The sequence below is a fragment of the Balaenoptera physalus genome (assembly GCF_965194825.1).
Source record: "Balaenoptera physalus genome assembly, chromosome: 14".
Lineage (NCBI taxonomy): Eukaryota > Metazoa > Chordata > Mammalia > Artiodactyla > Balaenopteridae > Balaenoptera > Balaenoptera physalus.
Window position 1 is genome coordinate 15799235 of NC_138893.1, and position 53968 is coordinate 15853202.

The 53968-nt window shown below is 44.8% G+C and overlaps 1 protein-coding gene and 2 long non-coding RNA genes across 7 annotated transcripts; 2 read left to right on the forward strand and 1 right to left on the reverse strand.

Annotated features, from left to right (window-relative positions):
* Positions 1–11924: 11924 nt before the first annotated feature.
* On the reverse strand, positions 11925–19763 carry LOC309642933. Of its 2 annotated transcripts, none has more exons than XR_014253445.1 (2): positions 19652–19763; positions 11925–18565 (listed from the first exon to the last, which is right to left on the reverse strand). It is a non-coding gene; the product is annotated as an uncharacterized lncRNA (long non-coding RNA). The 2 variants fall into 2 exon arrangements; XR_014253446.1 differs by having other exon boundaries at positions 19655–19741.
* ABCB10 (ATP binding cassette subfamily B member 10) lies at positions 18598–52973 on the forward strand. 4 transcript variants are annotated; one of them, XM_082424996.1, is made up of 14 exons: positions 18601–20604; positions 28274–28474; positions 29213–29415; positions 33411–33545; positions 34303–34449; positions 35447–35582; positions 41336–41431; positions 42661–42870; positions 44757–44836; positions 45993–46173; positions 48709–48752; positions 50548–50582; positions 51049–51294; positions 52461–52973. In XM_082424996.1, the coding sequence occupies exons 1-13, from the start codon at positions 19614–19616 to the stop codon at positions 51278–51280; spliced, it is 2691 nt and encodes an 896-aa protein (XP_082281122.1). In that variant the 5' UTR covers positions 18601–19613; the 3' UTR covers positions 51281–51294; positions 52461–52973. The 4 variants fall into 4 exon arrangements, with proteins under 4 accessions (XP_082281123.1, XP_082281124.1, XP_082281122.1 ...); XM_082424995.1 differs by having other exon boundaries at positions 51049–52973; XM_082424997.1 differs by lacking the exon at positions 42661–42870 and having other exon boundaries at positions 18598–20604; positions 51049–52973.
* LOC309642936 lies at positions 20612–23914 on the forward strand. The gene is made up of 2 exons (XR_014253451.1): positions 20612–21589; positions 22123–23914. It is a non-coding gene; the product is annotated as an uncharacterized lncRNA (long non-coding RNA).
* Positions 52974–53968: the final 995 nt, after the last annotated feature.

Consider the following 53968-nt stretch of genomic DNA (forward strand, 5'->3'; position numbering starts at 1 on the left):
TTTCTCCACACTCTCTCCAGCATTTATTATTTGTAGACTTTTCCATGATGGCCACTCTGAAGGGAGTGAGGTGATACCTCATTGTAGTTTTGATTTGCATTTCTCTAATCATTAGCAATGTTGAGCACTTTTTCATGTGCCTGTTGGCCGTCTATATGTCTTCTTTGGAGAAATGTCTATTTAGATCTTCTGCCCATTTTTTGATTGGGTTGTTTGGTTTTTTTTGATATTGAGTTGTATGAGCTGTTTATATATTTTGGGAATTAATCCCTTGTCAGCTGCATCATGTGCAAATATTTTCTCCCATTTTGTGGGCTGTCTTTTTTTTTATGGTTTCCTTTGCTCTGCAAAACTTTTAAGTTTAATCAGGTCCTATTTGCTTATTTTTGTTTTTATTTTCATTACTCTAGGAGACGGATCCAAAAAGATATTGTTGTGATTTATGTGGAAGAGTGTTGTGCCTATGTTTTCCTCTAGGAGTTTTATAGTATACAGTCTTACATTTGAATCATGTTTGTTAACACAAGGGTAACATATTCCCCTAACACCTTCTCAGTCTGTGAGTATGTGGTGTGGCAGTTATCAAGCCTGGAAAGCATACCCTGAAATTGGAGACATAGAAGACCAGTGCCTGATTCAACCTAAGATGCTCAAGTGGGCTGTGTGCACAGGACGAGGGTGGCTGTGCTGGGATCAGCCTACACTCCCACCATTTGTCAGGATGGGATACACAAACGCTTCCTGAAGACCAGATGTGGGTCATGCCAGAGAGCGCTATCCTGTGGTCATCTTGTGCCCTACAGATACTCTGCAAAGCCAGAGGGGACCCAATAGCAAGATGCTGGAGGCCAAGGCTAAATTTTTAGGGGCTGAGGAAGGAGGACCAAATGAGCATCCCGAATAGTGATGCATGAGCCTGGATCAGGGGAACAAGGGTCCCCGACACTAGGACTCTCCTGGGATCCTGTGGCATCACCTGCAGAAGGCAACTGACTCATTAGTCAGTTTCAAACATCTACCCTGCCCGGAGAGCATCCTGGACCATGCCAGTTCAAAGAGGGGCTTTCCTACTAGATATGCCTCTCTCCCCTGACCCTTTTCCAACACTGGAGTGGGTCCAAGAAACTGGATGGGATGCAGGAGCAGGAAGACTGGGAGAGAAGAAGAGGCTAAGGGCAAGACAGGGAAGGAGCGAAGAAGCCAACCACCTGCCCTGATCCACACTGGGGAAGGGAAGGAGATTTGGTGCAGAATTAGAACTGACCGTTACCTCAGAATAGCAGGAAATCCTTGTGCCTGCCTGACTTTTCTTCCAGGAACAAGGGAAGATTACCTCTGCTCAATAACCTTTGTACGGACTGTAGGAGACAAAAATAAAACTGAATTTCCAGTATGTTACAAACACTGCTTGTTTCACACACCAGCTATACGCATATTGACGCCCAGTAGGAAGGAAACCTGTTTAGCTTTGGCTTAATGTGTTTATTAAGAAAATGTATCCAAAATTTGGAAAAAATAAAAAGGGATTATGAGCTGTTGTTTCAGTGTCCAGCTCAAAGTTTCTAACAAGCTTGCTAGAAAAACCTTCGTCTGACTTGCTACTTAGTATTGGTTAGGATGTTATAAAATTCTAAAGGAGATTAACTTGAAGAAAACTGATAGCACAGCAACTGATATTTGTCTTAGAGTAGAGCTAACCCCCAAAAGTATCATTTATTGCTCTGTGGGAAATTAGCCATCTTTGTAGTAATGCAGTAATCTCATTCTACATTTTTTAAAAAAAGTCTTTCCTGATTAACAAATGGACTCTTATTCCTCAAATGCTCCTTGAGGCTTTACCATCCTGCTTGTCCTCTCATTAATGACTTAATCAATCCTTGACACATTTTGATTTTATATTTGTATGAGATATTCATGCTTTGTAACTTTTTGAAAATTAAACTTTACAACTGTTTCCAAAACTTACTTAGCTGCCAAAATACTACTAGCTTTTTTCCTAATCTCATTAAGCCCACTGACATCCCTGGGGACCATATCTCAAGGAATCTGCTTTGGAAGTTGCCACCAAGGCAGTCTGTTAGCCAGGAGAACAAAGGAAGTGCCTGGTTTGTAAATAGGCATGATGACCCTTGTTGATTAAGCCAAAGGAAGATTTCAGGCCGTCCAAAAAAGACTAAAAATCGAGACAGCATCCCAATTCACACAGTCCTCTCATCCCCTAATCACCCCTGAGAGTAAAGTGAGGTTCTGCTGTTCAGGAAAATGCAACTAACATAAACATCCTCATGCCAAATATTTAATTAGGTGTTTGAACTTTGGTATAGATACATGTAGGAACATATGAGGTTGCTTTTTAATTAAAAGACAGTTCTTTTTGATTGGAGGCTACTTGGAAAAGACCAATAATCACAAAAGTAAATATTAGAATTACAGGTAACTATACCTTCAGAGAGAAATGAGCCATGTTCGGCTGTTTAATCAATTGTTTTCATTTGCAGAATCAGGATGAAACCTAAGATGCTATTAATGTCATCTCCTTTCTTCATTTAACAATATGTCAAAAATATTGTCATTAAATATTGTTCTGCATGATTTTTAATGGCCTCAAAGTTGTCCACTGTAGGGAGGTACCAAAATTTATTTTATGAATCTTGAACTGTGGACCATACAGGTTGCTACAAATTCCTAACAATTTCTTTAGGTTAAGTTCCTGGAAGTGGAACATTAAAATGAACTGTATTTGTCGAGGTCTTTTTTAACATGTTGCCAAACAGTCCTCCCAAAAGACTGTACAATTAAAGAATTCCACCAATAGGTGTATGAGTGTGCTGTTTCCTTACATTCTCCACAATACTGGGTATGGTACTTTTAAATATTTTGCTGAATTTTTAAAATTGAATTATAGTTGATTGACAATATTGTGCTAGTTTTCAGTGTACAACAGTGATTCAGTTATATATATATGAAACATTATATATATATAATATATATATAAATGTTCTTTTAAAATTCTAAAATTTTTAAAATTCTAAAATTATAATTTAAAAAATTTTTAATTATAATTTAGTTTTAAAAACTATAATTTAAAATTTTTTAAATAAAAAAAATTTTAATTTAAAAAATTTTTAATCTTAAAAATTTTAAGGGGAGGAGCTTCAAGATGGCGGAAGAGTAAGACGCGGAGATCACCTTCCTCCCCACAGATACATCAGAAATACATCTACATGTGGAACAACCCCTACAGAACACCTACTGAACGCTGGCAGAAGACCTCACAGCTCCCAAAAGGCAAACTCCCCACATACCTGGGTAGGGCAAAAGAAAAAAAAAAACAGAGACAAAAGAATAGGGACGGGACCTGCACCAGTGGGAGGGAGCCGTGAAGGAGGAAAGGTGTCCACACACTAGGAGCCCCTTCACAGGTGGAGACTGCGGGTGGCGGAGGGGGGAAGCTTCGGAGCCACGGAGGAGAGCGCAGCCACAGGGGTGCGGAGGGCAAAGCGGAGAGATTCCCGCACAGAGGATCGGTGCCGACCGGCACTCACCAGCCCGAGAGGCTTGTCTGCTCACCCGCCGGGGCGGGCGGGGCTGGGAGCTGAGGCTCGGGCTTCGGTCGGATCGGTCGGATCGCAGGGAGAGGACTGGGGTTGGCGGCGTGAACACAGCCTGAAGGGGTTAGTGCACCACAGCTAGCCGGGAAGGAGTCCGGGAAAAGGTCTGCAGCTGCCGAACAGGCAAGAGACTTTGTCTTACCTCTTTGTTTCCTGGTGCGCAAGGAGAGGGTATTCAGAGCACTGCCTAAACGAGCTCCAGAAACGGGCGTGAGCCGCGGCTATCAGCACGGACCCCAGAGACGGGCATGAGACGCTAAGGCTGCTGCTGCTGCCACCAAGAGGCCTGTGTGCAAGCACAGGTCAGTACCCACACCGCCCCTCCCAGGAGCCTGTGCAGCCCGCCACTGCCAGGCTCCCGTGATCCAGGGACAACTTCCCCGGGAGAACGCACGGCGCGCCTCGGGCTGGTGCAACGTCACGCCGGCCTCTGCCGCCACAGGCTCACCCCACATCCGTACCCCTCCCTCCCCCCGGTCTCAGTGAGCCAGAGCCCCCGAAGCAGCTGCTCCTTTAACCACGTCCTGTGTGAGCAAAGAACAGACGCCCTCAGGCGACCTACACGCAGAGGCGGGTCCAAATCCAAAGCTGAACCCCGGGAGCTGTGCGAACAAAGAAGAGAAAGGGAAATCTCTCCCAGCAGCCTCAGGAGCAGCGGATTAAAGCTCCACAGTAAACTTGATGTACCTGCCTCTCTGGAACTCCTGAATACACAACGAATCATCCCAAATTGAGGAGGTGGACTTTGGGAACAACGATATATATATTTTTTTCCCTTTTTCTCTTTTTGTGAGTGTGTATGTGTATGCTTCTTTGTGTGATTTTGTCTGTATAGCTTTGCTTTTACCATTTGTCCTAGGGTTCTGTCTGTCTGTTTTTGTTTTTTTACTTAAAAATTTTTTTTTCTTAATAACAATTTTTTATTTTAATAACTTTATTTTATTTTACTTTATTTTATTTTCTTCTTTATTTATTTATTTTCTGCCTTTTATTCTGAGCTGTGTGGAGGACAGGTTCTTGGTGCTCCAGCCAGGCATCAGGGCTGTGCCTCTGAGGTGGGAGAGCCAAATTCAGGACACTGGTCCACAAGAGACCTCCCAGCTCCACATACTATCAAACAGCGAAAATCTCCCAGAGATCTCCATCTCAATGCCAAGACCCAGCTCCACTCAACAACCAGCAAGCTACAGTGCTGGACACCCCGTGCCAAACAACTAGCAAGACAGGAACACAGCCCCATCCATTAGCAGAAAGGCTGCCTAAAATCATAATAAGGCCACAGACACCCCAAAACACACCACCAGACGTGGACCTGCCCACCAGAAAGACAAGATCCAGCCTCATCCACCAGAACACAGGCACTAGTCCCCTCCACCAGGAAGCCTACACAACCCACTGAACCAACCTCAGCCACTGGGGACAGACACCAAAAACAACGGAAACTACGAACCTGCAACCTGCGAAAAGGAGACCCCAAACACAGTAAGTTAAGCAAAATGAGAAGACAGAGAAACACAGCAGATGAAGGAGCAAGGCAAAAACCCACCAGACCTAACAAACGAAGAGGAAATAGGCAGTCTACATGAAAAAGAATTCAGAATAATGATAGTAAAGATGATCCAAAATCGTGGAAATAGAATGGAGAAAATTTGAGAAACGTTCAACAAGGAACTAGAACTAAAGAGCAAACAAACAGTGATGAACAACACAATAAATGAAATTAAAAATTCTCTAGAAGGGATTAATAGCAGAATGACTGAGGCAGAAGAACGGATAAGTGACCTGGAAGATAAAATAGTGGAAATAACTACTGCAGAGCAGAATAAAGAAAAAAGAATGACAAGAATTGAGGACAGTCTCAGAGACCTCTGGGACAACATCAAACGCACTAACATTCGAATTATAGGGGTCCCAGAAGAAGAAGAGAAAAAGAAAGGGACTGAGAAAATATTTGAAGAGATTATATTTGAAAACTTCCCTAATATGGGAAAGGAAATAGTTAATCAAGTCCAGGAAGCACAGAGAGTCCCATATGGGATAAATGCAAGGAGAAACACGCCAAGACACATATTAATCAAACTATCAAAAATTAAATACAAAGAACAAATGTTAAAAGCAGCAAGGGAAAAACAACACATAACACATAAGGGAATCCCCATAAGGTTAAAAGCTGATCTTTCAGCAGAAACTCTGCAAGCCAGAAGGGAGTGGCAGGACATATTTAAAGTGATGAAGCAGAAAAACCTACAACCAAGGTTACACTACCCAGCAAGGATCTCATTTAGATTTGACGGAGAAATTAAAACCTTTACAGACAAGCAAAAGCTAAGAAAATTCAGCACCACCAAACCAGCTTTACAACAAATGGTAAAGGAACTTCTGTAGGCAGGAAACACAAGAGAAGGAAAAGACCTACAATAATAAACCCAAAACAATTAATTAACTGGTAATAGGAACATACATATCGATAATTACCTTAAATGTAAATGGATTAAATGCTCCAACCAAAAGACACAGATTGGCTGAATGGATACAAAAACAAGACCCCTATATATGCTGCCTATAAGAGACCCACTTCATACCTTGGGACACATACAGACTGAAAGTGAGGGGATGGAAAAAGATATTCCATGCAAATGGAACTCAAAAGAAAGCTGGAGTAGCAATTATCATATCAGACAAAATAGACTTTAAAACAAAGACTATTACAAGAGACAAAGAAGTACACTACATAATTATCAAGGGATCAATCCAAGAAGAAGATATAACAATTGTAAATATTTATGCACCCACCATAGGAGCACCTCAGTACATAAAGCAAACACCTAACAGCCATAAAAGGGGAAATCGACAGTAACACAATCATAGTAGGGGACTTTAACACCCCACTTTCACCAATGGACACATCATCCAAAATGAAAATAAATAAGGAAACACAAGCTTTAAATGATACATTAAACAAGATGGACTTAATTGATATTTATAGGACATTCCATCCAAAAACAACAGAATACACATTCTTCTCAAGTCTTCATGGAACATTCTCCAGGATAGATCATATCTTGGGTCACAAATCAAGCCTTGGTAAATTTAAGAAAATTGAAATCGTATCAAGTATCTTTTCCAACCACAACGCTATGAGACTAGATATCAATTACAGGAAAAAATCTGTAAGAAATACAAACACATGGAGGCTAAACAACACACTACTCAATAACCAAGAGATCACTGAAGAAATCAAAGAGGAAATCAAAAAATACCTAGAAACATATGACAATGGAAACACGATGACCCAAAACCTATGGGATGCAGCAAAAGCAGTTCTAAGAGGGAAGTTTATAGCAATACAATCCTACCTTAAGAAACATCTCAAATAAACAACCTAACCTTACACCTAAAGCAATTAGAGAAAGAAGAACAAAAAAACCCCAAAGTTAGCAGAAGGAAAGAAATCATAAAGATCAGATCAGAAATAAATGAAAAAGAAATGAAGGAAACGATACCAAAGATCAATAAAACTAAAAGCTGGTTCTTTGAGAAGATAAACAGAATTGATAAACCATTAGCCAGACTTATCAAGAAAAAAAGGGAGAAGACTCAAATCAATAGAATTAGAAATGAAAGAGGAAAAGTAACAACTGACACTGCAGAAATACAAAGGATCATGAGACATCAAGCAACTCTATGCTAATAAAATGGACAACCTGGAAGAAATGGACAAATTCTTAGAAATGCACAACCTTCTGAGACTGAACCAGGAAGAAATAGAAAATATGAACAGACCAATAACAAGCACTGAAATTGAAACTGTGATTAAAAATCTTCCAACAAACAAAAGCCCAGGACCAGATGGCTTCACAGGCGAATTCTATCAAACATTTAGAGAAGAGCTAACACCTATCCTTCTCAAACTCTTCCAAAATATAGCAGAGGGAGGAACACACCCAAACTCATTCTACGAGGCCACCATCACTCTGATACCAAAACCAGACAAAGATGTCACAAAGAAAGAAAACTACAGGCTAATATCACTGATAAACATAGATGCAAAAATCCTCAACAAAATACTAGCAAACAGAATCCAACAGCACATTAAAAGGATCATACACTATGATCAAGTGGGGTTTATCCCAGGAATGCAAGGCTTCTTCAATATATGCAAATCAATCAATGTGATACACCATATTAACAAATTGAAGGAGAAAAACCATATGATCATCTCAATAGATGCAGAGAAAGCTTTTGACAAAATTCAACACCTATTTATGATAAAAACCCTCCAGAAAGTAGGCACAGAGGGAACTTTCCTCAACATACTAAACGCCATATATGACAAACCCACAGCCAACATCGTCCTCAATGGTGAAAAACTGAAACCATTTCCACTAAGATCAGGAACAAAACAAGGTTGCCCACTCTCACCACTATTATTCAACATAGTTTTGGAAGTTTTAGCCACAGCAATCAGAGAAGAAAAAGAAATAAAAGGAATCCAAATTGGAAAAGAAGAAGTAAAGCTGTCACTGTTTGCAGATGACATGATACTATACATAGAGAATTCTAAAGATGCTACCAGAAAACTACTAGAGCTAATCAATGAATTTGGTAAAGTAGCAGGATACAAAATTAATGCACAGAAATCTCTTGCATTCATATACACTAATGATGAAAAATCTGAAAGTGAAATTAAGAAAACACTCCCATTTACCACTGCAACAAAAAGAATAAAATATCTAGGAATAAACCTACCTAAGGAGACAAAAGACCTGTATGAAGAAAATTATAAGACACTGATGAAAGAAATTAAAGATGATACAAATAGATGGAGAGATATACCATGTTCTTGGATTGGAAGAAGCAACATTGCTAAAATGACTCTACTACCCAAAGCAATCTACATATTCAATGCAATCCCTATCAAACTACCACTGGCATTTTTCACAGAACTAGAACAAAAAATTTCACAACTTGTATGGAAACACAAAAGACCCCAAATAGCCACAGCAATCTTGAGAAAGAAAAACGGAGCTGGAGGAATCAGGCTCCCTGACTTCAGACTATACTACAAAGCTACAGTAATCAAGACAGTATGGAACTGGCACAGAAACAGAAATAGAGATCAATGGAACAGGATAGAAAGCCCAGAGATAAACCCATGCACATATGGTCACCTTATCTTTGATAAAGGAGGCAAGAATATACAGTGGAGAAAAGACAACCTCTTCAATAAGTGGTGCTGGGAAAACTGGACAGCTACATGTAAAAGAATGAAATTAGAACACTCCCTAACACCATACACAAAAATAAACTCAAAATGGATTAAAGACCTAAATGTAAGGCCAGACAGCATCAAACTCTTAGAGGAAAACATAGGCAGAACACTCTGTGACATAAATCACAGCAAGACCCTTTTTGACCCACCTCCTAGAGAAATGGAAATAAAAACAAAAATAAACAAATGGGACCTAATGAAACTTAAAAGCTTTTGCACAGCAAAGCAAACCATAAACAAGACCAAAAGACAACCCTCAGAATGGGAGAAAATATTTGCAAATGAAGCAACTGACAAAGGATCAATCTCCAAGATTTACAAGCAGCTCATGCAGCTCAATAACAAAAAAACAAACAACTGAATCAAAAAATGGGCAGAAGACCTAAATAGACATTTCTCCAAAGAAGATATACAGATTGCCAACAAACACATGAAAAAATGCTCAACATCACTAATCATTAGAGAAATGGAAATCAAAACTACATTGCGGTATCACCTCACACCGGTCAGAATGGCCATCATCAGAAAATCTGCAAACAATAAATGCTGGAGAGGGTGTGGAGAAAAGGGAACCCTCTTGCACTGTTGGTGGGAATGTAAATTGATACAGCCACTATGGAGAACAGTATGGAGGTTCCTTAAAAAACTAAAAATAGAACTACCATACGACCTAGCAATCCCACTACTGGGCATATACCCTGAGAAAACCATAATTCAAAAAGAGTCATGTACCAAAATGTTCCTTGCAGCTCTATTTACAATAGCCAGGACATGGAAGCAACCTAAGTGTCCATCATTGGATGAATGGACAAAGAAGATGTGGCACATATATACAGTGGAATATTACTCAGCCATAAAAAGAAACGAAACTGAGTTATTTGTAGTGAGGTGGATGGAGTTAGAGTCTGTCATACAGAGTGAAGTAAGTCAGAAAGAGAAAAACAAATACCGTATGCTAACACATATATATGGAATCTAAGGAAAAAAAAAAATCATGAAGAACCTAGTGGTAAGATGGGAATAAAGACAAAGACCTACTAGAGAATGGACTTGAGGATGTGGAGAGGGGGAAGGGTAAGCTGGGACAAAGTGAGAGAGTGGCATGGACATATATACACTACCAAACGTAAAATAGATAGCTAGTCGGAAGCAACCGCATAGCACAGGAGATCAGCTCTGTGCTTTGTGACCACCTAGAGGGGTGGGATAGGGAGGGTGGGAGGGAGGGAGATGCAAGAGGGAAGAGATATGGGAACATATGTATACGTATAACTGATTCACTTTGTTATAAAGCAGAAAGTAACACACCATTGTAAAGCAATTATATTCCAATAAAGATGTTAAAAAAATAATAATAAAAAACAAAAACAAAAAAGAAGATGTGGCATATGTATACAATGGAACATTTCTCAGCCATAAAAAGGAACGAAACTGAGTTACTTGTAGTGAAGTGGATGGACCTAGAGACTGTCATACAGAGTGAAGTAAGTCAGAAAGAGAAAAACAAATACCGTATGCTAACACATATATATGGAATCTAAAAACAAAAACAAAAACAAAAAATGGTCACGAAGAACCTAGCGGCATGATGGGACTAAAGATGCAGACCTACTAGAGAATGGACTTGAGGATACGGGGAGGGGGAAGGGTAAGCTGGGACAAAGTGAGAGAGTGGCATGGACATATATATACTACCAAACGTACAATAGATAGCTAGTGGGAAGCAACCGCATAGCACAGGGAGATCAGCTCTGTGCTTTGTGACCACCTAGAGGGGTGGGATAGGGAGGGTGGGAGGGAGGGAGATGCAATAGGGAAGAGATATGGGAACATACGTATATGTATAACTGATTCACTTTGTTATAAAGCAGAAACTAACACACCATTGTAAAGCAATTATACTCCAATAAAGATGTTAAAGAAAAAGAAAAAAAATTTTTAATTAAAAAAATTTTTTAAATTCTAAAATTTTTAAACATTAAAAATTGAAAACATTAAAACATTATATATATAAATGTTCTTTTTCAGATTCTTTTCCATTATAGGTTATTGCAAGATACTGAATATAGTTCCCTGTGCTATACAGTAAATACTTGTTGTTTTAAATATCTTGGTTCATTTAATATACTGGTTAATGCAACTGGTTAATTTAGTAGGCAGAGACTGGTATCTCATGGCTTTAATAAGCACTTAATTACTAGGTAATATCAATACTTTTTCCTATATTTTGGCCATGTTTTCCTAGTTGTATGTTTATTTTTCTACATGAACTTCAGTATCAAATTGATTGCGTCCTAGAAAAGATTTATTGGTATTTTTATTGAGGTCATATTAAATTCATAAATTAACTTACAGAGAACTAATGTGCTTATGATACTGAGATGTTCTATCTAAGAACACTGGATGTTTTTCCATTTGTTTAAAATTCATTGTTGTATCTTTTAGAAGTGTTGCAAAGTATCCTCATATAAATTTTGCACATTTGTTTTTATGTTTATTCCTAAATACATTTTCTATATTATATTGTCTAAATGGCAGTTGTGTATCTGAAGCCTCTTATTTTTCTTTTAAGAAATTTATTTCTTTCATCTATTTATTTTTGGCTGCGTTGGGTCTTTGTTGCTGCGCGCGGGCTTTCTCCAGTTGCGGCAAGCGGGGGCTACTCTTCGTTGCGGTGCGTGGGTTTCTCATTGTGGTGGCTTCTCTTGTTGCAGAGCATGGGCTCTAGGCACGCGGGCTTCAGTAGTCGTGGCACAAGGGCTCAGCAGTTGTGGCTCATAGGCTTTAGAGCGCAGGCTCAGTAGTTGTGGCGCCCGGGCTTAGTTGTTCCGTGGCATGTGGGATCTTCCCGGACCAGGGCTCGAACCCGTGTTCCCTGCATTGGCAGGCAGATTCTTAACCACTGCGCCACCAGGGAAGTCCCTCTTATTTTTTGTATGCTGATATTGTACAATATTTTGCTATCTTAATGAAACTTTTTGTTGAGTCAGCTTTAATTTTGATTCTCTGAGGTTACTGAGGGTTACTATCATATCATCTGCAATAGAGATATTTTACTTTTTTTTTTTTTTTTTTTTACCAATTCTCCTGTCTCCTTTTATAATTAGCATTGGTTAATACCTCTAGTATCAATACAATGTTAAGTAGTGACGTACATAATGGGCATCCTTTCCTGTTCCTGATATTAAGAGAAATGCCTCTAGTATTTCCCCTCTAAGTAGATGGTGGTTTAGAGCGAAGATATATGATATACATATGAATAGGAATAAGAGTTGAATTTTGTCAATGACTTTTCAAAATCTAGGGAGATGATATTATTTTCCTCCTTAAATCTGTTAATATCGTACATACAGTTGACCCTTGAACAACATGGGTTTGAACTGTGTGGGTCCACTTACACTCAAATTTTTTTCAATAGTAAATACTATAGTACTGCACAATCCACGATTGGTTGAATCCTCAAATGTAGAGCTGGGGATACAGAGGATCTTCAGATAACGGAGAAACTGTGTATACCAAGGGCCAACTATAAATTATTCTTGGATTTTTTAACTGCACAGAGGGTCGGTGCCCCTAACCTGCATGTTATTCAACGGTCAATTTACTATATTAATGAATTTCCAAATATTGAACCAACCTTGATTTTAGGAGTAAATTGTATTTGGACATGATGCATTATTTCCTTATTGTGGTGGTAGATTCTGTTTACTAATATTTTGTTTAGTATCTGTCTGCTGAATTGTGTCTACCTAAAATGTTGAAGTCCTAAACTACAGTACCTCAGAATGTGACTGTGTTTGGAGATAGGGTCTTTAAACAGGTAATTAAGTTAAAATGAGGTCTTTAGGGTGGGTCTTAATCCAATGTGACTGGTTTTCTTATAAGAAGACGACATTTGGACCAAGACAGGCATGCATACAAAAGAAAGGCCGTGTGCAGACTCAAGGAGAAGGTGGCCATCTGCAAGCCAAGGAGAGAGGCCTCAGAAGCACCAAAACCTGCTGTCACCTTATCTTGGACTTTCAGCCTCCAGGACTGTGAGAAAATAAATTTCTGCTGTTTAAGCCACCCAGTCTGTAATATTTTGTTCAGGCAGCCCTAACAAATAATAAAGTATCTTAGCCTTGATAATCATAAGTGACATCAGTCTGTAATTGTTTCTGTATTATTTTAAGCAGGAATCAGTACCAATACTGTACTGACTTTATAAAAGATTTCCCCAACATCACTTAGTTGAAGTTCATCCTCTAATAGACTCTTCAAGTGGGGCTCATAAACTCTGTTTTTCGCAAGCTTTTGCATGGTCAAATCAATTTTTCTATAGTCTTGATACTTGAAGGAGAATATAGTGGGTTGAATATTGTCCCACAAAGAGAGATGTTCAAGGGACTTCCCTGGTGGTCCAGTGACTAAGACTCCGCCCTCTCAATGCAGGGGGCCTAGGTTTGATCCCTGGCAACTAAGAGTTCACATGCCACAACTAAAGATCCCGTGTGCTGCAACTAAGACCCAGTACAGCCAAATAAATAAATTAACATTTTTTAAAAAAGAGAGAGATATTCAAGTCCTAACCCCTGGTACCTGTGCATCAACTTACTTGGAAATTGGGTTTTTGCAGATATAATTATCTGCAAATCTTGGGATGAGAATATCCTGGATTTAGGATTGACCTGAAATGCAATGACTGGTTTCCTTCTAGAGAAAAGAGGGCGAGATTTTAAACAGAGACACAGAGGGGAAGACCATGTGAAGACAGAGACAGAGATTGCAGTTATGCAGCTACAAGCCAAGAATGTCGAGAGTTGCTGGCACCCACTGGCAGCTAGGAGTGAGGCATGGAACAACAGATTATCCCTCAGGGCCACCAGAACAAACCAATTCTGCCAACACCTTGATTTCAGACTTCTGGCCTCCACAACTCTGAGAGAATAAATGTCCATTGTTTTAAGCCACCAAGTTTGGTAATTTGTTATGATAGCCCTAGGCAACTAATACACACTAAAATCTTTAGTTCATACTTATCTTTTCATTGCTGCTCCATGGTTGCCTTACTTTGTGTGCTACTTTGGAGAAGTCTGAAGTCTGAATGCTGTCTAGTTCTCTTGCCCTTGCAAGTTATTTAACCCTTTTGCCTGAAGGTTTTGAGAATTCCTTCTGTATCTTTAAGGTCTAATCTACCACAGTGTGTCTCAGAATTGACCATTCTCTGTCAATTTTCTCAAGTGGCTGCGGGTTCTTTATCTATTTTTATAGACAGTGATGGAGATTGGTATTTTATTTTTATTTATTTATTTATTTATGGCCACACCACATGGCTTGCGGGATCTCAGTTTCTCAACCAGGGACTGAACCCTGGCCACGGAAGTGAAAGCACCAAATCCTAACCACTAGACCACCAGGGAACTCCCTCATATTTTGTTTTTAGGTAATCTTTTGCTATCTCAAAAAATTTCTTCTTCCTTTTTTTTCTTATCTTTGTTTTCTTAGTTGTTAGTCAATAGTTTTAACTGATTTTTGAATAACGGTGAAAAATCCAAAAGTTACAGAAGGACACCTACCCTTATACCCCATTTACTTCTCCCCAGAGGCAACCACTGTTCCTTGTGTATCCTTCCAAATATATTCTATGAATATATGAATATTAGTGTCTGTCAGTGTATTTATATTTTTTATTTTTTACACAAATACACTATATTATACATGCAGCCCTGCACCTTGCTGTTTTCATTGTACATCTAGGGTATGGTTCCAAATTGGCGCATGTAGAGCTGCCTCATTTTTTGAAGATTGCATGGTCTTCCATTGCATGAATGTACCTCAATTTATTTAACCAATGCCCTAATGCTGGACTGTAATTTACAGTCTTGCTATTATAAACAATACTGTAATAAATATTTGGTACATATTTATCATTCCACACATGTGGGAGTATATATAGCCTAAATTCCTAGAAGTGACACACCTATTAGAATGGCTAAAATCCAAAACACTGAAAACACCAAATGCTGACGAGGATGTGGAGCAACAGGAACTCCCATTCATTGTTGGTGGGAATGCAAAATATACAGACACCTTGGAAGGAAGTTTGGCAGTTTCTTACAAAACTAAACATACTCTTATGGTATGATCCAACAGTGGTGCTCCTTTGTGTTTACCCAAAGGAGTTGAAAACTTACATCCACAAAAAAACTGCCCACAGATGCTTATAGCAGCTTTATTCATAATTGTCAAAATTGGGACGCAACCAAGATGTCCTTCATTAGGTGAATAGATTAATAAACTGTGGTATATCCAGGCAATGGAATATTAGTCAATAATAAAAAGAAATGAACTATCAAGCCATGAAAAGTCATGGAGGAAACTTAAATGTATACTATAAGTGAAAGAAGATAATCTGAAATGCTACATGCTGTATGATTCCAACTATATTATATGGAATTCTGGAAAAGGCAAAACTATGGAGACAGTAAAAAGATCAGTGGTTGTAGGGAGTTGGGGGGAGGGAGGGATGAATAGGCAAAGCACAGGGGATCTTCAGAGCACTGAAAATACTCTCTATTATACTATTACGGTGGATACATGTCATTATACACTTGTTAAAATCCACAGCATGTAAGCAGCAAGAGCGAACCCTAATGTATGCTATGGCCTCTGGGTGATGATGACGCATCAATGTAGTTCATCCACTGTAACAAGTGTCCCGTCTGGTGGGGGTGTGGTGGTTAGCGGGCTGTGCTGTGTGTGGGAAAAGGGGTCCATGGGAACTCTCTGTACTTTCCACTCAATTTTGCTGTGAACATAAAACTGCTCTAGGAAAATAAAGTCTATTTTTTAAAATCCTAGGGGTGTTTGCAGGATCAAAGGATATATGCATTTAAATTTTTAATAGATATAAGAGCTTTCCAGAACTACTGCGGCAATTTACATCAGCCTTGCCTATTTTTATACCTCACTCTCATCAATACAATATAGTTGAACTTTTTGATCGTCACTAAATTGTTAAAGGAATAGGGTATCTGCTTGTCATTTTAATTTTCGTGTCTCATTATAAATTAGATAGAACATCTTTTTTTTTTTCTTTTTTTTTAATATGTCTGAGCCATTTGAATTTCCTTTTGGGTGAAGTGCCTGTTCATTTTCTTTGCCCATTTTTCTATTAGGTCGGCACCTAATTTTATAGTTAGAGATCTACAAATTGGAATGGGAATGATGGTGTTAAGATCTTATATTTTGGATTGAAAAGTATAGTTATCATATACCCTGCAGTCAACCTTGCATCTTTAAGCATGAGGTGAAACTAGAACTGAATGAGAAAAGTAATAGGGTATGAGTGCTTTTTCTATATATCTGGGTACAACCTCAGCCTCTTAACCTAAGAAAAAATACCATACCTAAATGTTATAAAGAGCATAGAATCAGGTGCACTGTCTAGTTTCATTTATGCTGTCTTTTGTGGAACAGTCCCAAGCTACATTTCATTAGCTCATGCAAGGTTCTCTGTGTAGCCTGAAATCTGGACAGCTGCTGAGCATACTTTTTGGTAAAATGAAGTTAAGCATTGTACCAGATGTGATCTGCAAACTGACTATTTAAAGTAGCCTGAATAGGGACTTCCCTGGTGGCGCAGTGGTTAGGACTCTGTTCTCCCAATGCGGGGGGGCCCGGGTTCCATCCATTGTCAGGGAACTAGATCCCACATGCATGCCGCAACTAAGAGTTTGCATGCCACAACTAAGGAGCCCACGTGCCACAACTAAGACCCAGTGCAACCAAATAAATAAATAAATATTTTTAAAAAAATAAATAAATAAAGTAGCCTGAATAACTCAGTTGCTTTTTTGGCCAAACATGAGTAAGTGGACAAATAGTGAGCATGTGTTGCAGTATCAGACGAGATACTGACCTTTGTACTACTTTCCTAGAGCTACCTTAATAAAACAAAAACAAATTGGGTGGCTTAAAACAAATTATTGTCTCATGGTTCTAGAGGGTAGAATTCTGAAATCAAGGTTTTGGAGGGCCATGCTCCCTTTGAAACTTGTAGGAGAATCCCTCCTTGCCTGTTGGCAGTTTCTGGTGATTTGTTGGCCATCTTTGGTGTTCCTTGGCTTGCAGCTGTATAACTGCCATATCTGCCTTTGTCATCACGTGGCTTTTCCCCGTGTGTCTCTGTCTTCACATGGCCACCTTCTTATAAGGACACCCTACTCCATCTCCAAAATGACCTCATCTGAACTATATCTGCAATAACTCTATTTCCAAGTAAGATCCCATTCTGAAGTACTGGGGTTTAGGATTTCAACATACCTTTTTTGGAGGGACACAATTTAACCCATAACAACCTTTCTCTAGAATCTTTTGGAAGAAGGTGAGAGAGACAAGGTAAAAGCCAAAGAGGCCGACACCTTCTACATACACTGCATTCAGCCTGCCTGAGCCATATCGGTATTTGCTGTAAGCACACAGTGTGGATGACTTACCAAAAGCTTTATTTCAGAGGAACTTACAAAGCACTTCTGCCCCACGTGGGTCCTAGTCCTTTCGTTTGTGATTCACTGAACTGCATGCTCCACCTTCAGCCATCACCCTGCCACCCCGTCCCTGACAGGATGAGCTGCAAGCTGCAGAGAAAAAGAAATGAACTAAGAAGGGTCAAATGATCCCCCATTAGATCACAGATCAGACTGCAGGCTGGGGAGACTTCTGTCTGCTTCCCGTGCTATTGTGCTCCGAGGGGGGCCCCCTCCTGCTGTCCACCTTGTCGCCCTTTGAGAGCGACAAGGACCCACACGAGGAGCTGTTCCTGAAGTAGTCTCTACTGATCTCAAGTTTCAGCCAAAAGACATCCTTTTTGAATTCGACACCTATTGGCCGCCTAACCTATTAAGCATCTATTCACCAAGGGCCAGATTTCACTACTTGGTTCAGTCACCCCTCTGCCGAGAGCCCTTTCTGTCTTGCTGTGGGTAGCATCTGAACTTCTGCTTGTTGTCTCAGAATTAATGTGCAGCCTTCCCTTGCTTTCCTGAGGAATTTTGTACTACTAATCCACTCACATCTAAGTGGTTTTTTTCCTTCTTTCCCAAACTCACCTTAGAGCATTTCTTGCCCTTTTCAGTGGCCAAGGAATTTTATCCTAACTTCTAAAAAGGCAGTGAGAAGTTATCCTTAGTTTAAAATGGGAATATATATACATATATATATATAATTGCCAATATATATTGAATATATATATTTAGAGCAGGCCACACTTCTTTTTTTTTTTGGTGTGATGACTATATAAGTCCAGATGATCCTTCAGCCAATTATTATTCCCTGCTCCATTCCCCCGTTGTATTTTTTTTTAAAGAGCCATGGACGTTTTCTTTAGATTCTTTGCTAGTAAATAAAAAAATTCTTGCCTTGAATATCATATGATAGCTGGGTGGGGTTTCTTTGTTCTGTTTTTTTTAAGCATGACAGTTTTGTCAGGGATAATTTTCAGATTATCAACTGACTGATTGTTAGAAGTGCAAGCAACACAGAGAGTTTTGTTTTTTTCATCAGTTACACTTCAGGTATTTTTCTTTTGACTCCAGGCCCCAGAGATCGCTGGCTGAAAAGGGCTGGCGGACTTCATTCCAGGGAAGGCAGAAAACAAAGGCCAGTCCTGCCTTCCCCAGCAAGCAGCAGCAGCAGTTTTCTGGAAAGTAGGAAACAGAAAAGAAGAGGAAGATTAGATTTGAGTTAAAATTGTCACTTTCTCTCCAACTGGGAGAAGGTCACTCTCTGACATGATGTGGGGTATGAGGCGCTGTATCTCCCTTGTTTTCAGAAGTCACCTAACAAAATCTCTCCCAGTAGGACATACCTACTCATAAATCAGCAGCGTCAGCTTCAATCACAGCTTGCTTTCTAGAATGTAGACACCAGGGAGAGGCTGACCTAAGTTAACCTGGGGGGACTCCATGCCCCCCTGGCTCTCAGAGGTTGGAATTTAGAGGATGGCATGCTTCCTGCCGTCTTCACAGGGGCATTTAGGGTGCGATTTAATCCCGCATTATCTTTCCATTATGGGTACTTCTCCTCAAAAGTCCTACATTCCTTATCTACCGGGGCCCCAAGTAGGGGGAGGTAGGTGAGGCACTCTCCTAGGGGCAAAATTTAGGGGAACCCTAAATAGCCCCAGTAATCAAGATAAACGGTATTTTAACGCAAAAAAATTAAACAAATTGGCAAACAAAGCTGCTAACTGCTTGATTTTGGAAATGAATCTTCCAGGGCTGGGATCAAGGTGAGGAGAGAGAGGTGGGCTCGTACAAGTGCAGGGGCAGATCCTGCATTTGAAATTTTGATATATTGCTCATTATGGGGTTTTTTGCATTAATTTTGGCCTTCAAAAAATTTTTAACTAAAATATTTATCTTGATTATTGACTTTTTTTTCCGAATCCATAAATACTGTAACTGAGGCAATTGCCTCTCACTGGCCTCACCCGAGTCCCGGCCTTTAAAATACTGACGAGTCAACAAAAAGCTATCCACCTTCCGGAACCACGACTCTTAGATAAGGACCAGACTCCGGGGTACAGACGCCCTGCCGTGAAGTCTCCGCGTCCCGGTGGGTTTGGACCCTCCCCTCCGCCTTTCCGCGCTCGGGTATTAAAACACTGCTCGTTCTGCCTGGCCTTACTCGGAGCGGCCGGCGCGCCCGGGCCACGTCCGCTCCCGCGCGTCTGTCCACGTTATGAGATGACCCCTTCCCTCTCAGAGACCCAAGTTTCACTCACCGCCAAGCCCGTGCCGCACAGCGGTCCCCAAGCCCGCGCACTGCCGCAGCGCGCTGTCCGCCGGCATCTTTCCGGCGCCGGGCCCGTGCGATCGCGCCTGCGCGCTCCGCCGTGCGCGGGCGTGAGAAAGGGCCCGCGCCGCTCCCAGGTTGCTCCGGAGGGGCAGAGGAGGGCGAAACTGCTTCCCCGCGCGGCAGTGCGCAGGCGCAGCGGCGCGCGGCGCTTTCTTCCGCTTCAGCCACCGCGGCTCCGGCGGCGCGCCCGTCGCTGGGCCGCCCGGTGGGGGGCGCTGCGGGCCGGGGTGCCCGAGGGTGGTCGGGGATGGACTCGCCGCCCCGGGGCGGGGCCGCGCGGGCCGGGATGGGGCGGTCGCCGGGGCGGTGGTCCAAGCCGGCGAGCGGCGGCGGCGAGCACAGGAGAGGCTGCGGACCGAGGCGCAAGTTTCGGACGCGGCGCCATGCGCGGCCCCCAGGCCTGGCCGCTGCGGCTGCTCCTGAGGCGGGGCCCAGCCGCCCGCGCCCCCGGGACCCGGGCGCCGCCGACGCGCCTGGCGCCGGCGCGGCTTGGGGACGCGGGGCCGGCGCTCCTCGAGGGTGGCGAAGCCGCGCGAGGCCCGCGGTGCCGGGCGGGCCGCTGCCCGGGCGGGGGTCCCGGCAGCCCCGCGGGCGGCGCGGGCCTGGCGCGGCTCCTGGCGCTGTGGGCGCGGCCCTCCGGACCCTCCAGGTGCGGGGCGCTCGCCGGGTCCGGCGTCCCCCGGCTCCCGCGCGCCGCGCTCCCCGGCGGCCCAGCGGCGGTCGCGCGGGGCGGGGGCGAGACTTGGCTGCGCGAGCCGGCCTTGCCTGCGGCCGCGGCGACCCCCGGACACGACCCGCTGCAGCGGCCCATGGCTGCCGGGCGCTCGGAGGCCCAGAAGCTCCTAAGGCTGGCGCAGCCCGAGCGGCGGAGGCTGGCAGGTAGGGCCCCCGTCCCCTCCCCTCGGTCACCGCGACCTTACACACGCGAGGTCTGGGGCCGCCGAGAGGGGCACTGCGGGGGCGGCAAGGGGACCCGGGGTCACTGGAAACGGTGAGGAGGACGGGGTGCCTGTACCTGGGCGTCCCCACCTGGAGTGCGGACCGAGCGCGCCTGCTGTAGCGGTGTGGAGCCGGCAGGCCCGCCGGGAATCTGCTCCCAGAGCTAATGTTTGTTTTCTTATCTTGATACATATTATACAAGTGGGGCGGCATCTCAGTGTTGCAGTCTTCGGGTCTGTTCCGTTTTTACTTTGCCGGCGTTCTCAGAATGACCTGGGTTTTCTCCCCCTATCTTTGTAAAATTAATCCTAGCCCCAGATAAACCTATGTTCTCATATGCGCGTGCTTCAGTCAAGTTTATTAAGCAGCCAACAATACTTTTACTCTGTGAAGCAAAACAGTGTAAACTTTTCAGGTTTGTTCCCTGCTTTTTGTCTCCTGGGTGGTAGGCAGGAAGTTACTAAGTTCTTTTCAGAAGAGTCAACACTGGCCATGATCAGTGATCTGTAAACTCCAGAAATGTTGAGAAACTGTAAATCATAACCCAACTAAATCATAATTGAGTAATTTTTAAGAAGAAATCAAAATGAATATTTTTAGAAACAAAATCCAGATAAACAGATTTTTGTATAGCTTGTCATTTTAGCCATAAATGGATAAATGTTTAAATGCAAGGGCCTTGTAAGATCTCAGAGGTTTTGAGATTTCTCCAAGTCTTCGTTTCTTTAATAAATATTGAGTCTCGTTGTGTGCTAGGCCCTTGGGTTCCACTGATGAGCGGAAGAAACATGGTGCCCGTTCCTGCTGGGGCTTGCGGCTTAGTGGGGGAGAAACATTGATGAAAAGATCCTGTGACTGGAGATAAAACTGCGCATGTGATGCGGGCTTGCAAAGAGGGCTTGTGAGGTTCTTAGGCTTGAAAGAGGTGAGAATCCCACCTTTTTTGGTTACAAATCCATTGCTTTAGGAAGGATAGTCCTAGAGAGCTATTTGTGATTCAGGGCAGGTTGGTGCCATGGAGGAGGGCAGTAGAGTGGGAACATTTATACCTCTCACTGACTGTTACAGTTTAGGGGGGTTCTTGGTATTACCGAGGTATAAAGAGAACTATCTCATCGCTCAGTCGGTTGTGCGTGTATTTTGATGCAAATAAAGATTTTTTCCTTTTTCCTCTTTTAAAAGAAAATGTTGAGGCTAGGAGCTCTCACTGGATTGTGAGCTGCTTGGGAAAGGGGCTGTGTCTGCCTCACCTTTCTGTGTCTAGTCCTTAGCCTGTGTGTGTGGTACGGAGCAGGGCTCAGGGGGCCTTCAAAAAAGGAATAAGTGATAGTCCGACCAGACCCAGAGGGAGGCCTGAGTTTAGAAACCCTGAGCCCTGAGGGGCGTGTCCGTCATTCCCGTATGTAACTAAAAGTAAGCGTAAGGAAATCCAGTTTTGTTTTGTTTCTGAAATTTTAGATGTCAAGAAGGTCTTTAGGTGTCGGGCCCCGTGGCACCCACACATGCTGGCCACAGTGGGTGGCCCAGCCCTGCCTCTCCTGTGATCACCATCCCTGTACCCTCCTGCCCGGTCCCACGTGTCCTGCCTGCTGGCATGCTGAGAAGACAGCCTTAAACAGGAGAAGAGCTGTATCTCCTTTTATTTTAAGAAGGGGAGCTATTTAGATCTGCTGCATTGAATCACTGTGAATGTATAATTTGAAGAAATAAGTCTGGGGTTGGTACGTTAATTTTTTCCCACCTTTTAAACAGGTAATAAATAGCTATTGTATTTAATATGATGAAAGCTCCTTATTGGGACGTACGGTTTCCTTAGAAATTATTATATATGATATATTGCAGCCCCTTTGGATGTTGGCATTTGAAAGATTGAGAGAACGTTGAGGGGGGTCACCATTAATTTGTAACTTGTCGTTGTAAGAGTGTCCTCAGAAGCCGGCACATCTCATTGCAACTGGAAATAAAGAGCAAGGGGGTGTGTGTGTGTGTGTGTACTTTTAAATCAAGAGGCCAAAAAAAGCTGAGTTGAACAGAAGGAATTCCAGTGTTAATTCGTTAATTTTTAGAAAAAGGAATACAAAAATCCTTTTCCAAAAATTCAGCTGTACGTTTGAATAACAGTGTTTTCATCTGTGTTCAGTAGTCTGGCGAGCATGCTGCCTGAACTGTGTGACCAGAAAACTTTGATCTTAAGTGATTTGTGGCAGAAACTTTAAAAACAGGGTCTGCCATTTGACATGCTTGTAGGTATCTGTTGAGAGCAGTCATTTCCATTTCTCTCCTAAAGGAACCACAGTCCTCGATGATCTCCGCGGCCCCTCCTCCCTGTGTCTCACTTTGTGTAGGAACTTGCAGATATCTTCCAACAGCTGTGGCCTAAAAGGTTGCTCTGCAGTCTTTTTTCACTGATAATTCTTCATCTTATCACCTTGGTCACAGGAGTCTTAAAAGATGGAGGAGCTCACTGAGGAGCCCCTGTGGGCTGATGGGATAAGAGGTAACTGGTCAGAGCCGTCCTGCCGGGCCTGGCAGATAGAAGCGGCTGCTGGGGCTCCCAGTGAGTTAGAGGCGGGGTGCGCCGTGCGTGGAGTTGGGAGTTAGGAGGGAGCCGTGGGTCTTAGGGGGCCGTGAGACGCCGATGGAGGGTCTCTGTGCGGCGGGCCCGGTGCAGAGGAGCTTGTCTTGCTCATGCTTTGCAGGCAGGTCCCTGGTCAGGTGTGGCAGGTGCACGTCCAGCCCTCCACCCCAGGGTGTTCACTTAAACGCTGATAAGGGCTTGTGTGGTTTGAGAAGAGGACAGTTCTCAGAACCAGACGCCCGCCGGGAGCTTTTGCTGCATTTGTAGTTACATTTTATGGAGACAGACCATGACGTGACCAAAACGAACAGAGTGGTGAAACCAGTGGGTGCGGTAAGCAAGGAGAGGGCGCAGCCTGTTTCCCGCAGCCCAAGCCGGGACAGAGGGTCTGACAGGGCCAGCACTGGTGGGACAGTGAGGCTGAGCCTCCGCAGTGGAGACCGCTCCAGAAAGCCCTACGCAAGTACCACGTGGCAGAGAAAGCATGAACGTGCTGTATCCGTGCTGCGAAACTGCTAGTCGGAGTTGATTCAAGACGGAAACACACACCAGATTTTGAAAGGACTTAGTGTGGTGGAAAAAATGTGAACTTTCTTTACTTTTTAACGTTCATCGCATGCTGATTAATATTTTGGATATATTGGATCAAATAAACTATGGTATTAAACTTAATTTTACCTGTTTCTTTTAAATGTGACAGCTGGAAGATTTTAAGTTCTGTGGGCGGCGCCCGTCGCGTGTCTGCTGGACAGGAGCACTGGGTCACGGGCAGCCCCGATGCTCTGGCCTTGCCCAGACCTTTGTTCTCCAGGTCACTCCACGAGCCCGCGAGGCTTCCTCACCCTCCGCTTCTTGCTGGCTGTCAGCCCCTTTCACCTCCTGCCCTGTACAGCTTAGCTAGATGCCAGGCTCCTTCACCTCAGCCTCGAACCTGCACCGGGCCTCTACTCCTTTGTTCCCTGTAGACACAGAAAACTCCTTTCCTCCTCTGTCCCTCCCGTCAGAGAGTGGAGCTGCTGGCAGGGACACGGGTCATTCCTGACGCCTTGCGGTGACGGCTGTAATATAGATAATAGTGGATACTTACTGTTTACTAGATACTGGGCACTGGGCCAGAGGCTTTACGTGTGTGTGTGTGTGTAATTTCTCCTCACAACATTTCTGTGAGGGAGGGGTTCTTTTTATTGCTATTTGACAGATGAAGAAACTGAGGCACAGAGAGTTTGAGTGACCCACTCAAGGTCAAACAGCTAGATGGCAGAGCTAGGGCACTGACCCTGTCAGTCCCAACTTCAGAACTGACCTTCCCAACATGCATCCCAAATCTGAAACTCTCAGGTCCTGTAGAATCTAGTTCTTAAAAATATCTGCAGTCCTTGTCACGGTCCGTATCCCCTCTGCCCCTCCCCGTTTCACCCCAGTTCCCCTCTCGCCTGGATCAGGGGAGCCTCGGGTCCTTTCTTTTCACTCTGCTGCCAGAGTGGATCGTGTAAAATGCAGATGTGACTGCCTCACTCCCCAGCCCGAGGCCCTTTTAGGCCTGCCTTGCTGCAGAGTCCCTGTTCTACTTTAGAACCCGGATCCTAGTATGCCTCCACTTGACTTCTCAGTACTTCTCTGCCCCAGAGTCCCTGTTCCAGCTTTGTCCTGCAGCCTTTCTGCTCCCTGGCTGCCCTCACCCCCAGGCGAGGCCCCTGCCGTGTTCTCGGCTTGGAATGTGGGAAGATGAAGAAGACAAGCTTTGTCTCAGAATGTGGTTCTGCAGTGTATGAACTGGGTGGCCTTGGGCAAGCTCCCTCACCTCTCTGTGCTTGAGTTTCCTCTCTGGAAAAAAAATGAGGGTGATAAAAGCGTTGCTGGAGAGAGTGCATATCAGATGCTTCAGAGAGTGGTGGGTGGTTGGTGCCTCAGTCCTTGAGTGACATGGGGGTAGCTAGCTGCACCTGCCCAGCACAGTGTCCCGTATCCAGTGGCGACAGACGTGCTTTAGAGCCTCCTCCGCCCCCCAGACCTGTCCATCCAGGAGCTGTCTACCGGCCACAGCCCTTCTCCAACAGCCTCCGTTTCAGATTTTCCATCCCCTTTCTTTCGGAGGAGATTTCTCTCATTCTTTGAATGCTGTGATGCAGGAGAATGAGGGTAACAGAAAGATACTTGAAGATACCTGTCAAGAGACAGGTAACAGTTGCTTGGGTCCCGTCAAGCAAGGATAGGAGCAAGCAAGATGCTTAACCATGGAGAAAAGGTGGAGAAGAGTTTCTGGAAGGATTATGGTATACTTGGCTTGTCAGGTTTGGGGAGGAATCAGAGATGATAGTTGTGGCGCAAATCTACATGATGCATGAATGTCCCAGATGGTGCTATGTAGTAAAACCTTAACAGGAATCCAGCTAACCCAATGCTGAAAAAAAAATTAACTTCTGTATACATTCAACTTGTAGAAGAAAGAGGCAAATGGCAATAAGACAAGCCGTCAATCGTTCTTTGTTTTTGTTTTTTTAATTAAAAGGAAAGAGAGGGGAGATCCTGGAACGAATTTTGATTCAGCCAAATTCCTTTCTCTTTGTAATCATTATCATTACTGTGTAAGAACTAGTGTGTGTTCATGATATACAGGTTCTTATTTTGGAGTTGTAACTTTGAGTTTGAAAACTAGAGGCGGGAGGGAGAGATGGACCTTGATGGCACTCTGCATACATTACACTTACGGAAGTATTTGCCGAAGGGAAGAAACAGACCAGAGAAGCTGGCTGCTGATGACAGATGAAACAGGCCTTTCGGGTTAATCCCCGGCTCCCCAGGCCACTGCTTTCTGGAGCAGCCCGTTTGCCGTGACCGTGCCCTGCAGAACCCGAGCTATACTTGCCTCCTACACCCTTCGGGCTTTCAGTCCCTCTGAGCACTGTCATCAGGAACACCGCGTTTTGAAACAAGACCCCAGCTCTTAAAACAGAAGGAAATGGCCCTTGGCCAGGTTCACATTATGCAGTTCGGTTGTGATAAAGGGGTTTTCAGCCAGTCACATGGGCTTTTCTGGCTCCGGTAAAGGAGTCATTGCCACACAGACTTCCTGAGCCACCAGATCTTAACGATTCTCTTTAGGCTGTTGTCGAACTCTGATACGCTTTCATGCCTCCTTTGCCAAAGTTCAGTTTATTTGTTCATTCATCCAACAAATATTTATTGAGCTTTTACTATATACCTGTCCCTGTAGGCAGTGGGGGTATAACAGTGAACAAAAACAGACAGAAATCTTTTATCCTACTGGAGAGAGACAGTAGAAAAGTGAAGCGTTGGGAAGTGCTAGGAGGAGAATGAAGGGCGAGGCTGCTGTGTTTGGGTCTGTATTAACAGCTAAGGTTGCAGAGCAGGCCTCCTTGAGGGGAGGCCATTAGAAGACCCCCAGGAGGGGAGAGAGTGTGTGCAATGTTCCCGACTTAAGTCAGGCTCACATTCCTCCTAGAGCTCTGTTTGCCAACTGAACAACAGGTTCACACTGAGTTCGTCCTCTACTCTTTTTATTAACGTTTCGTGAAAGTAAAGCCTTTCACTGAAGTGTGAGCATTAGGCAAGACACAGATAGAGAAGCTGTTTGCAGGGTGTTGGGAGCGCCCATTCCCCAGGGCTCAACCCACATTGTGTCCACTTGGGGTTCTCGCCATTGATTCTCCCGTGATGGCGCTAGCTGGACCCCAAGTGGGACCAAACTCAGAAGGTGCACAGTGGCACGTGCCCTGCCCCAGTCACTCGATGCCACTCTTCAGAAGGAATCTCTGTTACTTGTTTCTCGTTACTCTCCTGGAGATATTCTGTGCATTCATGAACTTGAAAACCAACAAGCAAAAAAGCCCCACAGATGTTAACATCTGTGTCCTGGGCTTTTTCACTAACAGTGTATCTTGGTGGATGGCTTCATGTCGCTTCCTATAGACTCACCTCGTTCTTTTTAACGACTGCATAATATTTATTAAATAAATGCTCCATAATTGATTTAACTTTTCTCCATTAATGAATGTTTAGGATATTTTGAATCTTTTGCTGGTATAAGCAATGTCATAATGAACACCCTTGAGTGTACATTTTTTGCATACACATGTGGGAGTGTATCTGTAAGTTAGACTCTTAGAGATAGAATTGGTGGATGAAAGGGAATGTGCATTTACGTTTTGACTGATAAGATCACATCACTCTGCCATTGCAACTGTACCAGTTTGCACACCCACTAACAGTGTAAATGCTTCTTTTCCCACAGCTTCACCAACACGGTGCTGTCAAACTCTTTGATCTTTGCCAATCATTAGATGAAAACTGATACATCTTTGTAGCGTAAATTTGCATTCCTCTTATTAGGAATGTCGTTATCTGATACATGTTGTTCCTAATTGGATTTTCTCGATATTTTCTTTTCTGAAAAGATACTGTGCCCTCTTGTCTTTTTTTTTTAAGGAGCATGAACAGTTGTGTTCTTACATATTTTTATATCATGCTCATATTCTGGTACTTTATTTCCCAGAGCAATAATATTAAGAAGGAATGTATCACATGTGTAATGGCTGCCTGTAACTGCTTTCCAAAGGTTCAAGTGTTTTGAAATATTAGACATAATCAAGAGCTTTACCTGCATAGTTTGATCTTCAAGCTAAGATACAGTTAGATGCCAGGGAATAACAATGTATAGCACGAATGTAGGAAAAATATCATCTCGGGAGGGAGGCTGGAACGGATTTTTGTGGTTAGCTGTCAGTTACTCCTGGGGAAGAAGAGAGCAACAGACCAGGGTAAAGCAAAGCCGTCTTGTCTGGATACTTGGGGACGATCAGTGCCCTTACAGTCATCCTGCCTGATCTGGCCCCAGAACCTACTCGGTTCTTCCCTTTAGTCAGGGGTCCAGGAGCTAAAGGGAGGAGACTCCCAGCATCTGAGAGCGTCACGTGCTCTGAAAAGTTTATTCGGGAAAGAAGCGTGATGAACTCAGCACCCTGCCCCTTGGCCGAAGCACCGATGAACCGGAGAGTTGCTTGTGTTTTCCAGCTGCAGTTGGGTTTCTGACGGTGTCGAGTGTCATCACCATGTCCGCCCCCTTCTTCCTGGGGAAGATAATCGACGTCATTTACACAAACCCCTCCGCGGACTACAGCTCCAGCCTGACCAGCCTCTGCCTGGCGCTCGGCGGCGTGTTCCTGTGCGGCGCCGCGGCCAACGCCGTCCGCGTCTACCTCATGCAGACGTCAGGTGCCACGACCCTCCTCCTGGGCCACGTGGGGGGGGGGGCGGATCTCGTGGGTTCCCTGTGCTCCGGTCCCCATGTTGTCCTCTCTTCCTCCACCCCGTGGGGGACAGGGCCAACACTGGGATGGGGATTGTTGTAGATCACTTGCTCTGTGCTCAGCCCTCCTCTCCCATGAATTGGAGCGCAGTCGCCTGTGTGCCTTCCCGGAGGTTTGAGTGAGGCGGCCGCAGAAGCCGGGACGTGCCCCGCGCTGTGCCGCCCCTGCAGGCGGAGCCGGACGATAGCGGTCGGTGTCACTGTGAGGCCTGCTTGTTAGTAGGCGGTGACACCACAGTGACGCTAGAGCCCGGGACACCCGACTCCGAGTCGGTTGCTGGCCATTTAGCCGATGAAATACTCTGTAGATAATTCATTAGTTGTTGCCGTTTGAAGTTCAATCCAGGAAAAGATTGCGAAGAAGAAGCAAAATTAGCTTTTGAGAAGTTAACGTCGTAAAACTTCTCTGTAAGCTATACTTTACAGAAGTCTCTTGGTCACGTTCCGTTTACCGCTGTATCGTGGGCACCGAGAGAACGGTGCTGGTCCCAGCGCGTGCCGGTCAGTGCGCCCGGCTCCCACCGCCCCCGAGCCGGCCCAACGGGCCTCCGGGGCTGCGGCTCAGAAGAGGCGCCGACCTCGGGCCGCGCGGCTGCGTGTCAGCGGCTGAGCCCAAGCCGACGCCAGTGCTCTTTGCCTTGCAGGTCAGCGCATCGTGAATAGGTTGAGAGCTTCGCTCTTTTCCTCGGTTCTGAGGCAGGAGGTCGCTTTCTTTGACAAGACGCGCACCGGAGAGCTGATCAACCGCCTGTCCTCGGACGCGGCCCTGCTGGGGCGCTCGGTGACCGAGAACCTCTCGGACGGGCTCAGGGCCGGAGCCCAGGCTTCCATTGGCGTTGCCATGATGGTATGTCGGCCCGGCTGCCGGGGCGCCCTGCGGCCGGGGCTCGGCCCGCGCCCTCTCAGGCGTGAGGTGCGCTCCGGTGATCATCGCTGTCGCAGAGGCCGCGGGGACCTGGAGCAGCCGCTTCCTGGGTGGCACCTGCGCCTTCACTTCTCTGCAATGAATTCCTGTCTGGAGAACGGACCGTTGCATTTAGAAAAATTACCTTGTTGCCTGGGCTTTCTGAGAACGTGTGACGGGGGTGGGAGGGCCCTCGGGTGCTGAGCGTGGGTCAGAGGAGGGGTGTCAGTTCCGTCCCCAAAGGCAGGAAGCTGCCACTGCTGCCTGGATGGGACCGAGGCCTCGTTTCCTCTCCTCCTCCTGTCAGGAGCAGGTCCCCTCCTACACGCAGGCAGCTCTGCACTCCTTTAGGGGAGCCCGCTCCCCCCAGGCCCGTGTCCCTTCCGTAGCTGGGGGCTGAGCCCAGCTCCCTTCTTCACACCAGGGGTCTCTTCAGACCTGCGCGGCTGGCCAGTAGGAATGTAGTGCAGGCCACGTGTGCCAATGTACATTTTCTAGTAGCCACGTTGTAAAAAGCAGAAAGAGGGAATTACTTGGCGGTCCAGTGGTTAAGACTGGGCACTTTCACTGCTGTGGGCCTGGGTTCAATCCCTGGTCGGGGAACTGGAACTAAGATCTCACAAGCTGCGTGGCATGGCCAAAAGAAAATAAAAAAATAAAAAATAAATAAAAAGCAAAAAGAAAGGTGAGATGAGATTAATCTTAATAATTTTACGTAATATAAACAAAATATCACTTCAACATGTGTTTAATATAAAAATTGTTAGATATTTCATATTATTTTTTCATATTAAGATTTCAAAATATAGTGTGTGGTTTTTTTATAAATTATTTATTTTATTTTTAGGTCTTCGTTGCTTAGCGCAGGTAGTTGCAGCGAGCGGGGGCTACTCTTCGTTGCAGTGCATGGGCTTCTTATGGCGGTGGCTTGTCTTGTTGCAGAGCACGGGCTCTAGGCGCACGGGCTTCGGTAGTTGTGGCTCGCGGGCTCAGCAGTTGTGGCTCGTGGGCTCTAGAGCACAGGCTCAGGAGTTGTGGCGCATGGGCTTAGTTGCTCCGTGGCATGTGGGATCTTCCCGGACCAGGGCTCAGACCCTTGTCCCCTGCATTGGCAGGCGGATTCTTAACCACTGCGCCACCAGGGAAGCCTCCAAAATATAGTGTGTATTTTATACTTACGGAACATCTAAATCTGGATGCTCAATTTTCATTGGGAATACCTGATCTGTATTTAGATTTCATAAAATTTGTGGTTGAAAAAGTATATTAACATACCCAAGTTCCCAGACATATTTAAAACTTTACCGATAACTGAATAGAAATGGAGTATCAGTTTTTAATTTTAAATTTTTTTCTTTTTAATTTTTATTTATTTATTTATGGCTGTGTTGGGTCTTCGTTTCTGTGCGAGGGCTTTCTCCAGTTGTGGCAAGTGGGGGCCGCTCTTCATCGCGGTGCGCTGGCCTTTTACTCTTGCGGCCTCTCTTGTTGTGGAGCACAGGCTCCAGATGCTCAGGCTCAGTAATTGTGGCTCACGGGCCCAGTTGCTCCGCGGCATGTGGGATCTTCCCAGACCAGGGCTTGAGCCCATGTCCCCTGCATTGGCAGGCAGATTCTCAACCATTGCGCCACCAGGGAAGCCCTAAATTTTAATTAAAACTAAATAAAATGTAAGATTTAGTTCCCCAGCACACTGGCCACGTTTCAGGTGCTCAGTAGCTGTGAGGGGCTGTCATCTTAGTGCAGTTCTAGACCCCTAGCATGAGGACGGTGACTGGTCTTTTCTCACAGGTGGAAAAGCTCGGGTTTCTGTCCTGTGTCCCACAGAGCATTCAGTCCAGAGCAGAAGGATATGTTGAGCCTGTAAGAGCTGACGTACAGAATGGAAGACAGCTTTGAACTCTTATGTATGCCCAGCCAAGAGAGAAGCAGAACTCTGGGAGGAGCGCCCTCCTGAACTAAAGCACCGTTTCCAGATATTAACAGTCTGGGGCTCAGGAAGAGCTGGGAAGCTCTTTTTGTAGCAGTTGAAGAGAGTCCCAGTGTAGGGCAGGTGGCTCATCACAGGGAGGGAGCCTTAGTACCTTGAGCTGCATAGCCAAGTACCACATCTGGGGGCTCAAACAGCAGAAGTTTACTTCCCGTGGTTCTGGAGTCTGGGAGCCCCAGGTCAAGGTGCTGACGACGCAGGTGCATTCTGAGGCCTCTTCTCTTGGCTTGTGGGCAGCCGTGCTCTTGCTGTGTGCTCCGCTCACAAGGCCTTTCCCCCGTGCTTGTGGGGGGAGAGCTGACTCGCTGGTGTCTCCTCTCTTAAGGACCCGAATCCTATCAGATCAGGGCCCCACCCTTATAACGTCATTTTACCTTAACTCCTTCCTTAGAGGCTCCATCTCCAAGTCCAGCCCCATGGGGGCTTAAGGCATATGAATTTGGGGGGGACACAAACACTCAGCTCGTAACAGGGCCTCATAAGGGGGCATCCCCTGGGACCTGGCCTTTAGCTCTGGAGGAACAGAAGTGTACTTTGTTTCTCATGGGCTCCCTGGACCTGACTATGGTAAGCCTGCTCCCAAGAACCTAATAATGTCTGTACCATACTGCCAGTTTGGTAATTTACGTTTGGGGGTCTTCCTCCCACCATTAAGATGTGTGTTCCTGATACTCCAGCGCTCCTTGCGTGACAGCACCCTGCGCTTTTCTTCAGAAGTTTATTTCTAAGCATGGAACCGGAGCACAGGGAGGCAGGGTTCTGAGCCCATCCCCAGGGCCTGGGGAGCACCAAGGGATGCCCCCCGTGCAGAGGGCTTGCTTGGCCTGTGTTGTGTTGAGACCTGCATGTGTCCTGTGGCCACTGCCATCCCAGCCTCTGCTTGTCTGCTCAGGGTGGGTCGTCCCATAGATCAAGGTGCTGAGCTCATTGCTGCCTCAGGGCCTCTGTGTACTTGCTCTTCCAAGACCACATGACCCTGTGGTTTCTCTCTCTCTCACCTGTTTGCTCTCCGACTCTCACCTTTGCTGTCCCCTTGGATGAAGCTCCACGTGGGTCGGTTATCTACCAGGTGCCTAGAATAGTGTTCGCCGCGTGAAGGCATTAGGCAACCAATGGGTAAATAAGTGAATGACCGCGTGCTTCGTCCTTTACTTTACATTTCAGTCTGCAGCGTTTCCTCAGCATTTTAGGAGAGCCTTGTACTGATGATACTATTTTATAATTAATAATTTGTTGAAGAGATGCTAGTACCATTTAAAATACAATCACCTAATTGCAGGGTTGGCTACGGGAAACCCCACTGTGTTACTTCCCCTTCGAGCAACTCCAGTTGTTAGGAAACTCCTCCTTTTGTTGAGTCCAGATCCATCCGACTGAGATTCCAGCCCTCTGAGCCGCGGAAACAGCTCTAACTTGGTTGTTACACCCCCTGCCAAGTCCTCTTTCAACTTTGTCATATGATGTGGGGGTTTTTGGTCGTGCTGCCACCTGAGTCATTTCGGTGAGCCATTGCTCGGGTTGTTCAGAGCCCTTGATCTGGACCTGAATGCAGGACTCTTGGTGTGGTCTGGCCGGCGTGGAGCAGGAGGCGGCCTCCCTCCTGCGCTCGCATCCTGCCCCCCTTCTCTGTCCTTGAACAGCGTGGCCTCATTTACACAGCACCGGTCCTGCATTGTGCCAGTAGTGGTGCAGCAGGGGAGGGTAAGAGAGCCCCACCCTTGCTTCAGCAGCTCTCTGTCACGTCACTCCTGTGTGGCAGGCTGAATATTCATGGGGCTTTGTGAAGATTGAAAATGTTTGAAAAGTTCTACCAAAACTGGATGTACGATTTTGAGACAGCACCTTTAAGCCTGCCTGTTAATTTCAACACACACCCACTTAGAGTGGGCAGTGAGAATGTCTTGCTACTCTGTGTAACCCAATACCTTTTGGCTTTTGTTTTTGACAGTTTTTTGTCTCCCCTAATCTGGCCACTTTCGTTTTGAGTGTGGTGCCTCCAATATCCATCCTTGCTGTGCTTTATGGCCGATACCTACGGAAACTGACCAAAGTCACTCAGGACTCCCTGGCACAAGCCACTCAGGTAAAGGCCCCTCCCTGGTGTGGTCTCCACTTGAATGAACTCAGAGCCAGGGTATCGGTGGGCAGACCCTAAGGGATGTGCTTAAGCTTTTCAAAAAAGTACTTCCTTTTCCTTACATTAGCCCCCCGGATCCTAGCAACACAAAGTACTCTGCCTTCTAGACGAGATTACTACCCACACCTCAGCGTTGAGCCCACTTGACTGTACATTGTGTGAACTTCTTACTGTTACTATTTCTTATAGGATGAAAAAGCTAATTATATTCTGAAAGTAGTTTCTGGATGATACTCTGTCCTTCATTAATTAATAAAGGTAGCTTTGTAATGCTATCCAGTATTGTCTTTTTTAAAAATTAAAAATAACTTATATTTTCATGTTACAAAACCATGCATATTTATGAAACTAAAATTTTGAGAATATAAAGAGAAAAAATAACATGCATAATTCTAGCTCTCAGAATGAATGTTATTAACATTTTGGAGTCTATCCTTTTCATCTATCTTTTTCACTACGTAAAATATATTTCTTTATTTATCTACCTACCTTCCCACTTATCTCTTTATCTACCTATATATATGATGTGTCTATGTATAGATATATATTTGTTTACAAAAACAGGATTGTTCATATACTCTGCTTTGAAATCTGTTTTTGACTTAGTTGCATATCATGAGCAGCTTTCTATTGATAGTATCTTAAAAATGAGAACCACATTTTAATTTTGCCTCCCTCGAAATATATGTATTATTTCTCCCAGCTAGCTGAGGAACGTATTGGAAATATAAGAACTGTTCGAGCTTTTGGGAAAGAGATGACTGAAATAGAGAAATACACCAGCAAGGTGGACCATGTGATGCAGTTAGCAAGGAAAGAGGCATTTGCTCGGGCTGGCTTCTTTGGAGCAGTAAGTAGATCATTTTGGAAAGAGTGAAAAGGGTAGACATTATGATTGGGAGGGGTTTTTATTCTGTGAATCTTGCCATACATAGAAAATACTTCTCTTCTCCCTCAAGAGTAAGAATTACCATCCTTAAAATGTTTTTGTGAAGGAGGAGGAAAACAAGTAAATGTAATTAAAGGAAAGGTAGTGAGACCAAGACAGCGTGGGATTGGGCACTGATTCTCAGAGTGTGGTCCAGACCAGGCATGTCAGCTTCGCCTGGGAACTGGTTAGGCACGCAGATTCTCAGCTCCACTCTGGATGTCCTGAATCGGAAACTCTTGGGATGGGGCTGCCAATCTGTGTTTTAGCCCCAGGTCATTCTGATGCAGGCAGTTTGAGACCCACTGAGGATTAACCAAAATAACCTCAGTGTATTTCAAGAAGGAGGTATAAGAAAATTGATCACGTTGATCACAATGAACTCGGGTAGGACACCGAACTAGAAAATCACCATGATGGCAAATTCATAATATGTTCAAACTGGAAAGAACGTTAGAGGTGATTCAGTAACGGCCGTGACTTAACGGATAGGAAGGCCCAAGGAGGCAGCGCTTACAGAGACCATGCACCTAACGCAGGTCAGGGCAGGTGAGCGTGATGCAGGGCTCTGGCTTCTCAGTGCAGCCTGCCCAGCCCATCACGGTACAGTGTACTGATTTCCTCCAGTTAGGGAAGGCCTCCTTACTATCGTTTGTCTCCTTTGCAAATTGATTAGACTGAGTAAAATAGAAATCTGACGGGTGACTTAGTGTTTAGGTTTCTGTGTTAATGAGATTATTTCCTTCAATATCGTGATATTTCAAAAGTATTTTTAAATTCAGATGAAAACTTACTTAGTATTTCGGAAAAATCTTGCTTGATGGTGAAATGCATAAAGGGAATTATAGGCCATGTGAATGCTTTTTGCACTTGGCGACTTCGGTTCCCGCCTGACTGCTGTGTTTTCTTCCCTTGACAGACCGGGCTCTCGGGGAACCTGATCGTGCTTTCTGTGCTGTACAAAGGAGGGCTGCTGATGGGCAGCGCCCACATGACAGTGGGTGAACTCTCTTCCTTCCTAATGTATGCTTTCTGGGTTGGATTAAGCATTGGAGGTATATAATTTAAATAGGCTTGGGGAATTACAAATCAAAAATAGGGTTATAGTTTCTGAAATGAAAACTTAACTTTCCCATTACTCCACCTCTCATCAATTAACTAACTGCAGAAACCTCTCCTAGAATGTTACTCCAACTTGACTTTGGAAGAAAGAGCAAAGATACAAGTGGGATCCTCCCTGGGGTCGGGAATTTCCAGGGTTTTGCAGGCCCCCCCGTAGCTGGTGGAGCTCCGGGTCTCACTGGAGCTCTTTCCAGCTGCATGTAGGGCAGCCTGTTACCTTTCACCGTAGGATGGATGCTGGGGAGGAAGGGTGCTGTGAACAGGCATGTACAGGAACCCCCGGCCTCTGGTGGTGAGGCTTCCGTGATGGGCAAGTCACTGGTGGGGAGTAAAGTTCCTTCTGTACAAAGTCAGCCATGTTCAAAACTGGTGAACAGTCACAAATATAAACGATAAAGTACATGAAGCACAGTTGCTTGCTTTTGTCAAGAATGTCTCAGAGATGAGCTTTCATTGTCTACTCCTGGGTGAAGGGAAGCAAGATCGGTGGAGTCTGCGAGGTTTTCTTTTCCGTAGCTTTCCTGAGGCCCCAGCCAACCGGGAGCAGATGATTTCCTGCTTTTTGTTTTCCTTCTTCTCTTTGAAAAGAGATGGAAAGGTTAGATAAACACTGAAGTCTGCTTCAAGGAGCTCAGGTATCCCATGGGGTCACCTCAACCCGACACTCTTGTTGTTTTCAGGGTTTCAGGGTTTTCTACTGGTCAAAGGTATAGGCTTCTCCTTAGACATCCGCAGGCAAGTGAGGATATTTTCTGGACTGAGATTTCCAGAGACCCCTTTAAAAATAGCATTTTAGTTCCTCTGGCTGGTCTTGAAGACAAACCTGATCAAGACACTTCCGGGTGCTGAGCGACATGGGAAGCGAGAGGGCCAGTTCAGGAGGACAGAGCAATGACGGTGTTGCCCTTTTCTCTCCGTCTCTTGGGTTGGGCCTGTCGGGCTGTAGGCTCGCACGCCCGTGTGGGTGGGTTCCTTTCAGCCTTCTGTCCCACCTCAGAGCGGACTTGTCTGCCGCTGCCTTCCCTCTCTGTGGCCCTCCTGTGCACGGTCCACGCTTGACCGCTGTCAGCTTTCCTCCTGCCCACCCCCCCCCAGTCTTGCGTTTTCTGCCACATTTGTCTCGATCTTTCTTAGTCCCTCTGCCGACACCTCCTTTTTTCCATAGTACTTGATCTGATAGACGCTACCTCTGTTTTGGGGTGTTCTGCTGCCCTACCTTTTGTCCCAAGTTCATAGCTGTGTCTTGCACGGAAATGGGTTGGAAACACAGTTCCCCATCCCCTGGGAGTCAGTTACCTCCCCTGGTCACAGATGTGCTGCTGAGGCTTTGTCTGTGCTTGAGATTTCGGGGGGCTCGGCCTCCTGAGCCACAGGCCACCCCCCGGCTCTGGTTGATGGTTCCCGCCGTCTGGTGGTGGAGAGAGGAGTGAAGTGTGGGCAGGACTGTAGGGACCTGTTACAGGTTGAGTTGGGTTTTAAATGTTTTTGTGAAGCTCACTGTTTAGAGTGATTCTGTGATGAATCTGCGATCAAGAAATCCTGTTTTATTTATTAAATAAATCAGAATTTTTATATGTTGGTTCCTGCTTAGAACAGATTTTACTGAAAAAAAAATAACCCACAATAAATTCTACATTTATTCTCTGTTGTGAGAGGGTCAGAGGTGCTATTTGAAGGAAAACATGCTTGTTTATTTTATACCAGAGAAGGCTCTTACATCTTCCTGTCGAACCCAATATCTTTTTTTCTTACATTTTTATTGAGGTGAAATTCACATAACACAAACTTAATCATTTTTAAATGTACAGCTCAGTGGCATTTAGTACATTCACAGTGTTGTGCAACCACTACCTCTGTTTAGTTCCAAAATATTTTCCTCACCTCGAAGAAAAGCCCATATTCATCAAGCAGTCTATACCCGCCTCCTCAGCCCCTAGCAACCAGTTTGCTTTCTATCTGTACGTATTTACTTATTCCGGATATTTCACGTGAATGGAATTATATAGTTTGTGGCCTTGTGTGTTTGGCTTCTTTCCCTTTGCATGTTTTCAGAGTTCACCCACATTGCAGCATGTACTTCATTCCTTTTTATGGTTGAATAATATTCGATTGTATGGATAGACCACATTTTGTTTATCCAGGGCCATTTTGTCTTTGTTTCTGTTTTCCAGGGTCTAAACTCTTTACTATGTTGTGAACTACTTCCGACTCTTTCCCTTGACTTTTCCTTCCTTCCTTCCTTCCTTCCTTCCAATTAATAGACTTCTTAAAAGAGCAGTTTTAGGGGCTTTCCTCGTGGCACAGTGGTTAAGAATCCGCCTGCCAATGCAGGGGACACGGGTTCGAGCCCTGGTCCGGGAAGATCCCACATGCCGCGGAGCAACTAAGCTCGTGCGCCACAACTCCTGAGCCTGCACTCTAGAGCCCGTGAGCCACAACTACTGAGCCTGAGCTCTAGAGCCGTGCTCCGCAACAAGAGAAGCCACTGCAATGAGAAGCCCGCACACCACAACCAAGAGTAGCCCCCGATCGCCGCAACTGGAGAAAGCCTGTGCGCAGCAACGAAGACCCAACGCAGCCAAAAAGAAAGAGCAGTTTTAGGTTCACAAAAAGTTGAGCAGAAAGTACAGAGAGTCCCATAGTCCCCCCACCCCCCGTGCACAGACTCCCCCATTTATCAGCATCCCCCACCAGATGGTGCATTTGTTACAATTAATGAACATACACCGACACATTATCACCTAAGTCCAGAGTCTACCTTAGGGGGTCACTCTTAGTGTTGTACGTTCTGTGGGTCTGGACAAATGTATAATGGCATGTATCCACCACTGTAGTGTCATACAGAGTAGTGTCACTACCCTAAAAATCCTCTGTGCTCTGCCTATTCATCCTTCCTTCCCGCCAACCCCTGGCAACCACTGATTTTTTTTACTGTCTCCACAGTTTTGCCTTTTCCAGATGTCGTATTGTTGAAATCATGCAGTGTGGAGCCTTTTCACCTTAGCTTCCTTCACTTAGTAGTAGGCATTGAAGGTCCCTCCATGTCTTCTCATGGCTCAATAGCTCTTCTCTTTTTAATGTTGTCTGGATGGACCACAGTTTATCCATTGAAAGGACATCTTTGTTGCTTCCAAGTTTTAGCAATTATGAATAAAGCTGCTGTAAACATTTGTTTTTAGGTTTTTGTGTGGCTATAAGTTTTCCTCTCCTTTGGGTAAGCACAAAGGAGCATGATTGCTAGATTGCATATGGTAAGAGTATGTGTAGTGTTGTAAGAAATCGCCAAACATTCTTTCAAAGTGGCTGCACCATGTTGCATTCCCACCAGCAGTGAATAGAGTTCCTGTTGCTCCACATCCTCACCAGCATTTGGTGTTGTTAGAATTTTGGATTTTTGCTGTTCTGATAGGTTCGTTGTTGTCATAATTTGCTTTTTTCCCTGGTGACGTGATATCCTTTTATATATTTATTTGCCATGGGTGTATCTTCTTTGGTGAGATGTCTGTTTGTCCATTTTTTAATTGGCTGTTTGTTTTCTTATTGTTGAGTTTTAAGAATTCTTTGTATACAATAGTCTCCCCTTATCCTCAGTTTCACTTTCTGTAGTTTCAGCTACTTGTGGTCAACTGCAGTCTGAAAATATTAAATGGAAAATTCCAGAAATAAGCCATAAATTTTAAATTGCACACCATTCTGAGTAGCATGGTGAAATCTCACGCTGTCCTGCCTGGGACATGGGCCATCCCTTTGTCCAGCACATCCCACCCGTTAGTCTTTTGGTAGCCGTCTCGGTGATCAGATGCACTGTGTAGTACTGCAGTGCTTGTGTTGATATGACCCTTGTTTCACTTAATAATGGCCCCCAATTGCAAGAGTGGTGATGCTGGCAATTCACATATGCCAAAGAGAAGCCATGAAGTGCTTCCTTTAAGTGAAAGGGTGAAGGTTCTTGATTTCATAAAGAAAGAGAAAAAATCATATGCTGAGGTTACTGAGATCTATGGTAAGAATGAGTCTTCTAGTCATGAAATTGTGAGGAGGGAAAAAGAAATTCGTGCTGGTGTTGCTGTCGCACCTCAGACTGCAAAAGCTACACCACACTGCTTAGTTAAGATGGAAAAGGCATTTAATTTGTACAAGATACTTTGAGAGAGACCACGTTCACATGACTTGTTACAGTATATTGTTATAATTCTATTTTATTATTAATGTTACTCTTACTTTATAAATTAAACTTTATCTTAAGTGTGTGTATGTAGGAAAAAAATACAGTTGACCCTTGAACAACACGGGTTTGAACTGTGAGGGTCCACTTATACAGATTTTTTTTCAATAAATACGTACTGTAGTACTACACAATCCACGGATGCAGTTACAGAGGGCCTACTACAAAGTTATACATGGATTTTCACATGCGAGGGGGTTGGCGCCCCTAACCCCTGTGTTGCTCAAGGGTCAGCTGTAGTATGTATGGGGCGCCACGGTTTCAGGCATCCACGGGGGTTGTGGAACGTATCCCCCGCGGATAAGGGGGAACTACTGTATTTTGGATACCAGTCCTTTGTCAGATGTGTCTTTTGCAAATAATTTCTCCCAGACTGTGGCCCGTCTTCTCATTCTCTTGACAGTGTCTTTCACAGAGCAGAAGTTTTTAATTTTAATGAACTCTGACTTCCTTAATTTTTTCTTTCGTGGATTGTGCTTTTGATATGATACTTAAAAAGTCATTGCTGAACACAAGGTTGTGTATGTTTTTCTCTTATGTTATCTTCTCGGAGTTTTATAGTTTGGCGTTCTACGTTTAGACCACTTTGAGTTAATTTTTGTGAAAGGTGTAAGGTCTGCGTCCTGAATCATTTTTTGCACATGGATGTCTGGTTGTTCCAGCACCGTTTGTTGAAAAGTCTACCCTTTCTTCATTGAATTGCATTTCCTCATTTGTCAAAGATCAACTGACTATATGTATGTGGCTCTGTTTCTGACCAGTGCATTCTTAATTTAACCTGAAGGTTTTAATCCACCGTATCTTGTATAAATAACCATATACCTTAGACAGAATATTTGAATTGCATTTTTTCAGCGTCCTTACTGAGGGAAAGTGTTACAAGTATATGTTCTGGCAGTTGACATGGAGTGTACTTGGAGTTTAAGTCATTAATTAAATCATAGTTCAAAGGTGACTTTAAGAAGAGGTTGGAGTATTTAACATTGCCAAATTTCTTTTCAGTTTTTAGCCTGGTAAAAGTTGTATTTGTTGAGTGTCTGAAAGGAGGGTTTGATTATGCGGATATGTCTTTTTAATGAATATTGGGGTACCTTAAATTCCTTTTAAGTATGGGATAAGCATTATATTTTATTTATATTGCTATGTTTTTGAGTAGGTAGACTTTTATGTAACATTGTGATTTTAATTCAGTGGTTGATTAGTATGACTATATGTATTTATAAATTCCCTGATCTGACCAAACATTAAATCCGTATTAGAAATAATGAAATTGGAGGAGGAGAAACTGAAGGAACACAAGGGTATGAGACCGAGGGAGTTCTGATGGATTCCCAGGTAGCTGCTTCAAATCAGATTTTATATTAAAAGCAGGTGTGGTTACTGTTCCCAGAGGGCTGGGAGTAGCAGAGAGCCGTTTCCTGGTTCCAGTGACAGACGTGTGCCTTTGCTTCTCGTCCTCAGGTCTGAGCTCCTTCTACTCAGAGCTGATGAAGGGACTGGGTGCCGGGGGCCGCCTCTGGGAGCTCCTCGAGAGAGAGCCGGAGCTTCCTTTCAATGGTGGGTCTGAAATGGGTTTGCTCCTCTTGGCTGGGATTAAGCAAATGTGGTTTCGGACCGTGACACCAGCTTCCTGCCCCACCTGGGATGGACGAACGTGAGCGGGACGCTGTCCCCTGCGTGTGGCAGGGACAGGGCCATCAGTGGGGTGGGCGGTGAGGAAGGACAGCTGCTGGGTGCTGTCATGGGGCCCCAGGGCGTCCCTGGAGGCGCGGGGACTGACCACAAAGCGTGCAGCCACTGTTTACCTCCCTGCGATTTGCAGGCGATTTGCTACCACAGACAGCAGGGTAGAAGTGAGTGCAGCGCAGGGGTGCAGATAGGAAGGGCCCGGCCAGTGCCCCAGACTTGTCTTCCTTGGTGCTTTTGTGTGGGCGGGGGGGTGGGGGGGGCGGAGGACAGGAAGAGGGATCACGCGTATAAAAGCCTCGGAGTTGCCTGGCTTCGGGGGCGGGGCGGAGGATCCTGGCGCTGATTGGCTGGAGCTGTCTCCTTCACCAGCTGCTTCCCGGGAAGCCGGGAAGCCGGCGCTCGGGGCAGCTGTGCGGCCTGGGCCAGGCAGCCCAGGGCTCGGGGGACGGGGCTGTGAGCGGCAACCACTGCCAGCTGCTCGCTGATCCCTAGGGACTGGCGGTTGGCCCCAGGTCAGTAGCGAACGCCCAGTGTTCTCCGCTCTGACAGGCTGGGGGAGATTGAGCCCCTTCTCCCAGGTCGGGAGCAAGGCTGCACAGCACAGAGCAGACCTCTGCCCGCCTCTAGCTCTGGGGCTGTTGTGCAGCGCCCGCCTATTCACCATCATCCTCTCAAAACATGTATTTAGAGAAGGTGAGGGAAACCCTAGACAAGGGAACCGCAGAGGCAGCATATAGAGGGAAGGCCACTGGGCTCGCCCGGATGGCTCCGCGCTGGAAGGTCCGTCCCCGGCTCGGCTGGCACGGGCAGGCTGGCTCCTCTGCACCTCGGCGTCCTGTCAGTAAGACTGGGATGGGGACTTCTGCCCCTCAGGGCTGCGGGACTCCAGCAAGGTGGCGGGCGCATGGTCGCACTGCCGGTGCAGAGCGGGTTCAGGGAAGCGCTGGTCGGAGGCCTCCTCCTGACTTGCCCGGGAAGAGCCCAGACTCCAGGACTCGCCACGCTGGGCCGCGTCTGCAGTCAGACAGGCGGGCGCTGGGCTCCGCGGTGAGCCTGAGCTTTGCCCTGAGTGATTGGCGCTCCATCTTCCCTTGCAGAGGGGGCCATTTTAAACGAGAAGAGCTTCCAGGGCGCTTTGGAGTTCAAGAACGTGCATTTCGCCTATCCAGCTCGCCCAGAGGTGCCCATATTCCAGGATTTCAGCCTTTCTATCCCAGCAGGATCCATCACAGCGCTGGTTGGCCCAAGTGGTTCTGGCAAATCAACAGTGATTTCTCTCCTGCTGAGGCTGTACGACCCCAGCGCTGGTGAGTGGCTGAGCACGTCGTAGGACGGGAGGCCTCTCCTGAGCCCCCAGAGAGGATCAGATTGCGCAGGGGCCGTGCAGTGCGCGAGTTCTGAACGCAGAGGGTTTGTTCCCAGGAAGGAAATCCCAAACAGAGGATTCACTTTTCAGGCTACGGCAGCTCGTACAGAGGGCCCGTCGGGCACGTTGTATACCTTGTGTTCGCCACTCAGGTCCAGAGTGGCTTCCTGCACCCCACCTCCTCCTCGTCTCCCGTGTGGTGCTTCCTCCACCGGGAGAGGGGCCCCAAGAAGGTGCCTCGGGGCTGCTGAGCACCGCCGGCCACGGCCGCACCGTGAGTAAGTGCCACTCGGTGCCGGCCCTGAGCTTGTGCGGGAGCCTGGGCTCTCCCTGGAGCCCTCCGGTCCTCCTGCCTGGGGCTGGTGTGCAGACAGGGCACGTGGCCGTCACTGAGTCACTTCTGGGCCGCTGCTCCATTGAAGCTTTCTTGCGGTAGTAGAGGTTTTCTTGTGGATTTTTCTCATTCAGGTTTTTTTTAAAATTTTTAACTAGATTATAGCAGCTTTCAGAGCAAAGAACACATTATTTTACTTCTTTATATCTTTTTAAAATATACAGTTGACATACATCATATGAGTTTCAGGTGTATAGCATAATGATTCAGTATACGTACATACTGTGGAATGGCCACCGCAGTGTGTCGGGCTGACATCCATCACCACACACGGTTACAGAGTTGACATCCTTCTTTGCGTCAGAGCTCGGAGAAGACAGTCTGTTTTTGGATTAAGAAAACAATGATGGGGGCTTCCCTGGTGGCCCAGAGGCTAAGACTCCGCACTCCCAATGCAGGGGGCCCGGGTTCGATCCCTGGTCAGGGAACTAGATCCCACATGCATGCCGCAACTAAGAGTCCGCATGCTGCAACTAAGACCCAACGCGGCCAAAATAAAATTAAATAAATAAATATTTTTTAGAAAAAGAATGGTATTTCTCAGCAAGAAAACAATTGTCGGTATAAAATAAAACCATGAATTTATAGAGTATGTCTTACGGTGTTTTTGGTTACAAAGTGTGAGAGCTGGATATGTGCCAGGTAATTATCTGACTCACAGATCCTGACCCACAGAACCACCAAGTGCGTTAAAATGGGTATTACTACACTGTCTGCCTCTGGAATCACTGCCTTGGTTTACCCTCTACTTGCTGTAAAATTCTGAGTTTAGAAAAATCCTAGTGAGGGGGATGCAAATCAAGTCAAAATACTAAGTCTCTAGTTTCTTCATCACAGTGAACAAATCAAGGAGAAAAGCCACTACACTTACATTCCTGCCTTGTGTAGCCTGTAGAACACTTACACTTTTTAAGTCAAGACCTCTGGTTTTTGTAGGTTTATGAAAGTTTACAGCTGGCTTGTATAATGCCACACACCTAACTGAGAAGGAATGGGATTTCTTGTGTTGGTCACTGTCATTGTAATCGGGAAGCATGATTGCGTTCCCTCAAGGTGTAGAGGTAATTCTGTCAGCTGAGGTCACAGAGTTACATCTGACTGTTGAAACACTCTGCCACCGTGTCAAACAGAGTCTTAGTTGCAGACAGCAGACTCTCCAGCTATTCTTACTCGGGAAGGCGAGCTGGATGGATGAGCTAGGTGGGCTTAGTCATCTAACCACTGCAGGGAGACAGTAGGCGTGGACGATCCAGAAAAGTCCCTTTTAGCGCTTAAATTCCCTAAAATACGTTGGTTTTAGATTCTGTTTGGAGATTTTGAGTATCTGATCTTTAAAAAACTGAGTCTGGAATTTTCAAACCAGATCCTTTCTGTGTTTACATCAGTCATTGGCCCCATGACACCCAGTGACTCTTTTCCTTCTTCTCTGCAAGGAACGATCAGTCTTGATGGCCGTGACATCCGTCAGCTAAATCCAGTCTGGCTGAGATCCAAGATTGGGACAGTGAGTCAGGTAGGAGGGGTGGGCTCCATTTTTATTACATTTTCTTTTAAAATGGCTTTTGCCATTTGCTTTTTTCTTGGTCTTGAACCTTTCAAAAGAAAAGGAATGGAAGTTTTCCAGATGTATGAAACCAATCTCCAGGGCAGGTTGTTTAGGTTTGTAAATAGTGCTGTTTCCTGAAAACCTTAAACATTTTAACCACTCGAAGCACTGACTTTATCAGAAGATGGGGACTGGCATTACTTTGTAACGCAGATAGTCTAGAAGAAGACTGGGGAGAAAAAGATACAACTTTTTCGCTTCTACTGGCTCTTCCTCAATTCTCATTTTCATTACTAGCCGGTCTACTGTTTTGCATAATGGGTTTCAGAGACAGGCAAGCAAAGGCTGTGGCCAGAGCCAGGGTCTCCTTGCAAAGAGGCTGCAGATTTCAAGAACCTTGATGTCATGCGGCCTCTTTGACGAGGCTGTTTTCACAAGACCACTCGGTGCAGGGGATTTTGACACAGCTATTGGTATTTGTATCACCAAGCTTCGTGCACAGCAGGCAAACCCAAGCACCCCGACTCCTGAGCCTCTTCCGCTAATGAGCCTTCCCTCAGCACCACTCCACTGGTCGGGGGCAGTGACGGGGGGCTTGGCGCGGTGGTGCAAGGGTAAGGGCAGTACCACAGCCTTGTTAGGGAGGGAGAAAGAAGCTGGGAGTTCATTTGCTTTTTAGGACTATTCCACAGAATGGCCCTGTCCAAATGCCACGTTCCCGCCTGCTCTGTGTGTATTTCAAAGCGTGATAGATAGAAATGGATTCTCCCATTGCCCTTGGACGGCAGGCGGCTGGAGAACGCAGACGGGCTCGGGGTCCTCCTCGGGGAGGGGGGCTTGCGCTTACAGAGCGCCTGCTGTGTGCTGGACGCTCGCAGGTGTCTACTGTGGGACCCTGTGTCCTGCAGTGGGGGACCTACAGGTGACAAAGGCAGTCCTGCTCGTGCTAATGCATGCATTGTTTAATCACCCACGGGGTATATTTATGGAGAATGAAGCAGAAAAACAGTATATATTCTCTGGGAACCGTTTAGTGTCTTAGCTGTAAGTATTGTACTAAGCTCCACTGTATTTACTAGACTGTTGCAATTTGCAATAAATACGTTTTATTTCCAATGTGTAGGAACCAATTTTGTTTTCTTGCTCAATTGCGGAGAACATTGCCTATGGCGCAGACGACCCTTCCTCGGTGACGGCCGAGCAGGTAGAGAAAGTGGCTGGTGTAGCCAATGCAGCTGCTTTCATCCGACATTTCCCTCAAGGGTTCAACACTGTGGTCGGAGAAAAGGGCGTTCTCCTCTCAGGTACCTTTTTGTTACCCCTTTGCGGCAAACACTCTCTAAACATTTCCTGTCGCAGTGTTATTTTCTAATTAGGCTTTTGTCCTTAGAGTTTATGAAATTAACCTTTTTCGTTTTCTCACATCTCTTTTGTATGTGGACAACTCCCCAGTGCCTTTCACTTTCCACCCCAGATGTGCTTCCAGATTCCCACTGGGGTCCCACTGGGTAGTACTCAGCCACAGCAGCTTTCTCTCATCCCAGAAAAGACACGTTTTGCAACTCGAGATCCTTGAAAACTGTAGAAAATAAGACAGATACCGCGGATGGCAGGATGACTTGTCCAGGGAGGCAGAGACTGGATCAGGGCAGACGTGCAGCTGAAGGAGCTCCTTATTCCCCACTTCGTAGGTTACGTGTAGACCCAGGACTCACAGACTTTTCTGTAGAGGGCCAGAGAGTAGATGATTTAGGTTTGTGCGTCACACATGGTCTCTGTCACAGTCGTCTTATTATTTTTTAACGACTCTTTTAAAACATAAAAACCATTCTCAGCTTGAGGCTGTGCACAGACAGGCCCTGGTCCAGACCTGGCCCAGGTGGAGTCCGCTCTGCCCCGTCCTGGACGAATGGGGGCTCGCAGGGCTGTGGCACCATCTGGCCCGTGGTGTCGGCTCACCCTGCAGGTCAGATCGCCCTTGGGGGCGGTGTTTCCAGGAGGGAAAGAGAAAACAGTTCTGTTGCTTTCGAGCGCAGAAGTGGGACCAATGAATAGAGGAGTAAATTTTTCGTTAAACACAGATTTTTTTTTTATTACAAATGTTCAACTGTACTTCCTTTCACGGCGAGCTCTGTCACTGGATGTGTCCGAGCAGGGGATGGAGGCCTCCATGTCAGAGTGAAGGCTGCCAGGTTGGACTGGAGCAGGAGGAGTCCTTTCCAGTGCTAAACTTTGTGCTTGAACTTAGACTACAGACAATTTAACACAAAAACGTTTTAAGTTTGTTGTGTATGATTTGTTTAAATGATACGCAGTAGATGAAAAACTGTTTTTTGATAGATTGGGGAAGTTCTGGGGGTTTTGATAGATTGGGGAAGTTCCGGGGTTTTTGATAGATTGGAGAAGTTCCGGGAGTAGAACCGCTCCTGCGTCCCTGGAACAGACGTGTCCTTGGGCAGGACGCCAGTGTAAGCTTTACCGAGATGGAGGAGTGGGGTTGGGAGCTACCTGTGCTCTGTCCCAGGAGCACAGCACCTGCTCCCTTGGAACAGGTGCTGCATGTCCTTCCCTTTGACCAGGATTCTCAAGCTCCATCTCCCAGTGAAATAACCAAAGGTTTCAATCTACCCTGGGAAGGGTGGGCATCTAGCAGTAGGCCCCCCATGTGCTCATTGGCACTGGGGTTTTCAGAGCGGCCCAGAGCCCTTGCTGGCCGCTCTGCTGACCCACACCGAGCACTCAGACCCCCACCAACCAGAGAATCCGGAAAGGAAGGGTTTTTCCCCCTTCCCTCGTCGTGAGGGTGGGGTTGCCTGGTTGAGGGCAGCTTATAGCAGCGCCACCCATTTCAGTTTAAATGATTAACTTGTCTTAGATGAAATGATAAGTAGGTTCAGCCAGTAACGTCAACCAAAGAGGAATGTTCTCATCAGCAAAAGTGGAATTGAGTTTCCTAACGTGAACTAAGTTGGGAGGAGTGGGCTGAGTCCTGCTCTGAGACTTCACCAGTTGTAACTTAGGGGAGCGTCCCTGGGGGAAAGGAGAGCGTGGGGTGGAACAGGGATGAGGAGGGGAATTGTCATCTGTCTGTCCCTTCCCCCCTTCCCCCACACCGCCCCCCTTGCGTTCAGTAGAATTTGAGTTTTACAAAGGGGGCGGGTTAGAATGGCATACTCTCTCTGTTGCCCCCAGTTTCATACACGCACAAAGTACCGCATGTGTCGGTTGTTCCCTGGGGCAGGAAAAAGAAAACACCGTGAGAGTGGAAGTATGGAGTGGTGTTCTGAGCGGACAGTGGAGTTACCAGTCCCAGCTCCTTTCGCCCCTGCCCATCTCACGTACTGCTCGGAAACCTCTAACTTTCTCGAGTTGCCCGTTGGTTTCCTGCTACAAGAGGTGCTGTCTTGGGGGGCGTGGCACGTGTGTGGTTAAAAGCACACCCCACTGTTCAGACCTCGGCTCTGCCGCTGACCAGCTGTGAGGCCTCTCCCAGGATATTTGTGCCTCAGCTTTTCACCTGTAAAAAGAGAATCATTATAGGATCTACTTCAAAGGCTTGTTTTTGAGATGAAATGAAATAATACATGTAATGTGTTTAGGAAATGCCTGGGACGTAGGAATTCCTCAGTGTTAGCCATGATAATAATTGTTGTTATTATTAATCTTCAGATAGATGAGGAAACATTATATTTAAAACATAGGTTTCTGTTCTCGCATCTATCTCAACTATGACTGGGAGAAACTACCTTCAAATTGTCATATGGCTCATCAGAAAAGCCTATTACCAAGAACTTTTGTTAAGGCCTTCAATTTAAAAATGTATATATTGTCATTGTCAGGTGGGCAGAAACAGCGAATTGCAATTGCCCGCGCTCTGCTTAAGGTAAGCCCGAAGCCTCTCGGCCGGGGTTGGCATTGTTCTTCATCAGGGACCTTGTAATTTGTAATGTGCAACTTTTCTTCTTCTTCCTTTTTCTTGGGAAGGGGCGGGTGGGTATATGGTTGACAGTTCTGGTGAAAGAGGAGTTGGGAATTCCACTGAGTACCTGTGGTCCTGGTCCAAATTTAGCAAGTGTTTGCTGAGTATTAGGAGCCAGAGGGAGAACAGTTTAACACACAGATCTTCCATCAAGAAGGATACAGAATATTTTAAAAAAAGAACGTCTCTATGTGTGTAACTGAGTCACTTTGCTGTGCAGCAGAGATTGGCACAGCATGGTATATCAACTATACTTCAGTACAAAAAAATAATAAAATTAAAGAAGCATACAGTCTAACTGGTGGAGTAGCGATTATATCAAAATACCAAAATAATACAAGTATGCTTACTTGTATAATCTGTAATCACCTGCTAAACTGAATAGTACGGACCTGAAATACTTATACAAGACTCCTAAGAGGAGAGGGGAAAGCTGAAAGCCATAGACATTGTATTTTTTAGGAAATGATGGCCTTCTCCTTTGTTATATAACTATTCTCCTCAGATTTATAGGTGATTTTTTTTTAAAAAACAGCTTTATTGAAGCATGATTTACATATCATAAGATTGACCAGTTTTAAATGTACTTTTCAGCGACTTTTAGTAAATTTACAGAGTTGTGCAGCCATCACACAATCCAATTTTAGAACATTTCTATCACCCTGATACCCTTTTGCAACCTTTCTGCCTTCCCAGCCCCAGCCTGCCACTAATCTACTTTCTGTTTGTCTAGATTTGCCTTTCTGGACATTTCAGATAAATGGAATCAGACAAGATACGGTCTCCTGCTTCTAGCCTCTTTCACTAGTATAGTTTTTGAGGTTCCTCCATGTTGTAGCCTGTATCAGTACTTTATTCCTTTCCATTCCTTTGTATGGACAGACCACAATTTGTTTATCACCCAAATGTTAATGAACTTTTGGGTTGTTTCCGGTTTAGGGCTGTTGTGAATAGCACTGCTCCGAATGAATAGTGTACAAGCTTTTGTGTGGGCATGTTTTCAGTTCTTACGGATAGATTCCTAGACAAAGCTAGAATTTATGTGTTTCTCAGTTCTGTGTGTACTACTCCTAGCTAAACTATAAGCAGGACCTTGAGAGTCCATCTGACTCACTTTAGAGCGCCACTAAATACTGTTAGTTAATTCACCAGCAGGTTAAAACTGCACTATGAAGAATATCCGGTTCATTGATCACTGTGATCATGGTTTAAAATCATGTCTAAATCTTCCATTTATGAGCTTATGTCAGACACTTATGAGCTTGTTTTTCTTCTTTTGTAGCAGCTTTATTGTGATGGAATTCACACACTCTACAGTTCACCCATGGAAAGCATACAGTTCAGTGTTACCGTATTCAGAGTTGTGCATCCATCACCATAATCAGTTTTAGAACATTTTCATCACCCCCAAAATAGCATCCACACACCACCCTGCCTTATTTCCCCATTGACCCCAGTCCCAGGTAACGGCTCTGCCCCTGCAGAGGTGCCTGTTGTAGACATTTCCTGTGTGATTTCCTAAGTGGAATCACACACGAGGTGGACTTTCGTGTCTGGCTCCTCTCGCTCAGCAGAATGTTTTCAAGGGTCATCCATGTTGTATCATGTATCAGTACTTTATTTCGTTCTATTACTGAGAGTTTGTGTTTTTCTAATAAAATTATGTTTTCTTTTCCTTTTAATGTTTTTCCTTCTTCAGAATCCCAGAATTCTTCTCCTAGATGAAGCAACCAGGTGAGGCTATCTTAATGTGCAATTGGATTAAACCAAATTCTTCCTCTATCACAAACTTTTATTCTGTACTTCAAGTGATACGGCTGAGAATGCCTTACACTTTAAAGTCACGGGGTCTGAATTAATCATGACAGTTGGGAGGCAGTGAGCAGGCTGAGTCATGAGTTGAGGGTTCTAGTTCCAATTCAGACATTTGTGATGAATCCCTGATCACCAATCAGCAGCTGTGCAAAATGCTTTTAACTTACATGGCAGTAGTTCTATGGAGATCAAGGGTCCAAAGCTGCTTTTTTTTACAGTAACTTTATAATATAAAATATAGATAGTTGACCCAAGAAGTTGCAATTTTGATCACAGTGAAAATCGGCTGCTAATGAGGGGCCAGTGTACGTGTACCGGGAAATACACGCGTGAACAGTGTGCGTGGCCCTGACATCTTTGCTTTCCTGTGGGCTCTCCTGTTTAGTGCGCTGGACGCTGAAAACGAGTATCTCGTTCAGCAAGCTCTGGACCGACTGATGGAAGGAAGGACGGTGTTCATCATCGCCCATCGCCTGTCCACCATTAAGAATGCCCATATGGTAGCTGTCCTCGACCAGGGCAAGATCACCGAGTGCGGGAAACACGAAGAACTGCTTTCGAGACCAGACGGGATGTACAGGAGATTAATGAATAAACAGAGTTTTATTTCAGCATAAACAAGCAATTATTGGTAAACTTAATATGAGACACTTTAAAGCAAAGCAGCACTGCAGGAAAAAAAAATTTTTAAAAACCCAGGCTGTATGAAATCTGTAAATCATACTTCAAGTTATTTGAAATCTGCCTATTTTTTCCAAAGATCGTAAAATATTGTTTTGAGATCGACCTGTTCTCAAGACCTTTTTATTCAGAGTTTTAATAATTGTAACTTTCTAAATGTCAAGCTCACTGAAGTTATTTTCAGGTTTTGTACTTTTATCTTGGAATATTTTGATTAATATAGCCTGGCACCTCACTTTCTTTTATCTGCTGTTATAAATTGAAGCTATTGTCAAATGACAACTTTTAAAAGGGAATTATAAATAAAGAGCCTAATTATTTTAGGCCACTTTACCAATCACTGTGTAATCTCTTGGTAGTACTCTACCTACTTTGGGTATCATTTTACCAGGTAGCATAATAGAAGGTGAAAATCCAACCCTTTATTTTATCCTGATAATCTCATAAAGCAAACCTGACATATATATATATATATATATATATATATGTGTGTGTGTATCTATATATATATGTGTATATATATATAGATACACACACACAGAAATCGTTAACGTCACATGGCGAGGAGGGATCATGTATATGCCCCATCTCCTCTGTCTTCAGAGGTGTGAAAGTTCAGGGACATGTGTTCCTCTGGGCTGAGACTGTGTTTGGATGTGTGCATTTTCAACATTTTTGGCACATGAGAACCTGATGAGTTGTGAAAAGGGAAGAGGCCCCATCCTTTGAATATGAGAACTTCTGATTTCATTATTTACATATTTGTTTCTGTGAATTTGGGAAGCCAGGCATGAACTGCCAGGTATTATCAAGAAGGATGTAAAAATGAATTTTACACTTATGTTGTCTGAGGCATGTGTCTTGAAAATTATTTTTTAAGAGTTTATAATTCCTAGCCAAATTTTACAGGTTTTTGTCGGTTACTTAGTTTTGAAATTTCATTCAATGAGGCTAAATTCCAAAATTATTAATATAACTGTAATGTTCAACCTTAAAACATTTGAAGGAAGCTTACATGTTCTTGCTATTCTGCAGAAGACCAAGAAACCTTAAGAGCTTGTCACTCTTCTGAAAAGAGGACATAACTAACCATCTTTCTTTTATTTGTGGTTATAGTTTTGTTCACCTAAATTTCTGAAAATTCCTCAAGCAATGCTGACGCCATTGGATTTGTTGTATTTCATATCAGCACCATTAATTTGCTGTTGCCTCAAGAAAAAGTACTTTTCTACATTGATAATGCCAGAACCTAAGAAGTAACAATGTTGATGTGATTAAAATGGAAGTTTTCTCGTGTCCTAAGTATGGATTAGTTTCCTGATTATACTGGAAGAAACCACTATTTCATGATAAGCGTGGAATATTACATTTCATTCTATGTAAGGGAATTTATTAATAAAATGAATTCAGTGAATGAATGAACTCAGTCTTCTTTGAATTAGTAAACAGTACATCTGTGACAGTCATCTTAACAAGCTTTACTTGTTTTCTTCATGGTTTACTACTATGGTATAGTTCTCAGAAAGCAAACAAATACAATCACAAGGTTGGATCTGAGGGAAATCTCCTTGTGTCATAGAAATAGTTACAAAATTGAATTTGATCATTATATTTTATTTTCTTATACAAGGTGTTTAATTGTGTCTTGGGTAACATTTTATATCATGGATTAAAACTCAAGCACATTACATTTATTGTGCACTTTATTTCTATTACTATTACAGATGCAGCTTAATTGTCACTTGCCACTCACTGGTAGGGTTTTGATATGAGTCTGCAAGCAATTGATTTATTATGGTCTCTGCAGTCAAACCTCTCCGCTAACGATCATCTGTATCTGCAGCTGCTCCCCAGCGCTAGCATCACTGCCTCAGCTCCACCTCAGATCATCAGGCATTAGATTCTCAGAAGGAGCACGCCACCTAGATCCCTCGCATGTGCAGTTCACAGTAGGGTTCGTGCTCCTGTAAGAATCTAATGCTGCTGCTGATCTGATAGGAGGCGGAGCTCAGGTGGTAATGCGAGCGATGGGGAGCGGCTGTGAATACAGATGAAGCTTCGCTCGCTCACCCACCGCTCATCTCCTGCTGTGCGGCCTGGTTCCTAACAGGCCACAGACTGGTAGCGGTCTAGTAGATAAGCAAAATGTAATTTACATCATGTGAAAGCCTCCACGTGAAGATAAAATGTCACATCAGTGAGCTTAGTGTTTTGTTGTCTGCTCTCCCAGGCTCCTCTCTGTGCAAGGTCTCTGACCTTGGACCTGACTGGTTCCCAGGAAATAATCACAGATTAAACCATTATAGGCCGTACCCTGTACATGTACTTTTATAAAGTAGGGCTCTGTTTAGGGAAATCCATTTTATTCCATAAAAGTGCCAAAGCTGTTAGAAACTAAATGAAAACAAATGTAAATTGTTGTAAAACATTAAGTATATTTATGAAAGAAGTATATGGAAACTGCATTGTAAATGTTCGTTTGAGGGTGTTTGTTTTTCTACGTTTTTACATCTGAGGCATCATGGAGCTTAGCTGGTAATCTCCATTCAACTCATTCAATAAACATTAATGGAACATCTTCTATTTCGTTAGGTCCTGTGCTAGGTGCTGGCTGAGCCTCCCTC

Coding starts and splice junctions, on each gene's coding strand:
- ABCB10 (XM_082424995.1), top strand. CDS start 19,614: ATGACCCCTTCCCTCTCAGAGACCCAAGTTTCACTCACCGCCAAGCCC. Junction 46,174..48,708: donor AAAGGGCGTTCTCCTCTCAG/GTACCTTTTTGT, acceptor TGTCATTGTCAG/GTGGGCAGAAACAGCGAATT. Junction 50,583..51,048: donor CTCCTAGATGAAGCAACCAG/GTGAGGCTATCT, acceptor TCTCCTGTTTAG/TGCGCTGGACGCTGAAAACG.